The sequence below is a fragment of the Aegilops tauschii genome, chromosome 5 (genome assembly GCF_002575655.3).
Source record: "Aegilops tauschii subsp. strangulata cultivar AL8/78 chromosome 5, Aet v6.0, whole genome shotgun sequence".
Taxonomy (NCBI): domain Eukaryota; kingdom Viridiplantae; phylum Streptophyta; class Magnoliopsida; order Poales; family Poaceae; genus Aegilops; species Aegilops tauschii.
The window spans coordinates 61,635,174-61,707,262 of NC_053039.3; the positions used below are offsets into that span (position 1 = coordinate 61,635,174).

Consider the following 72,089-nt stretch of genomic DNA (forward strand, 5'->3'; position numbering starts at 1 on the left):
GAGTACGAGGGTTCACTGGTTCGGCTGCGGTGTGAGGCTGCCGTCGCCGCAGAGCCTGGCCAGCGGTGAGAATAGTAGCGGGCGGTGAGGCCTCCACGGCAGCACAGCCGGCCACAGGAGGCAGGAACATGCGGCACGACCGGCGCTGCTTTGGGCGGCTGGAGCAAGAAGACCAGAGGTTGAAGAAGCACTACGGCCGTTGGATGGACATCGTACGGTCACTGGAGCTAGAATCGTTCATATTGACTAAGTTGACAAAGCCCTTCGTCCCCGTCAACTTAGTAGGCCCACAAGTCAGTCTCCCACCAAGGTGGGTCCCAGCTAGCCGGGGGAGTATTCATTTTTTTTGTGCGTAATAAAGAGGCACTTCCGGTGGGTCTGAGCTGACAGCGGAGGGAACTTTTTTTGCGAAATACGGTGGCCCGTCAGGTGGGTCCCAGCAGTCAGGGGGCAAATGTTTTTTTTGCAAAATACGGTGGCCCGTCCAGTGGGTCCCTGTTGTCAGTTGGAGGAATCATTACTTTCCGCGTAATAAGGAGGCACTTACTTGCTGCGGCCGTGGACCCAGCTGAGACTCTCCACGTACAGTATACTTCCGATGGAAGTCGTTCCTTGACCACGTTGACCTCGCCGTGTTCCATTGCATGCATGCGTCCATGGGCGTGGTGCGTCCCCACTGTCAGCCTCTCTCACGTACAGTCATCTTCCAATGACTCTCGGTTGTTGACCATGTTGACCACACCGTGCCCAGCGCACCCAGACTGGAACGACCCGGAGATGGGGAAGACGGGGCAGTGGAGTCGCGGATGGAGAGGAGTGGGAAACTTCACTGGTTCGGGTGCGCGGTAGCACAGCCGCGGTGCCGCCCACGGGAGACATGAGCAAGAACAGAGGTTGAAGAAGGAGCACGGCTGTTGGATTAACATCCAACGGTCCAGCTGCTAGAATCATTTGTTTATTAAGTTGACAAAGCCGTGCGTACACATCCGCTTAGTAGGCCCACAAGTCAGTCACCAAATCTGACGGGTCCCAGCTGTCAACGGGATGAATAATTTTTTCGCAAAACAAGGAGGCACTTCCTTCCGTACGAAGATACAGCCGGTGGGTCCCAGCTGTCAGGTAGAGGAAACATTTTTTTCAGCTTAATAAGGAGGAACTTTCCTTGCGTGCGACCATGGACCTCGTGGGTCCCAGCCGTCAGGCTCTCCACGTACAGTCCTCTTCCGATGACTCTCGTTTGTTGACCACGCCGCACCGAACGCAGCGAGGCGGTGGACGAATGACTCGGAGATGGGAAAACGCGGCAGTGGAGTCGCAGATTGAGAAGAGGAGAAGGTTTATAACTGGTTCTGTTGCGGCGTGGGGCTGTAGTCAGTGCAGAATAACAGGAGGTGTCGAGGGGTGGAGGGATAGCCTGGCCGGCGGTGGGGTAGCGCTTCGCAGCGATGCGTGCTAAGCAGAGCCGCTAGCCGCCGGAGGCCGGACCAGGCAGTCCCGGCGACACTGGAGGAAGAAGACGAGAGATTGAAGGTGCATGCCGGCCGTTGGATATAAATCCAATGGCTGTGGATGACACAATCATTTGTTGACCAAGTTGACAACGCCCTGCGTAGGCTTCGACCTATTGGCCCACATGTCAGCCTGCAAAAATGTGGCATATATTTAACCCATGTTTTCTAGAATGTACAGTCCATTTGCTGGGCTGGGTGAACAAATAATTTCGCGTCAATCAGGCCCATTTATATTTTCTAAGAAATCCCAGCCCATTTGCACTTCCTTGAAATACACGTATTAGGTGGGCTCGTTATATATATATAATGTTATGTTAGAAGGAGCAATTAATATCAAAGAATAAACCGGAGAGGCACATTTTTTATATATAATTAAGAAATTAGCGAGTTATTGCTCAAAATAAAAATGAGCGCGTTATTATTAAATTGGTCCTTAAAATCTTCGCAAGCTTTTGTACGCAATCACCAGGATTTTCCTTGCCTGTGAGTCAAAAACAACCAGGATTTTCCTTGCCAACTTCCGTTAAACATTTACTTTTATAAGTTAATAACACGTGGGATGTTTTTATAATGTATATATAAGTCTCTATAAAATATACGATAATAGTAATAATATAAATATATATAATGTGGTTAGAAGGGAAAACATAAATTGGACACAACATTACTTTTATAAGAGACTTGCGTTTTATACCCCACAGTAGGCATACTAACAAGTTCACACACAAATACAATAGAAAAGGTAAACATTCATATCAAACTCAGGTTCACAGGACGTGTTCATATTCATAGCCAACATTCACTATCAACAACTCAAAAGATTCATATATACACAAGCTCAGCATATGTATGCATCCAAATGATTGATAGATCACACGACAATATTCATACATAATTCACAAAAAGATTCAGATATACACATGTTCAGTATGTTTATGCATCCAAATGATTGAGATCACAACCAATATGATCCATGGACGAACTTTAATTACCTAGGGTACAGACTGGTAAATGGTGTTCAATCGGAGGTACTTCTTGCTAAAATTAGTTCTTGTACGAGTAAACTTTCGAGTACATAAGAGGCAGCACAGACAATCTGAACTTTGCTTGTAGGTTTATCCTCAAATAGTGGCCTCGTGCCGAGGGAGGTTTGAGCAACTTGGCCACTACTTTCATCCAACTAGTTTACTGGCTCATCTTGGTCCTGTATCTCGCCAAAATTCTACATTGCAGACGACAAAGGAGGCAGTTGAGAAAATGAACCACCCAAATTTTTTGTGCAGTTCAACTGAAATGGAGCATCCTTGGCGTGTAGACTGATTAAGTGCCAGATGAATATACGCGTCAACCAACTTGCCTGGAATCTTTAGACTCCATGCCATAAAGTTCGCTACCATATGTGCCGATAACCAAAAGGCACAAGTTGGGACCAAAGACTGGACTGCGTTTTCTGGGCTATGCACCAAGCAATATTTTTGGCGTTCACTCTCCTAATACTTGGAGTTTGACAATTGGTTGACGCCGGTTGATACTCGAATGAATATAGGCACTTCTTTTCAACATTGATGCTTGTCTGAGTGAACTTTGGAGTACATAGCAGCAACATAAGTACCTGTCCATCTGATCATTTTGTGCAGTTCTACTGAAATCACCCGATGTAATGATTTGCCTGCGAGTTCAGGCTCCAAATTACTCCTTTCTGAAATCGGCAAACAGTAGCACAATACCAAATTACCAATACATATGACAGGCACAATAATCAGGATAAAGACCAGTACCAACCTGTGTGAGGTAGCATATCAATTACTATTTCCTTTGACTGGAAGTCGAGATAAGCCAAGCGACTGACAGCAAAGGAAGAAAGCAAGCGGAGATTAGCGACTGACAGGAAAGGACGGAAGCTGTCGAGGCAATGAAGCACCCAAAGTTTTTGTGCAGTTCCACCAAAATCGAGCATCCCTGTTGGCACATATATTGAGAGAGTGAGATTACTGTAATAGTGGGACTAGTTGATGAAACATACACTAACAAATAGAAGCACCCTCATTATCTTAATGGGTAAAGTTAGCAACATAGTAGTCTTGCTTAAAGAGAGGTATTAGTTTATTTAATCAGTGCCAATTAGCTCAACTCAACACTCAAAGCATTGCCATTTATCATAGGTTGCAAAACTTTAACGTGCAAAGATAAAGGAGTTTCTCATGACAGTAGCACGATACAAATAGAGATGACAGCAAACTAATATGGATGAAGGCCTTAGGCCCGTACCAACCTGAGAAAAAAAGCTTATTCATGTAGTCCCATAAGAGATGATAAAGCACTCACTGGAATCACACAATAGTATATATTTTTGTGCACTTCAAATGTATGGTTGAAATCACTCTTGTTTACCAGTGCTGAGATTATATCGAAAGATTATCAAGAACTTCCAGCAGAGTTAAAGCACTGGCTGGGATATAGTTCATTGTATTGTCTTGTGTAGTTCCACTAAAATGTATGATTGGCACAACATGATCCCTGTTTGCACAAGTAGGAACAAGGTGAAACCTTCATTAGCTTAGTGAGAAAGGATAGGAAGACATTAGCATATTACTCAAACAGTAGCATCAAATTCATGATGGACAATACGCAAAACATTGCCTCATTGAACCAATGGCAATAAATTGACAATCAAAACAATAGCACTATTATGTCATGACACTAATAATATTCCCTCCCTGCTCCACCACATGATTCACCTCCATAGACAAACATACACACGTACATGATTCAGCATAGGGTCCTACTAAAGATTTGTTTAACTCCAACAGGAAAATTAGGCAATAATAAATTAGTGGTACTTAAGTACTCCTAATTAATTACGTGAGACAGCAGAAGTGGAAGGGCTCCCTGGAGGATCGTCTCACATGTAAGGTAGTCGTTGCCGGAGCCCTTGAATGGCCTCGACTGAGGCCTCTGGCTTCAGCAAGATCGCCTTGGCACTGTTTATTCTTCTTCTTCTTCCTCTTCATGCTATGTTTCTCTTTCTCCTCACTAGTTGGTGAAACCAAGTACATGATTGGCCTTCTAATTCAGAATTGGTTTTGTCAGTGAGGGAGTACAAACTAGTAAAAAACAGCATTATTTTCTCATGGTAGTCGGAAAATAGAGATGAACACATGCCTTAAATATCATTCTTACCTAAAGGAAGGTTATGGCGCCAATATGGATGATGGGGATTGGAACACAGATCTCCCTTTGTGCAGTTCCACCAAAATGAACCAACTGTTCCATTCTGACATTCCAGTTAAACAGCACAAAAGTCACTTCTTTAAGAAGAGTTTTGTGCAGTGCACCAAAAGGTCACAATAGCAACCAGGTGAATTGGCTATCCCTGTTTGCACAAAAAGGCACAGAGGAAACAGTCAGAGTCTCAAACAATTATAGGCAAAAACATTTGGCTAAACTTGTCATGGCTTATAATAGTGGCATGGCTTCATTTTTACTAGGGACATTAGATTAAGAACAGCTAAGGCTGCGTTTGGTTCACAGGTTTGGTGCAGGATTTTCGTAGGAACACAATTCTACGGTATTCTTTCCCTTCCAACCGTTCGGAACACGGGAAAGGTGAATAGTGTTTCATAGGAAAGCTGGTCTGGTAGTACTGATTCCATAGGATTAGAAACATCCACGCGCTGCTCATTTTTTGGGCGGAAGCCCGAGGCAGGCGCTCGCTGCCATGCGTTAGACAGGTTGCTGTGCTGTGTTGCCGGAATAAAAAAATCAACCTATGTGTGGTACGTGAGGTGAGGACAAGAGTAGTCACTGTGCAGCTGAATAAACAAATAGCATCTCATACTGCCAAGCATGCTACTCTAAAAAAACAAATATGTACATTTCGTAGTCCATCCGAACACATTCTCTTGAGAGTTTCCTCCGGTTCGCTGTTCCATAGTTTTATACCTACATTCCTTTCCTATTCCTCTATTTTCATCAAGACCTATGTTTTCTGCCCCTTTATTCCGAACGGAGCCTAAATATTTGGTATAAGGGCATGGGACAGTGGGTGCACCAGCAGTCCAGCACCATGTACGTAAACAGGGGCATAAAGTGTGATTCATAGTTTGTTGCCCCGAGAAACAAACATCCAAGAAACATATCTGGGTTGGTCCCATTTTTGTTCACTCTAGCCACCTACTCCTATGTGTGGATAGAAAATCTAGTCCTGGTCATACAACTGTGTACAGTGTTACCCCTATATTTCCCTTTTCGACCAAGAGACCGGTTGGATGACCAGTCTGTACTACTTTCACCCCCTTTCCTTCCTGTTTGTACCAAGTCCGATGTACATACTAAATTCCCCCACCCCCACTTTATTTCTTGTTTGAACCAAGTACTCCCTCCGTCCGGAATTACTTGTCATCAAAATGGATGTGTCTAGAACTAAAATACATCTAGATACATCCATTTCAATGACAAGTATTTTCGGACGGAGGGAGTACAAGATTCGACTCCATGAAGTAGCTTTACCTCTAACAATAGAAGAAAAAATATGTGACGTTGGACCATCCGATCGAGAGGGGCTGAGAGGTAGAAAATGATGCACATGCAGCGACGTAGCGAGCTGGGGAAGTAGAGCTAAGGCGGTTTCGAACGAAGATATACCTCAAGGTCGTCGGGATGTGGATAGGTGGGCGGCGGGAGGCCAGATCCGCCCACAGGCAACGACGAAGGGATCGGAGGACCTCCCGCGCCGGCGCTTGGCCAGAGATAACGGTGCGGCCGGCAGTGGGTCTCCTCCCTCGCTGTCGACGACGGCCTAAATGTTGCCCCTCCTCTCCTTCACCGGCGGAGGGGGATACGTCCGGATCTGTAACCAGCGGTGAGGATAGAAAGCCAGGGTTTTTTGAATGGAGAAAGACAGTGTTACTACCCCTATCTTGTTTAGATCTGGAGAGGATGAGAGTGTGTGAATAGAGCAACCCTAGCAAGCAGGCGGGAGGCTCCGGCCTATATATACGTAGTGGGGTAGTTTTCCTTTTTCACTCCATCAAAACAATCGTTTAAAATTGTGTACTACTACATGCCAGGTCGCGGTTTTTTTTAGTTGTTAATTTTTTTTGAGATAGCTACCTGCTTGTTCCAAGTGGTGTTACAGTGTGCCAGGTCGCACTTTGTATCGTTCAAGTCTGGTACTACAAGTCCCTCCATTAAATGAACAACCAACCCCTCGTAAAAATTGTGAACAAGCCCACGGCTAAAATTAGCGGAAACGTGGGTTGCCCCAACATGCATTATTATTTATATTTTCTACTCCCTCCGTTCCTAAATATAAGTCTTTTTTATAAGCCACACCTAAGACAAGAATTATTTTATTAGCAGTGAACCCCACATGTCATAGACACAAAAATTGTGGCAAGATTCCCTTAGGCAAGCCAAAGTGTGTCTAACAATTTGAGCAACTCAGGTTAGGCAAGTGTGGCAAGTGTGGGAAAAATAATGTGGCAACATAAGACAAACATAGTCACAATCCAAACAGCCCCGTAATTTTTTGTGACATGCATGAAAATTTGGTTAGTTAAATTTATAGTCAAAATTTGGCAAGGTGCATCAAATCAACACATGCAAGTATCAAAAGGAAAGTCACGGCATGCATGCATGCATTGTACTCCCTCCGTTTCCAAATATAAGTCTTTTTAGAGATTGCAACAAGTGACTACATACGAAGCAGAATATGTCTACTCCTACATACGAAGTAGCCCATTTGAAATGTGTAAAAAGACTTATATCGAGTGCAGTGCTTTGATGTGTCGCGTCAACTCGTACATGACCGAGAAATTTGATTACTACAACGTCCTCTCCCTCGCGGACTGAGCTCCGGTGCCTTAACTGCACCTGCCTTTGGCTGCATGACAGGAGGGCCAACCACCTGTTGGGCCCACCTGTCATAGACGCAAAGGCAGGAGCAGTAAGTAGAAGCTTTCGCTACACGCTATCCCTCCCGCATGAGGTGGACGGACATGCAGCAGTGGATTCGATACTGTAAAAGTAGGAGTAACATCATTGTTCGTCTTCTCGAAGAGGCGAAGAGCCAAGCGCAACCCGGACGTGGCAGTTGCGAACGCTCGCGTGGTGCGGTTCCTTGGAGTACTAGCCAGGCTCTTGCGTGAGACAAAATTGCTATTGTTTAACAATTAAACTCCATTATCCATTGGTTGATACTCATTCTGCATAGGTCCACGCGCTTAGCACCGTTTCCTCCTGGGGTCACCAATGTTTATTTGCTAATTAATAGCATTGCATGCAATGAACTAGCCATTGCAAGTCATTAAAAGCATGCACACCTCTCATCTCTTATTGGTTGATATGTCAAGAAACAAGAAACAAGTTGAAGTTAATGCACCGCGCCTAAGTGTTTTGGGACTATTTGGTTTTCGTAAGATGACTTACACACCTAGACAGAGGGAGTAGTATAGCCCTGTAAACCGGAAAGGAGTATTTGTCTTTCTAGAGATTTCAACAAGTGACTAGACTACACCGTGTGCAGTACTCCCTCCCTTCCGGTTTATAGGGCTCAAATCTCAAATCTCATGAACCAAGGCATTTTGTGATTGGAGGAATGTATCTCGTACTTTACAAAACTACCCTAATTAAACTCATGCATTGATTACATAGTTCTCTCGTTTTCCTCTCCGCCTTGGTCGCGGTGCACAATATTGAGCACTCCTATATGACTAGCCGCTCTATCTACATGCGGGACATTTCAAAGCATCCGGGCCCGCGTGCCATCCACCAAATCACAGCGAGGTGCTACAATCGAGACTCACCTGTCACCCCGGTGTGGCCGTCATGACCCGTCATATCACAAAACCCACACCTTTACTAGCAGTGGTAAGGTGGCCTCCAAGTTGGACTGGACGAAGCAACCATCATTTCACTGGAATGCTCGTTCAAGCCCTTTCTTCCCTTTCTTGAAGAAAACCTCACTACAGGCTACTCACTTCTGCCATTTTTCTTCTGTACCGACAAAGGAAAGGTGGGCAAATCAGTTATGCTGCTATATTTTCATTCCAAGAATCTTCTTTTTGCGAAGCACCGACCGATTCTCACATCCTATTCTTTTACCGTTTTCATTGCGATTGTGGTTTCCTTTCGATTGCTTTTTGTTTGTCAGTTCATTGATGGATCCTGGAGCACTAGGCAAAGAGTTGCCGGCGGACAACCCACTGGAGACAGCGATCTCCAGGAAGCGAGCACCGACCAACGAGTTGACCATGTTGGCGGGCCAACCCATGGAGACGAAGAACTCCAAGAAACAAGCACTGGCCAAAGAGTTGAAGACGTTGGCGGACGAACTCCTCAAAGAAAGTTGGAAGAACAGCAAGGGCCCCACCGTGCCTACCCCAGGAACTCTGATTGCCACCTATGTGAGGCTCAAGACCGAGTTTGAGGAGATAGTCGCCGTTGAGAAGCAGTATTCCCCTGGCAAGGTGATGGCCCCCATCGAGGACGAGGAGATGGCCCCCGGAGGGATGAGATCCCCCGGTGAGCTGCACAAGGTAAAAAATAATGGCTTATTACCATAGTTGTGGTTTTTGATTATTTGCAATGTGCTTGCTAATATGTTAGGGTTGTGCAGGTGCCGGTGGACGTCCTTGATGATTCCGATGTCGTGGCCCGTCCTGTTGGCATCGCCCCGGAGATCGATTCCGATGCCGCTGTCCATCCTGTGGACATCGCCCCAGAGATCGATTCCGATGTCGCGGTCAGTCTTGTGGACATCGCCCCAGAAATTGATTCCCATGCCGCTGTCCGTGTTGTGGTCATTGCCCGAGAGATCGATGACAAGAAATAGTTGGTCGCGCTAATCCTTCAGGGTAGTTTGCATTGCCCTGTGTTTAATTACCAGAACGATGCGTGTTATCAAACCATCTTAGGGCTAGTGCACTGTCTTGTGTGGGCGGATCTTGCTACTTTTGTTTGATAGTGAATCATGCGAACCCTCTCCGAGTTATGGAAACAGATGTATCCTCACCAGCTTTTGATGTAATATATGGCATGCTTAGATGTAAGTTTGAACTGTTTATCATATCAGCAGGGCTTGTTTGATGATTCTTGGTGTTAGTAGGCTAGCTACTGTGCGAGCTATAGTACTTGCAAAGCACTCACCGAAGAGAAACGTTGGGGCTGATGAGCTCGTGGTACGCTTATACTTATCCCTCGTCGATCGACCAATAGCCCTAGCTCCTAAAATTGTAGGCTTAGCGATCGATCAGACAATAGTCGACATACATTCAGGCCTCATTTGGTTCATAGGGTAGGAAACTCGTAGCAAAAGTACAGAGAACATGCAACACAAAATCATAGCAGTGCAGAGATGTACTCCCTCCGTTCCAAAATAGATGACCTAGGCGGGCTAGTTTGGCCTAGTGGGTTTCAGTGATATGACGTGGTACAGTGTCGTCCAGTCTTCGCGTGTGGTAGCAGTATTGCGGGTACAGTAAGTTTTCTTGAAGGAGCGAAATTCAACGAAGTCATGATGATTCCTTCGTCCGAACAACTTACAGTGGGAAAGGTTGGGCCTGCGATATGACCGGGGTAGACCAGGATAATTTTGTGCATGGCAGGTGGACCAGGATGGTCGATGTCCCACATGTCGGCGAATGAAAGTATTCTTTCCGATATAGAGGACGTGCAACGAGTATTCATTGTTTATTTTTGATGAAAGCTATTGTCTCCACTGTTACGACGGAGGAGTGTGAAACACGGCAGCCCAATGAACTTGGCATGTGCACCACTCCCTCCTTCCTCATGTAATGCCCAGGTTACAGCTTTTTCTCACTTTCTCTCTATCTATTTCCTCTCAAATGTTTTTTACCTTTCTTTTTTTAAGACACAATTGTTTTTATGCCTTTTTTTAGAATTATTTTTTTATACCTAGGAGCACGTGTAGAGATGGGCTCTTGCAGAGCCCACTCCTTGACTTTGTCAATGCCTCTCTCTCCTCCACATAAGGAGTACTACTTGCTATGCATGCATGCGGCGGGCAGCTGGCGTCTTGAGGGGGCAGGGCGGTGAGAGCGGGCTCCGGAAGCGGTCCGGACTCCAGCATGGCCCACCTCACATTATCACCATATATTTCTTGGAGTCCGTGCGCGGCGGGCGGGCGATCTCTTCTCCCTCCCCCGTTTCACTCTTCTCAGCCGACGCCCGCCTAGCGATTAGATTTCGGCTATCGACGATTTATTCAATTACGGTCCCACATGTCAGTGAAATTGCAAGACAACGCGTGTCCCCTCTGGTGAGCGGCGTGCGAGCCGAACTGTCGGGGTTGCGACGCGTACGAGCCGTAAGTGTGCCGCCTTTTCCTTTAGAACTTGTGAAGCGTAACATTTTTGCGCGATCGATCGATAGAAATCCAGAACAAAATGACGGGGGCGGTGCTTTCCCGCTCGTTAGGCGGGCTAGTTTGAGTGATATGACGTGCTACAGTGCCGTCCACTTGCTCCATTTTTATGTAAGCAAGAGTTTACACTCTTACGCGGGAGGAGTGCGAAACACCGCGGATCTGATTTTGATCGAGGGATAACTGTTCCCTGCCAAATAATGGAGGATTGTTAGCGATTATAGCATGATAGTTAGGGCATCTCCAGCGCTGGCCCACAAATTTACACCGGCATCTGTCCGAGGACACTGATGGATGCCATCCGATGCTGCCCGCATACCTTTCGACAACTATATGAACTAACCGGACGAAATTCGTGCAAACAAAGCAAATTTCAAATTAACCGGATGAAATTCATTACATTTCGAAAACTTTTCCTACAAACTGGACGAAATTCATTACATATTTCACACAAACCGTACTAAAACCTACTGTAAACCTAATCTAAACGATCGCCGGCGCCCGACCACCATGTCCGGCCATGAACCCGAGAAAGCCGGCCATTGCCTTTGCCTCCTCCTCATCCGCCTCGATAACCTCCTCCTCCAGAGCGGCGGCGACCTACCGTGTACTACTCTTCCTCGCTGCCGGCTGCGCCCGCGCACGCGCCGGCTTCGTGGTCGTGGCGGCGGAGGGCGGCTGGGGGGGTGCCGGCGATCTCCTTCGTTTGCTCCTGCGACAGTACGTCGAAGAGAGCTTTGGAGCGCGCCCGGAGCGGAGCCGCCGATTTCCCTCGTCTGCTCCTGCGACAGTACGTCCAAGAGAGCTTCGGAGCGCTAGGAGGCCATGGTTGAAGTGGTGCCGACAGAAGGAAGGGACTGGAGGAGAATAAGTGTGGGTCTTTGGCTATGGCTGGGAGCTGGGGCTCAAGTTAATATAGCGGGCGAATGGCAATGAGCCTCGGCAGACGGATGGACAACTGGCGCCGGAGTAGGTTCGTCGGACGTGAATGCGAATGCTGCTTCAGTGACTTAACTGCAGATGCGTTTGGGTTACTGACATGTGGGCCCAACGGGCATCTGGCCCGCATGTCAGTGACACACCAATTGCACCTGCAGTTAAGTCCGGTGAATGCGGTATTGACATTCTGGAGAGACGGTGACCGTTTCAGGCGGGAAGCGCGCGCTAACGATGGAAGGGGTTTCAGTGTGCAGTGGCACTAAGATCGGTCGCTCACGATAGTACATACTCCGTACCATACTACCATAGTACCCTCTCTAGCTTAGGCTGTTTTATAGATTGTCGTTGTGATGGACGATATACATGAGCAAGGCGGTCCGAGTATGACCGTTGGTGTTGAGCCAGGTGAATACATGCTCGGCGTTCGCGTAGGCCTCCATCAAACATCTAAACAGTAATGTCAGGCACTGCCGGGGCGTGCAGGTGATGGGCTCGCCGTTTGCGTTGCGCCATGAGCAGGACTTTTATTTAGAGGGCGACGTGCATGCATTAGCATGCTTTGACAGCGTGAGCGTGAGTGTCTGACGCGAAGTATTTCATTTTCATTTGGCTGACGAGGGTGCGTTGCAGCGACGAGTCCGTGGTTTGATTCCCCACATACGCATAATTTTGGTTTTTACAGTATTTCTTTCTCCATTGACAGGTAGGCCCACGTAGATAGATAAAGAACACGAGCTGATGAGGCACATGCGGACTGTTTGACTAGTCAACCAGACAAATACGGAGCTATAAGCTGAGCCAGTGACCGTATAATCACCATATCTCGTATACAATGATCAAAGTGAGCTATCAAGACAAGTTTGATGACCGCCAATGCATTTTACCCGGTAAAAAATGACCAGGATTGAAGGGGAATCCAAATTTGCTTCGTCTTTTGTCCTTGAGCTCTTGACAAACCAATGCACTATACGGTTGTCCGGCCACTCCACCCCAGAGCTCTCACCAAGCGTCGTTCATGCCACCGCGCCGCACACTAACCGGTAAGGCAGCGATGGCATCCCGCCGCGCCGAGTTCCTCGCCGCCCACGACCGCACACAAAATGGTAGGGAAGCGATGGCATCCCGCCGTGCCGAGTTCATCGCCGCTCGCGACCTCACAACTATGTGGGAGGAATTTGAAGATGCCAAGGCCGAATGGGCGGTAGAGCAAGAGGCGGCCAAAGCTGCACAGAGGGAGCGGAAAAGTCATAAAGCACTCATAAAGCACGTAAGAAAGAAAAGGACGCACGCGCTGCTGCGGAGAGGTCGGCGGAGATCCAAGCACGGTGAGGTGTCGCCGACAAAGCCGGGAAGGAGAACGACGGCGTCTGGCCAGCATGTGAGAAGTAGTAGTACTAGTAGTTAGTGTGTGTGTCTGTGTCTGAGTACGAGCATGTACCAATACTACTAGTTACTACTGTAGTTTTTAGAGCAAATTACCAGTACATTAGCCTAGACTAAATGGAAAAATTCATATCCTAAGCATCAAATGGCATCTCTTTCTCTATAGGAATTGAGATGCATGTCATCTCACTTCCTATGATTTTCATATTCCTATCCTATGAACGAAAGGAGGCCTCTGTTGGAGTAACTACTGTAGCTAGCAGTACTGCTGGTACAGTAGTTTTCTTCAAGAAGCGGAATTCAACGAAGTCATGATGGTTCCTTCGTCCGAGCAACTTCAAAGTGGGAAGTGGGCTTGTGATTTGACGGCTCATTAGCCATTGTTACTGCGGCGCGACGACCTGGGTGACTCTCCCTTGGAGTTCTGCGTGCATGGCAAGTGGACCAGGATGGTCGACGTCCCACATGTTGGCGAACGGAAGTATTCTTTCCGATATCGAGGAGCAAGGAAACCGCGTGGTATAGTATCACTGCTGATTGATTCGCAAAAAAAAGTATCATTGCCAATTTATAATTATTTTTTATTTCTGATGAATGCTAGCGTTTCAACTCTTACGACGAAGGGTGCCAAACACGGCACGTGCTGGATATCCCACACGTCGGCGAAAGGAGTGGGACATGAACAGCATGGTAGAGCCCAGCGTAAAAAACAGCGTGGTAGAGCGTCTCCACTTCTTCCACTTCTGGGTCGGAGACCACACGTAGTAGTACTTAGTGGTATGAACGATACAAAGTGCGACCTGGAGAGAAAGACACGTCTAGTTGGAAGGTCTCGGGGCATACACGTAAACAAATATAAAATTTAATATGTGCCTCCAACTAATATAGTAGTAGTAGAGTACTTAGGCACGTACTCCATAACATCACCGTGCATTGCACGTACAACATTTAGTGGTAGTACGTAGTAAGAGACAAATGCCGCCCAAGAGTTCCCTTCTCGACCTACTTTTGGGTGTTTGGTAGAGTGTATGGAGGGTGCATGAGTCCACACTAGTTTAGCACAAATACACTAGAAGCATGCATGAAGAGAGCATGCATGAAGAGGGGTGTTGAGTTGAGCATGCATGAAGAGGGAACAACTATGCTGAGACGAGAACGCAACCAAACACACCCTATATGACACGCATGTTCATACCATTTGTGCCTTTCTACTTCACTTACTGCGCTATATTACTCAGGATCGTACGTCCACTCCTGGGTACATGTCCATCTCGTAGTTCCAGTCCCACGTGTTCTTCATATAGATGGAACGATCCTTGCATAACACGTGCACCTTGATGCTAGATGTCTCGCGTGTTGGCAAAAGGATGAACAAAGCTCATGTAAAAAAATAGAGTGGAAGAACATAGATTCCGGACGACCGAGAAGGAGCAAGGAACCTCGTGGTGGAGCGTCTGCACTCATAATATTTAATATTATTCAGCGATATAAAATTAACCAATCATCTCCACAGTGGACTGGAAGAGTACGAAACACTGCAGCCCAGTGTAGTTACATCATACTAGTACATGGCTAACCCACGCTATCACCATATTTCTTGGCTTCCGTGCGACACCTGTCTCTAGTAATCCAGCAGCCTGTATCGCTTCTCCCTCCTCATCTCTATCAAAGTGCGGCGGGTTGGCGTTTCTGCCGTCTATTGAGGTCGATTAACTATCACATGTTAGCGACATGCCAAGAGCATTCTAAATAAATTCCTTTCACGTTCCGTTTTCAAAAAGAAAAAATCCTTTCACGTACGAATTTGCATGTATGCTTTGAGCAACTTGCATGTCCTATACTGCTCCTGTTTGATACTCTAACTTAGCTAGAGGTTAGACTAACTCATGACTAACCCTGAACTAACTGTAGCCAAAGAGGTGTTTGGGTGACAGGGTTAGATTGACAATAAATGCACTTCATGGAGAGAGAAAAGTGATTTTTCAGTGGTCCCAATGAGAACTATCTCCAGTTAGCACCTCTTGGGTGGGATAGTTTTTTTTGGTGGGTTCGGTGCAACTTGCTCCAATTTAAACCCTCATGCTTGGATACTTTAGGGCTATCTGAGCGCCAACTAGCTCAAACTAACTCTAACCCATGGATCCAAACAGGGCCAATGGCCAGTCTCGACGCGGAGCAGTCGCGTGCACCGGGAAGCGGCGCTCTCTCGGCCGTCGCGCCACTTCAAAGCCGGCGCCAGTGAGAGGTCGCCTCCGCTCTGGCCGGGCATTAATGCGGCACTGACGCTCCAAGGCGATGCTGACCGTTTCACGCGGGAAGCGCGCGCTGGCAAGGGAGTATAGGTTTTGAACCGTTTCAGGTGTAGTACTGGTAGTTTGCAAAACAACTCAATTATTGCACTCAATTTCCTTAGAAACTGTGGTAAAAAACGTTACTCCACAGCCCGCTTCCCTTCTCCTTCCTCTTCCACCGCCCGCGCATGTCCGCGGGAAGCGACCGGTCAACCCTTATATAGGAGTGCTAGCACAAAAAGATGCATGCATGACCACTAAAATTTCCATATTAAAGCGCCGCTCTGGCGGGAGTATGGCGTATGTTGTTACCTTCGGCCGGCCCATGGCTACCGGGCGACGGCGACCAGAGAAGAGGCGGCGAGAGGGGAATGAATGCAACTACTGTTTGGGTTCGCCTTCCGGCTTAAATAAATGCGCAGCATCACGTGTACCCGCGGGTGCACAAATTGTAACATACGTGTCTGCTTGAGTGGGCGTCACGTAACTGGTGTGTGTGTGAGAGAGATTCTGAGAGACAGAGTGTGTGTGTGCGACTCTACTCTTCGGACATGTACTCAACCTTTTGCATCGGGATATAAGTATAATGGTATTTACTTTAGCTAATGATTTGCGTGGCCATGTTAACGTGGTTGTGTCAGAAAAATGTCACTTCCTGCTCGTGATTTGCGTTATATAATTACAAGCAAGATTCTCGTGCATTGCACGGAACATCAATATGCATTTTTTTACAGAACACCTGTTATGATTGACCCATGCAGGAGTAATCCCATGTGTAAAAACTAATGATATCTCGAGAATTTTATCGAAAAACTGGTATCTCGAGAATGTCATCGAAAAAATGAAAGATGAGAGATAAGGCGAGGGGGAGTGGAGCGTGGTGGTGACTGGTGGTCGAAATGGGCGGAGGCATGGGGATGGACGGCGCCGGCAGGCGGCAGCGGCCACCATGCATGCTAGGTTGTTCCAGAGACTTACTCCTTTTTTAATTGCTGAGCAATGAGGTTGCGGGAGATAATGATGTGGAGAGAGGTGCGGGTATCTTTTGTAAAATTATCATAGTTTGCTTTCTATCCTCAGATATAGATCATACGGTCTGTATTACAAGATGGCAGGCACACCATCACCGCCAACTCGTTTTTTTATAAGGGTACAGATGATAAGTTTGATGACTACTAAAGTAAAGTGGAATTTGTCCATGTTATGCAAGTAAATAAAGGTGATTGTTTATCATACGGGTAAGGTTGGATGAAGGGTGGTAGAAACAAATGCTCCGCCTAGAGCATGTGTGTGTGAGATGGAGTCTTAGTGTGTGTGGGGTGTGTGTGTGTGTGAGAGAGAGAGAGAGAGGAGAGAGAGAGATGGAGTCTTAGTTTGTGTGTGTGTGAGAGAGAGAGAGATGGAGTCTTAGTGTGTGTGTGGGGGGGTGTGCGTGCATGCATGCATGTGTGTGTGTGTGTTTGTGTGTGTGTGTGTGTGAGAGAGAGAGAGAGATGGAGTCTTAGTGTGTGTGTGGGGGGGTGCATGCGTGCGTGTGTGTGTGTGTCGCGGGGTCCTCTGTGGCGGATGTAATTTAAGTGTGCATGGCTTCATCATAGAGAGATGATGTGTATGGCAGAGGCCACCAACGATGGGGTGCGAGAGAGAAAATGCCCGTAGAGAGGGAAGAGAAGGTGTGTGCGCGTGAGAGGAGTCGACATCGAGAGAACGTGTTTGTTCGAGAGACACCGAGGAAGACTACTATATATCGATGGTGCATGTAGGCGGGAATTAAACAAAGGGATGGTCTTATTGGTTTCGGGGATATAGGGGAAGAGTGAGAGGCGGGGGGTAGCTAGAAGGAGATTGTTAAGTGTGAGTGTGTGTTTTACCCATCCAGGCGGAAGTTATGTGCACAAAGAGGAGAACGATTTGATGTGGCGTTAGGATTGAGGGTAATTAACTACGTATGGAGACATAGAGACCTTGAACGTGCATGTGTGAGAGGTATACATGTATACGTGGGATGTGTGTGTGTGCGCGTGCGCATGATCAAGATAAAAGAAAGAAGACATAAGTCATAAGATCAACGACATGGGAGAGACGGATCGGTATGACAATATGCATGCATGTGAGAATGCAGGGAAGAAGGCCCGACAATTGAGCATGTGTTTTTGTCTTTAAGAGATAGTGGCGTGGGCTGGAGCATGCATCTATGGCGAGCAGAGGGAGTGAGGCGCAACGATTGTGCAAAAGAGACCAACCTATAAATGCATATGTATGGAGAGACATATATAGTGTGGGTGATAGGAAGCAAGACTCCGTGCGAGAAAGAAATGTTGACGGAGAAACTGCAGATAGATACAGAGATAGAGATGCTAGCTAGAGGGACATCCGCTAGTTTGGGTGTTGGAGATGACCGTCGGGTGGTTCAAAAGGGTGAAGTTATATATGTGTGTGAGAGGGCACTTGACTGCATGTAGAGAGAAACATATGTAGTGTGCGTGATAGGAATCAAGAGTGAGGGCGAGAAAGAAGGTTGATGGAGAAACAGATAAATAGAAAGATAAAGATGCTAGCTAGTGTGCATTAGAGATAGGAGTCGCGTGGATCAGAAGGCTGGGTTATGTGGGTGGGTGTGAGAGAGATAGAGAGAGGGTGCATGTGAGTCACATACAAACAGATATCAGAGAGAAATGAGATCCAGAGAGACGGAGTTTTGTGTCTGCGAGAGAGAAAGATATTTCACAACGAGAGTGATAGCTAGAGAGACATACGAGGGAACGCAAGATATCTCTAGGGAGAGAGGGTGTGTGTGAGCGACATACAAGAGAACAATGGAGAAATATGAGACCCTGGGAGACAGAGTTTGTGTTTGTGTGTGAGAAAGAGATATTGAAGAGGAAGAGTCGTAGGTTCTCATATCTAAGGAGCGAAAGACATCTCTGTATGAGGGGTGTGCGAGTGGCACACATGAGAATAGTAGAGAGAAATGAGACCCCGGGAGACAAAGTTTTGTGTTTGTGTGAGAGAAAGAGATTCCACATGGAGAATCATAGTTAGAGACACATAGCAGGGAGCGAGATATACTTAGAGAGAGATAGAGTGATGAAGGTCGAGGGAGAGAGTACCGTCAGTGTGTTACGAAGATAAAAGATCATTGTCGACATACAGGTATCACGAGAGATACCTGAGAGACGATGAACGCGTATAGGTCCAGAGAGATAGTACTATATAAGCATGAGTGATAGCTATATGAGACGAATATCTGGATTAAAGGGGATTCAAATATTTAAACTGGAGATCACGACATCGATAATATCATAACGCAAATTGGTGTATCAAACATGCATATTCATTTGAATTTGGGCACACGTGTAATGTTATATAGTTTATCAATATTGGTGATCCATAGATTCTTCAATTACAAACAATGCATGGTTTATATGCAATTAATGTCTAAACGGGATTACACTATATGTTGCGTGTGTGAAACACATTATACATGTTTGAGAAGTAAAAAAAACCGCATGAAACACACATTAATTGGAGACAGTTAGCGAGGAATGCATAGATTGGATTTCAACATAAAGTGGTTTCAAATATTTGAAAATCCAAATTGATGGATACAACCTTATGAATCTGAGATCATGCCATTTGTAAACCATATTTATGTATAAATGCTGTTGTGCTTTTGAAAGTATATATAAAAAATGATGTATATAGAATGTAATTCCAATTGAAAATGGATCCCGCCCGAAAAAAATAGAATACAAACGGGATTCGAATTGAGTTGGCATGGTAAACGTGCACTCTGCAAAATTTGAACGAAGCGGGGAAAGTCGCAGTAACCGCCCGAAACCAAAATCTGCGAGATGGAAATCACTACTGCCTATCCCTGCCATGCAAAGCCTATCTGCTGGATTTCTATAGGTTTCGATAGGGGTAGGTTTGTAATTTCACCCAAACGTGACGTAACCGCCTCTCACTCGGATTCATACACGGTGGGCGCCAAAACACAGTGTGTCCTCGGCCGAAATCGACTCCCTCCCCGATTCATATTCATACACGGTGGGCGCCAAAAACAAACTCTCGTCGGCAAATATTCGGTGTATGCGAGATTACCGTCCTATCCCCAACCGACTAATGTTGCTGTGATGTAGTAGAAATTTGAAACGGGGCTAAGTTTGTAAATTTCCTCGCATTTGAGACAAGCGCGCCCTGAATACATGGTTCCCCCCTTCCTCTCTACCTCCCTTTTCCCCATTCGTACTCCGTGGGCGCCAAAACACCCTCTCCACCCCACCCTCCTCCGTCCGCCGCTGTCCGCCACCCCATTCACCGTCGTCCTCCTCCACCATGCCGGAGCTGATACCCCGACGCCGCCGTCCATTACAAGAGATCGACCTCTCTCATCCGCGGCTTCGGACCGGGATCCTTGCATCCCGTCCTCTCGCTTCATCCCCGCCGTCGTCCACCTTGCCGGCGCCGCTCCTACGACCGTCTCGTCCACCGCGCCCCACCGCCACCGTCTACCCTCCTAGATCAGCTTCCACGCCGCTGACAGCCATCGCTACCGCAGCACCGTCAAATTCTCAGCAGATGCGTACACGGCGCCGCACCAGAGGCGGTACTCTTTCGTATCTGCTCAACTTATTTATCGCAGCAAGAAAATAGATCGCCACTGCTTTACTCTGATTTCTTGTCTTGGTTGCGAAGTTGCCTTTGTCCGGTTTGCACCTTCAGATCCGCCATGGCACGCTCAACACTATACTCCCAATGCTTATGGTTTTCCCCTTTTATATTCCACACTAGTTAAATCACAGTAGACTAAATTTCAAAATTGGGTCAGTCGATTTTTCAGAGCTCGCCGGAGTTCGCCGGTGCGATCGAAGGGGCTCGGGTGGTTGTCGGGCCTCGCCGAACGAAGAAAACTCGACGCGGGTGGGGGTTGGGGCGGGGGTGGGGTGGGGGTGGCGGAGGAACACAGGCGGTGGGGGCCGGTGGTCTGGCCGGCGGCCCGGGCGGTGTTCTGTATGGGAAGAATCAGAGACGAGGAAGAAGAAGGGTTAGGAGACGTAGGATCTTCATCCAACCGCCTGAAATGGTCGAGAGACAGCTGGGAGTTGCATTCTTAATGCGCTCTGGTTCATCATGTGTGGGCACTGCGCAACCAACATTTTATTATCCAAAATCTGCTTGCTCTTCTTTACCATGTTCCTCTTCCGTTCTTCTTTAATATGTACTCTCTCCGTTCCTAAATACAAGTCTTTGTATAGATTCCACCATGGACTACATATGGAGCAAAATGAGTGAATCTACACTCTAAAATGTATCTGGATACACCTGTATGTGATCCATAGTGCAAATCTCTACCAAGACTTATATTTTGGAACGGAGGGAGTATGATAGTAGTACAGTATGTTCCTTGTACTGAAGATGAGCAGGGACATTTGCAGTGTAGAGGTCTATACGGTCGGTTGTGATGGACACTTTGAGCCTCTTTGATTCGTAGGATCTTGTAAACATAGGAATAGGATTTGTAGTGGCCTACCCACTTGAATCCTATAAGAATAGCAAGGAAATGCGGGGAGCTGTGTCGCCTTTGAGAGTTACACTGATATTAACAGTATCGCACCTTCACTTGAAGAGAGCTGGTATCCTAAACCTTTCTAGCCGTACCAGCAATACTAGCACATATATTCCAGCAAGTTCCACTTTGCTGATTTTACTCTGATGCTTAAGGTTTTCCCGTTATATCTACATTATGATCTGTGTAGCTGCTTTGTGTCGCACTAGCAGCAGTCCACTCTTGAAGCTAAACACTGCAATGACTTACAAAATTGGCACCAAGGCATTGAGTGCCATTCTGGATGCAATGAAACTCATACGCTCCCCACCTATTGATTCTTGTTTAGAATATGATCCTAATGACTATTCTAACCTCGAGGAGTCAAAGGCAGATGGCCTGTCCTGTTCACCCATCAAGGTGTCTGTTCTAATTTGGCAATGTTTTATTGATTGCGGGTATCTTGCATATGTTGTCTTGCATTTCTTCTACTTTGTTGCACCGCCATCTGCTTAGTTTACTCATCATATATGTCGAGATGCCATGCCCATCCATTATCAATACATATTCCATCTGTCATCATACCATGTTTTTCCACTCAAATGTTGTTCTTGTGCATTAGACATCAAAAAGGAAGAGGGTGATTGCCGAACCTGAAGGAGCACCAGCAAAGTCCTTGAAAAACGTGGTGGTGCCGGAGAAATCAGATAGCACCCCACTTATATTGGCTGTACAACCAGTGACACAAAACGTAGGACCGACTCCAGCACACTATACCCATACTTCACTGGCCACACCACTAGCCCCACCACACAGGACCTGCACTCCAGCAAAAGGTATACCGATTTCATTTGCCATAGCACCAGCTGTACCACAGAAAAATCCCACAGAAAAATCCCATACTTCACTTTCCGGTGTCCGAATACTATCGTCCTATATATGAATCTTTACCTCTCGGCCATTCCGAGACTCCTTGTCATGTCCGTGACTCAGCCGGGACTCCGAGCAACATTCGGTCACCAATCACATAACTCATATAATACAAAATCGTCATCGAACGTTAAGCGTGCGGACCCCACGGGTTCGAGAACTATGTAGACATGACCGAGACACCTCTCCGGTCAATAACCAACAGCGGAACCTGGATGCTCATATTGGTTCCCACATATTCTGCGAAGATCTTTATCGGTCGTACCGTAATGACAACATATGTTATTCCCTTTGTCATCGGTATGTTACTTGCCCGAGATTCGATCGTCGGTATCTTCATACCTAGTTCAATCTCGTTACCAGAAAGTCTCTTTACTCATTCCGTAATACACCATTCCGCAACTAACTCATTAGTCACATTGCTTGCAAGGCTTATTATGATGTGCATTACCGAGAGGGCCTAGAGATACCTCTCTGATACTCGGAGTGACAAATCCTAATCTAGATCTATGCCAACCCAACAAACACCTTCGGAGATACCTGTAGAGCATCTTTATAATCACCCAGTTACTTGTGACATTTGATAGAACACAAGGTATTCCTCCGGTATCCGGGAGTTGCATAATCTCATAGTCAAAGGAATATGTATATGACATGAAGAAAGCAATAGCAATAAAACTGAACAATCAATATGCTAAGCTAATGGATGACTCTTGTCCATCACATCATTCTCCTAATGATGTGATCCCGTTCATCAAATGACAACACATGTCTATGGTTAGGAAACTTAACCATCTTCGATTAACGAGTTAGTCTAGTAGAGGCTTACTAGGGACACTGTGTTTTGTCTATGTATCCACACATGTATCAAGTTTCCGGTTAATACAATTGTAGCATGAATAATAAACATTTATCATGATATAAGGAAATATAAAATAACAACTTTATTATTGCATCTAGGACATATTTCCTTCATTCTTCCCCAATGGTTCTTATCCTTGGAGCTCATGCCCCCCCCCCCCTCATTGTTGACACTCCTTGAGCTTGCTAGCTATCTCTCAAACCCTCCCAATGATTCTTGCTCCATTTTGAGGGAAAAGAGAGAGGAGATCTAGATCTACGTTTCCACCAATCCATCTCTCCTGTAAGTGAGGGGAACCCTTTGGATCTAGATCTTGGAGTTCTTTTGTGTTCTCCTTGTTTTTCCTCCCATATTCCTCCATAGATTCCGTTGCTTTGGTGTCGAGGGTGAGGGACTTGAACACTTTGTGTGTTCTTACCATTGCATTAGTTGCATCAGTTTGGATTCTCCACGGTGATACGTGAAAGTGAAAAGTTGAGTAGCTTTGTACTCTTGAGTGTTTGGGCACCCTAGAGCTTGTTTCTCTTGGGTGCTTGGGCGCCCTAGGCAGTTGGTGGTGTCATGGAACTCAATCATTATGGTGTAAAGCTCTGGGCAAGCGTCGGGGTCTCCAATTAGGTTGTGGAGATTTCCCTAGCAATTTGTACGGGTTCGGTGACCGCCCTCATGCCCCCCTTAGTGAAATCACGACATCTTGCATTGTGCGAGGGCGTGAGGAGATTATAGTGCCCCTAGTGGCATTTTGGGGAGCATTGTGTCTCTACACCGCTTCAAACGGGGATTAGCATCTGCAAGGATGTGAACTTCGGGATATATCGTCGTCTTCACGTGCCTCGGTTATCTCTTACCCGAGCCATTTACTTATGCACTTTACTTTGTGATAGCCATAGTGTTTTATATTATATATCTTACTATCACTTAGTTGTTTATCTTGCTTAACATAAGTTGTTGTGCACATATGTGAGCCTAGTTGTTTTAGGCTTTGTGCTTGACAAATTAAAGGCTAGTTTTATTCCGCATTTGTTCAACTCTAAACCATAATTATTTTAAAGCGCCTATTCACTCACTCCCCACTAGACGACATCGACGGATACGCAAGTTCTTACATATTCGTGAAAAAAATGATATGAATGCAATTATTGTAGACATGTAAGTGATGATATGCAGAAGATGCTCTCGACTCGCCACTTATGGCATCCCATCCTCCGTGCGTCGTTGCCAAGCCTTTCTGTGGGCTAACGACTTCGTCATCGCCCAAGGCAAGATCGACTGGTATGAGGTTTGCAAAAATTGCTATCACCAGCGGGCTCGGCATTCGGGATCTTCACCCCTGAAGCTTGTGTGTGATGACGAAGTTCCACTCTCGACTCCATGACGATCCTACACATCTTTGGCAATCCTGGTTTGCCGATCACTATAGCTGGTCCATCAGGTGCGACCTTGGCGACACCAACCATCTTGGCACCCCAACTTGCAAATGCATCATCACAGATCACACTCCTGCCTAGGTTCTATGCTTGGAGCAAAGTTATCAGAGGGGACCACGAAGACACCCAAAAAAAAGCAAACAAAATTGTAATATGCATAGCATAGACCTAACCTATGAAAAGATCCAGTTAAGTTAAATACCCAGTGCTCCTAATCAAATAGAGAACTCTCAGTAATTGTTCCAAAAGAGGTGAATGGGCCTACGTTATGAACATGTAGAGGAGATCGACCCTTGGCATTTCATCGAACCACTCGTTTTCTTTTCTGCCCACGAGCTAGCGAGCTGATCCTGACCGTACCCACACGCACGATCAAACGGCTCCGGAATGGACCGATCTGAAATCGCGCCGGTAGTCCGGCGCCTAGTAGCGCCCCCGAGAAAAGGAAAAAATGGAGTAAAAGAAAAGGGAAAAGAGTGGACGTGTGCCTTCCTCCAGCCGCGCATATCCCGTCGCCTTCGCCGGCCCGAACCACCCCGCCATTACTGCAACCCAACCATGTGATGCTGCGGAGGAGGCGCCATTAAGCCACCACCACGCCATCTCTTCCCAGGGACGATGCGCGCGAATACGCTGAGAGCAGCAATGGCGACGGCGAGGATGGCGATGTCGTCGCTGTCGTCGCCGGCAAGAGCGCTCTCGTCCGCGGCCGCGCCCCCTCCCCCCTCCGGCGTGGCCATGGTGCAGGGCGCGTCGCGCGGCATCGGGCTCGAGTTCGTGAGTGCCCCCGAATCCTAGCTCGCTCCTTCTCCTTCTTCCTCTGTCCTATCCCCATTCCGTTTGCGCATCAGCCCTCGCGCTCCTCCGTATTTCCGATTCGCTCACCGCGTACCCGCATTGCCCGCGTGCGGCAGGTGAGGCAGCTGCTGCGGAGGAGCGACCAGGGCCGCGTCGTCGCGACGTGCCGCGCCCCCGACTCCGCTTCTGAGCTCCAGGAGCTGAGGCGGGAGCACGCGGGGCGCCTCACCGTGCTGCCGCTGGACGTCACCGACGAGAGCACCATAGAGGTAACGGGGTAACCTCTCCCGCTCTCTTCCCCCTCACAGATTCCCAAGGTGATGCAATGATAACACGAGTGGATCGAACCTTTCCATGGCAGGCCGCCGCAGCCGCAGTTGGGGAGACCCACGGATCTCTCGACCTACTGATCAATGCCGCCGGCATCCTTTCGATCCCAAATGTGATACAACCAGGTCTGTTCCTCACATTGGAGCAACTGCTTTCCAGCTTGCATTAGGTGGGTTATGGGATTATAATGGCTTATCTGAAACCAGGTTGCTCTGACCTCATGTTGCAGAGACCTCGTTGAGCAAAGTTCAGAAGTCATCCCTGCTACTGGCATATGAGGTCAATGCTGTCGGTCCTATTCTAGTCATCAAGGTAGGGATTACCGCCTTTCTTTCTGCTCCGAATTGTGTCAGCATTCTGCTAATCACAGCGGTGTGCTTACCACGGTGTCTGAACTGAGCTTTGTTCTTGTCAGCACATGCGCCCGTTCCTGAAGATTGGTGCGAGCTTGGGAACAGGGAAAGGTTTCTCGTTGGTTGCAAATATGAGCGCTAGGGTTGGCTCAATAGGAGACAATGCTCTGGGAGGCTGGCATTCGTACAGAGCTTCTAAAACAGCACTGAATCAATGTATGTTAACAGCAAGATGCATGCTCCATTCAGATTTCACTAGCTTGTTATTGACTAGTTCATACCATTCTTGTTAATTTGTTATCATGATAGTTTTCCCTCATGCAGTGTTTTGTCAATTTGATCCAGAGCAAACTAGTCCTCCCACAATTATGTATGTACCTTTCTTTGTCTTAGATTTCTGAAATGCGTGCATTGGTCATGTCTTTGCAGTGACAAAGACTGCATCAGTCGAGTTGGGCAAGAAGGACAACATCGCCTGCATTTTGCTGCATCCAGGAACAGTCGACACCGATCTCTCACGGCCGTTCCAGAGAAATGTGGCCAAAGATAAGCTCTTCACGAGGGAGTTCTCTGTACATAAGCTCCTGTCTATCATCGACAATGCCAAGAAGACTGACAACGGGAAGTTCTTCGCTTGGGATGGCCAAGAAATTCCTTGGTGACCACTGTTTTCCAGTCAGTGATCATTTCTACCCCAATTTTCTTCTTCAGAACCACCTGTGTTTATTTTTAGCCTTAAAACTCAATGCCTGAACCCAGCTCAAGTAAGATCTCTGATATGAAAAGCATGTGAAGTATATTTCCCTTTTCTCTCCATTTTTAACTACTTGAAAATTATGCATATATGATGTTTAGCGCTGAGTACAACTTTACAAGTCAAGCTTGTTTCCTTGTATATGTATAAGCACTGGTGCCTACAGTCTACTAAATTAAGTACACACATTTGCAGTGGGAACTTTCTTGTCTCCCAGTACATGTCAATTGCACTAAGCAAATTCTGGTCAGAAGTAACCTCTTCATACTGTGACTCTCTTTGTCCGGTTAAGTCATACACAACTTGTGGTTAGATCCCAGCTTAATCTCTGTACCAGCATCAACGTTCAAGTTGACCAATTCGTGCTATCCCTGTGAGTGAAGAGTAAGGCTGCGAGTTCGTTTGGCACTTGGCTGATTTAGTATGAATCCTGATGGGCATGGGGATAATTTGTACAAATCATCGTCGGTTTGATCAAATCTGAATATTATAACGGCTGGACTGTCTTGTGGGAAAGAACCATCAAACTGTAATGGATTTCAGCAAATCCATGTTTTTTCAGTGTCCTGTGGCAAAAGCCAAGTTTTAATGGTGTCTAGGGGCTAATTCTGCCAATTTGTTATGGCATGAGATCCTTGTGTTTTGCCTTTCTTAGGAACATGGTAAAGCGGCAACTCATAAATATTTTGCATCCCAAGTAGCTATGTCTCTCCATGATCAAGGAGGAAAAAGGGCGTAGCATTATAGTTTGGGCTAATCTAATATTTTAAAACACCAGAGACAAACATATAAGGCTATAGATTATGACATTAAACAATAGCAAGAGCAAGTAGCAAACTTGTGACAGAAACCACCTTCATGCCATGTTCTTCACATAACTGTCAAACGTACATGTCGTATCAATCGGAAAAATATCACACATCACCACAATACCTTGCAGATCTTATTAGAACACCTTATGTGCCACAAATATTCCTGACAAAAGAAAATTAATATGATTAATCAGTTGTACATATAACATTAAAGTACACCGATGGTTTTTATTGAATGTCTATGCATGTACCTGAAAAGAGGTTGTAAATGGCCTTATGGACAACCTCTGTCTGCATCCACAGAAAAATAATACTATGTCAATAACCTTCTATATGCCTTGGTATTTATGTGCATTAGTTTTGGGCTAGCATGTTAAAGCTTTCTTTTTCCGTTACCAAGCTAACATGGTAAGCTTATTTAATATTGTACATCATGTTCTTATAAAGGATAGGGCTCTTCGATAAACTGGTTTCTTAGGTATAGAGTATAAACAGATATAGTTTCCAATTATTATCAAGGTTCTGATACTTGAGATATTACAAACTCAAAAGGCACTTTGGAGAATTTCTCGTTCGATCGAACAACTAGATACAAATGATCTAATAAATCCTCTTATATAGTTCAATTGAAATGGCTATTTGCATTCATCCATTTGAGAACCATGGTACCGTAAGAAAGGTGATGAAAATACTTACTAAATAAGAAGAATATGTATGGGTATTACGGATCTTGATCGGCTGGGGCCAGTCTTGATTGATGGTCTCTATCTGGACATACATGGGAGCTGCACATTAAAGAAGAGTAGAAATGGTTGAGCAGAGTAAGAAAAGATGACCAAAGATAGCGCTGCACAATATTTAAAAGCTGAAGCTTTGCACTAATACTTAACCTCAGGATTTTCTATGTTGTGACCAATCAAAATTGTTCTACAAAGCCTGTTAGTGCTATAGTGTGTCATCTCCATCACTATAATACCTCTAGTACTACCGTTTGATACAATAGGGTATGCCCCATTAACTTAACTGTGTGCTTCCCCTGTTCTTTTCTATAAAAGAAACTATGGACAGGAAGATGGGCAGATTGTCTAGGTACCTATGTTTGCCACAGAGAAATGAGTATCTTCTGCACATTACTTCAAAAGAACAAACAAAAGCTATCAAAAAATAAATATAGAAAATTACTAGTGTACCTTCGCAGTGGTTGTAACCATCACCAATGTACTTCACACCTTGCAAAACTGGACATTCACAAACTGTTCCAGTGGAGGTGTCCTACATGTGCACAAAACAGCATACATGAAGCTAAACAGAACAAATATTTAGCACATGAAGTAACGTAATCTGGAGAAAATAGAACAGTAGAACATGTACCTTGCACGCAGTCACGTTAGCAGCCATATCTTGCCAACAACCGCCATTGTTGTCCAAGCATTGATTGGTTTGTATGTCTTCTTCTTGATCGGTAGACAATTTACAATGAGTTTACATCAGTAGTTTATGAGAGGTGACATATAGGATTTCGGGTGATATGGTGTAGACTAGAAATATATTATCTACTACCACCATAACTAAATATATAAGCTTGTTGCCGTCTATACCTTTGTACAGATTAGTGTAGTGTCTATAACATTATACCAGTCCATTTCAGGCTGCTACTATACACGTTCAGAACCCTGGTCTGTACCACTATACATGCCGTAATGCACGGGTGAGTTAGTGAGCTACAATTTGGGAACTTAACGGAAAAGAGACCTTTGGCCGTGGGTCTGGAATACACGAGGGATGGGTTCATGGCCTTGACAGGCGCACCGCAGGATGAGAGGGGGGACAGTGGGAGGAACGACGGAAGCAAAGGCTAATATTTATAGCCAGGAATTCCTTTGTACATGGATTCAAGACTCTTTCGAGCTTAAAGATAAAACTGCCTAACATAAGTACATAACCTTCATCCAATCCAAGAACTCCCTAACTCAACTTGCAAGCAATCTAATCTTAAGGATAAGTATCGGCAAGGCTGATCTGGGGAGAGCGGTGAGGGTGGTATGCGGTTTCCAATAGTGGTGCCGCACACCTTAAGGTATGTGCGTGATGACCATCTTAGCCCCATGGGCTCCTGGTCCATAACACTACTGCTTACATATTAGCACACCTTGAGAAAAAATCATGGGAACCAAAAAAATCAAACCTTCGTTTGAGCAAACAGATGGTTCATTATTTTCTCGAAAGCTGGCGCAGAGAGCTCTAAGAACTGCTCCTTTTTCAAGTTTCCCTGAGAAATAGAGATTCAATAAGAAGTTAAGGCTCACTAGTTACCGCACCTCATATAGCTATTCCGTTATTGAAATTGGAGGGACGAACACTGACCTTTGTATTGCCTATTGTTGATTACAAGTGTTGGTAACATAGTAACATCACTGCGAGAACCCTTGCCAATCTGTGAAAAATAGAAGAAAGAGCTGCATTCAGAACTAGCTCGGTAAACACAAAAGCTAAGATAGTGCTCAACTAGTAACCTGTGCATCTTGCTCATCTTTTAGCACAGGATGATCCTCGTCCGCATGAGGATCACCAACACACATGTCAACTGCTTTCTGACTAAGGCCTGCAAAACACATACACATTCACCAGCATTATTGTAAGTTTATAACTGCACTGCAATTTGAAACATAGAGTGGCTGGTGCAACATTTGCATACCAAGTGATCTGATTACTCCGGAAGCACATTCATGAGTGTACATCTTTTTCTTCATTGGGCACATAATAGCAAAATGAGTCACATAGTCCCACCATAACCAAGGCTTCCCAGTCTTCTTTGCAACTTTGAACACACAAATTTGATATAAGTTCTGAAGCACCACATCTCTCCCATCGTACCCTTTGCTGAAACCTTGTTCCGGGTCTGGCGCACAATACCTCCCATGGTTGATACATTGGGACTTGCACTGCTTGCTTAAGACAAAGTTCTCTGGGCAATACCAAGTAATGTAATGAGGAGTGAACTGTGTATAGCCCTTCTTCTCGAGTGTCTGGGCTACACCTTTGAATCTCTTCAGGAAATCAACTTGCTCATCGCATTTTGGACCACATTCATCGTTACCGTTTGTCCAAAATTCATACTCGGCACGCTCATGAGGGTGCGGCCGGGACTCCTCCCAGTCCAAGTTTACATTAACCAAGTCGCCATTGTTACTTGCTTTCCTTAGACTCTCCCCAAGGCTTTTGGTTATAAGTGCTGAAGGAATGGTAATATCCTGTAAGTGTAAATCGAGTGTTGTCTCGCCACTTTCTGGTTCGTCTATTGCAAATAAAGGTTCATTTCTGTGATTAACAATAAGGACTGCTGCTGCTCCTGCTTTCTGCCCATTCTGCACCTTGGTTGTGAAGTAACAACCTGTTCAAAGCAACCATATTGTATCATACAGTATATTACTCTACTCGGTCATAATAAGTATATGTGGTATTATAAATAGGTGTAGTTAGAAATCTAGAGGTCGAGTATGCGTATACTCTTAAAATACTTCGCTTTACATAAAGTGAACCTAAAAGTGTACATTAGTAATAGTATAATCTATTGGAGTGCCACAACGAATTGGCACATTAAGTGTAGTTAGGATTAATTATCACCAACAACTTGTTGGAGAAATGTACAAATCATCAGGCCAGTCGTGCAAAATAAAAAAATTGACTAGGAGAAAGTAGATACATGTATGAAAGGACTAACCAGGTAACTACTCCTTCCAGTTGGGAGTGTAAATATTTGGCATTTTGGAAAATGACATGGTAGGTAAACTACTCCTTCCATACGTTCTTGTTTAAACATATCTATAAATAAAAATGTAGTTGTGCTATTATGGAACCAATACTCAAGACAAATCTATGCATATTGCTATTGTTCAAACTAGATATCTTGAAATAAACAATTCTGTCCATTTTCCTGCCTTTTTTTGCCATCGATGTGATCTGAAAATCGTGTAATGGCTGCCTAAAGGAGAGCGGACGTCCTGCACGCAGATATCCAGCCGCTGCTCCAGTCGATGTGATCTGCGCATTAATCTTTGTTCAAACGAGAAAAAGGGACATACGTCGGTCCATACTTGCGAAATACCCGAGTCCACGTTGGTCTAGTGGGCTTGTCAGGTACACATCTGACGCAAAGGACCATGCATGCAGAGTGTGTAATTAGGCGCCAGACCTGGCGTGTAGCAGGTGGGGGAACATGACCCGATGACCCGATTGTCAACAACGGCGGTGGTGGGGCCGCACCATGCACGCATGCAGGGGACGCGTCCTCTGGTGTGTACGACGTATACGCTGCCCGTGAGCCCGCTGAGGGCATGGACGAGTGTGCAGCGTGGGCGTTCGTGGCCTAGCAAAAATGCTGTTAAAAAGTACGCCATGCTAGTTTGGTTATGTTGTACGTGTAGTGTTGGAGATCGCTTATGAGTTTTTTATTTATATAATATAAGTTGATAATGTATTAAGCGTTTTGTTTGGAATAAAACCAGGGATATATTTGGTGTTTATGGATGAACCATGTGATTACCGCGACTAATAAAAAAACATCAAAATGTTTGCTTTCCTAGCTAAGGCTGCTGCGGTGCTGTACAACATGCATTAACTGAAAACACTCCTGCTGCCAATGGAGCGTAACTGGGTTGTGCGGGTATATGCTGTTGCGTTGCGCGTCGTCCTCTCGTCTGCGCGCGTACCATGCTTGTGTCAGATTGTGGTGTCAGGTTTGGTCCTTTGAATACGCATATACGTTTCAGTTTGCTCTCCAACGATCGGCTATACTCTAACTAGCACGTTTAGCTGATTCGAATCGTGACGGCACGCGTGCCGTCGATGCTCTGCGTGCAGCTGCCGCTGCGTTCAGAGATGCATTTCTCCTGCCTAAAGCTTGTACTGAATGTGCTGATAATATATGTTCAGGCTGACCTAATGGTCCGCCATAGGTACAATACTCTACTCTCTCCGTCTCATAATGTATGACGTGTTTAGACACTAGTACTCTTACATTACATTATAGGACGAAGGGAGTACTTGTGAGATGTATCTCGTCAAACAACCAACTGTAACTGCAGTATATGTCATTGTTAAATTTTAGTGCTCTAGTTGTATTGGAAAAATGGACAGGCTTCCACTATCAAATGATAATGGAACAAAAACATAATAAAAGCATCCCGATGCAAAGCGAAAACAAATGTAAAGGTTCCAGCTAACAAGTCTCGCCAAACGCTGCCGTATCTGAGCTAACAGCACAAAACAAGAAACGACAGTACATATTACAAGGGGGGGGAGTGACCAAACGAATAGAGGTGACAAACGGAAACAGAAAAAGTTAAGATAGTGGCATAGAAGGAAGACAGTTTTTTGATACAACATGAGGAATTTCCTTAATATTCAGTTGCACGTAAAGGAATTGCCTCTTAATTAATGCAACACATCATCTTTGAGAATTCAAAGTAGGTGTTTATGTAGATATGTAGATTGAGTCAACGAAAATTCAAAATCACATCTTAGTCCTACCCTTCGTCTTTGTCCTTTGTTATACCTTGCAGCATATTTTAATTTCCACTACCGAATTAGGAATAAACATACCAGCCCTTCATACTTCATAATGCACGTTTGTACTAGTAGAGAAGCGTCTTAAAAAACCGTCGAAAACACAAAGCATAAATGATTTATAAGGAAAATGTAAAACAATTTGCAGGTGTACGATTGGTTGGTCCAGTTACTCGAATCCTTTTTGAGGGAAGTAAGGGTTTTTTTCGAGGGAAGTACTCAAATCCTTCTTGGGCAGCAGGCACACATATCTTCAACTTCAAGCTCCCCACATCATCAATCGAACATCATTTTTTATCCACTGGACCTAAACCTCTAGTTACCCGTGTCAGTCTTTCGGTGTTCTGGGTCTTGTCGCACTGCGTAGCCACATCGCATATAAAGGGAAGGAGGGAAGGATGACAATGTGCGTAGTGTGTGTGGAGTGATGTTTACGCTTACTCGTGTTGACAAGCTCATGTTTGTGGGCACTTCGGGAACAGTGTCCAAAATAGTTGTGTTACCATCTTTTCTCTTGTGGGCGTGGAGCACATTGGAGTGCGGAGAGGTCGCCATTGCCGTGACCTTAGAACCAAGGTCCAAGGATGACTGGACCTTTCTAAATGGTAACAGAATGCAAAGACAAAATGAAACATGCAAAGTTGAGCGGTGACTTCTTTTTTTAGCGGAAGGTGGCATTTGTATATAGTGTTTCTTGGACCAAACCAATTGCGTTTATTGGGCCGAAGCTGGTGGCAGATGTGTGGGTGTGAAAGAGTGGGCTCTTCAAGCAGGCAAATTATCTTCGGCGCTTAACGGGCTGGTTAACTCGTTAGTCTTAGAACGCGCTCACGCATCTCGTAGGTGTACTTCCTATATGGGCCGGTCCATGTAGGTTATTTTTCTCACCGGTTTTTGAAACCTTCTAGAAGGTTCCAACGGTTTTTTTCGGGGGTGGTTTTCCTCTAATTTCTCTAGGCCGGGTTTTTTTTCTTTTTCGTATTTTCTTTATTATTATTTTCGCTTTTTATTTTTTAGTATTTTTGAAAACGTGAAGTTTTTTACAAATTCATGAACATTTTTTGTAATCAGTGCTTTTTTAAATCCACAATTTAAATCTGTTAACTTTTTTCAAATGCATGAATGTTTTTTTCAAACCCATGATGATCGAGCGAACGCGCAGATAAATAAACCCTATAACGGAAACAACGCTGCAAAGCGCTGGTCCGCATATAGTTCTCGTATGCATGATTCCACCTGAGTGCTGAATTATTTCATATAAGTGTTCCAGCAATTTGTGGTCACCTTATGGCAAGTGCCAGCAAGAAAAATAGTACTCAACCAGGCGATGAAAAATAGTACTCTCTCCAAATTGTCGCTGATTTAGTACGGATTGAAGTGAGTACTAAGTATAAGATTAAGAATTTCAGCAGTGGAAAATAAGAAAATTATCAAAGAGAAAAAGAAGGCCAAACAAGAATGGACAAATTTACTGTGTCTTACCTCCCCTGTCTACGAGCAAGATAACAGGAGGCCCGCCAGCTCGACGCGAACGGAAAGAGATGCCAAAGTCATCGAAGTTCATGCAGGCCATCGTGTTGGGCCTTGGGTAGACGACCACGCCAGTCATGGAGCCAGCGTGCTGCGGGAAACCGAAGTCGGCACTGGCACAGCCGTACGTGCCCTCGAGCTCCGGCGGTGACATCACCTTCAGGAGGCTGTTCCTCCGGGACACTTCGGACTGCCCATGGCAGCAGCCCAAGATCGCTGCCCAAATGAGCAGTAACCTCAGCATGTCGGCTGTGTCGATCGGATTGGATTGCGGAGCTAGTGATACTAGCTGCCTGCTCTTGTAATTAGGTTCAGGGGATGGATGGAGAAGAGGACAAGAGACATGGCGGGGAAAGCAGAGGAAGAGAGCGGCCGGCCGGCAGCGAAATGTCCGGGATGACAGCGACGGACGTCTTGGGAATTTCCGGGCGTTTCTTCTTGCGGGGTGCGTTCATTAGCATAAGAATTTCGAGGAACGAGAGTGTTTGTGCGACAATAAGTAAATTAATTATGCAAGTGCTGAATGAACAAGATGTCAAACGTACAATCCTAGAATGCTCCCTAGAGCTTACTCTAACTAGTTAGTAAACACTTCTGCAACCGAGCGTCATAAACCCTCCAACTGGGTGTCATGAACCCTTGTACTGTACCTCCTAAATGTTAAGTGCCGAAAAAGGCTCTTCGCACTGCCACCAACCGAAAGTCCTATTCCGATCCCGAACAGTAAACAATTAGTAATAAATAAAGAACGCCGATAACGCCCACACGTGTGGCCAGTGGCGAATCTACCGGCCGGGCTTTCATAGGCTCGAGCCTACCCTTCAAACTCACAATTTTTTATACTAATACTAGTGTCCTCACTGTGCTGTTGGAGATGTCCATCATTTGTACTCTGTCTCCATGCCTTGTACCGGTTTATCTTCCCCATACTCGCTAATAACTTCTTTACACGGCCACCTCAAAAAAAGCTTCCCTTTGCACAGTCCATTGCAAGCTGCTCGCCGCCCGGGTGCTCCCCATGTCAGATACATATCTCTGCAACCCACGATCACTCGCAGACTGAGAGGCTTGATAAACATACACGCCTTGGTCATGTCAACTCATTAGCTCCTAACTTCCTTTTGGTAAAAAAATGATTTATTTAGTTTAAGATATGCTGGATGAATGAAAGTAATTCCCCCGTCTTGTAGCGTACTGCATATCTTCTGCTCCTATAAAAGACTCATTCGATGATGATGGTGTGTCTGCTATCTGTTATTTTCGACCATTAAATCTGTATCTAGCAACTATGATGTAAGTTGTGGTATTTTTGTAAAAATATCCCACTTCTCTGCTTTAATTTACAAAAACAAATCAGTTTATTTGCACAAACGGATTAGGAGATAATTAATATTTTTCTTCAAAAAAGCGTTTAGTTTTTTCAGCGTAAATTTTGAGCCCACCCTCCATTTTCTTTCTAGATTCGCCGTTGCGTGTGGCATACTAGACATCCGCCCACACACCGTGTGTGGCGTGAGCAGGAGGCAGCCCACACGGGTTGTGTGTGCGCAAACATTAGAATTGCACACACGTATGAGCGCAGCTACTTCGTGCCATACGTCCAACAAGTACTACTCATCTCCACCCCGCGCGTGTGGCACGAAGCAAAAATACCCACACGTCCTGGTGCAGCTACGTTAGGTACCCACGGGATGACGATTTAGTTGTCATTCGGGATGGCAGATGTAGTTATCCGGGATGGCAAATGTAGTTGTAAAAGCATGTCAACTCTATCTGTTTTGGTTAACTATAGTTGTCATGTCTAATTTATGGTAGTTGCCGCGTGTAATCAAACCATAGTTGCCGTATGTGATTAACTACTTGCCACATATAGTCAAACAGTAGTTGCCATGTGTGTTTACCTAGTTGCCACTGTTGGGGAACGTATCAATAATTCAAAAAAAAAATCAACGCATCACCAAGATCAATCTATGGAGAGACTAGCAACGAGAGAGAGGGGAGTGCATCTTCATACCCTTGAAGATCGCGATGCGGAAGCATTACAAGAACGCGGATGAAGGAGTCGTACTCGCAGCGATTCAGATCGCGGTTGATTCCGATCTAAGCGCTGAACAACAGCGCCTCCGCGTTCAACACACGTACAGCCCGAGGACGTCTCCTCCTTCTTGATCCAGCAAGGGGAGAGGAGAAGTTGAGGGAGAGCTCCGGCAGCACGACGGCGTGGTGGTGGAGCTTGCAGTTCTCCGGCAGGGCTTCGCCAAGCACTACTACGGAGGACGAGGTGTTGGGGAGGGGGAGGGCTGCGCCAGGGGAAGGGGTGCGGCTGCCCTCTCTCTCCCTCACTATATATAGGGGGAAGGGGGTGGAGGAGGCGCCCTAGGGTTCCCTAGGGGAGGGGCGGCGGCCACAGGGGAAACTCTAGATGGGTTTGGGCTCCCCCACCCTGGGAAACTTGCCCCCCAAGCCGGGAGGGGTGGCTGCCCTAGGGGAGGCGCCCCCACCTCTCCACGTTACGTGAGAGGGGTTGGGAGGGGCGCACAACCCCTTAGTGGGCTGGTGTGCCCCCTCCCCTTGGCCCATAAGGCCCCCCAACGCTTGTCGGGGCCTCCGAAACACCTTTCGGTCACGCTGGTCGTCACCCGGTACTCCCAGAACAATTCCGGACTCCAATACCCTTCGTCCAATATATCGATCTTCACCTCCGGACCATTCCGGAGTTCCTCGTCACGTCCGGGATCTCATCCGGGACTCCGAACAACCTTCAGTAACCACATACTATTTCCCATAACAACTCTAGCGTCACTGAACCTTAAGTGTGTAGACCCTACGGGTTCAGGAGCCATGCAGACATGACCGAGACACCTCTCCGGCCAATAACCAATAGCGGGATCTAGATACCCATATTGGCTCCCACATGTTCCACGACGATCTCATCGGATGAACCACAATGTCGGGGATTCAATCAATCCCGTATACAATTCCCTTTGTCTATCGGTATGTTACTTGCCCGAGATTCGATCGTTGGTATCCCTATACCTTGTTCAATCTCGTTACCGGCAAGTCTCTTTACTCGTTCCGTAACGCGTGATCCCGTGGCTAACTCATTAGTCACATTGAGCTCATTATGATGATGCATTACCGAGTGGGCCCAGAGATACCTCTCCGTCATACGGAGTGACAAATCCCAGTCTCGATTCATGCCAACTCAACAGATACTTTCGGAGATACCTGTAGTGCACCTTTATAGCCACCCAGTTACGTTGTTACGTTTGGTACACCCAAAGCATTCCTACGGTATCCGGGAGTTGCACAATCTCATGGTCTAAGGAAATGATACTTGACATTAGAAAAGCTCTTAGCAAATGAACTACACGATCTTGTGCTATGCTTAGGATTGGGTCTTGTCCATCACATCATTCTCCTAATGATGTGATCCCGTTATCAATGACATCCAATGTCCATGGTCAGGAAACCATAACCATCTATTGATCAACGAGCTAGTCAACTAGAGGCTTACTAGGGACATGTTGTGGTCTATGTATTCACACATGTATTACGGTTTCTAGTTAATACAATTATAGCATGAACAATAGACAATTATCATGAACAAGGAAATACAATAATAACCATTTTATTATTGCCTCTAGGGCATATTTCCAACAGTCTCCCACTTGCACTAGAGTCAATAATCTAGTTCACATCACTATTTGATTGTAATGAATCCAACACCCATGGGGTTTGTTCATATCTCGCTTGTGAGAGAGGTTATTAGTCAACGGGTCTGAACCTTTCAGATCCGTGTGTGCTTTACAAATCTCTATGTCATCTTGTAGATGCAGCTACCACGCGCTACTTGGAGCTATTCCAAATAACTGCTCTACTATACGAATCCGGTTTACTACTCAGAGTCATCCGGATTAGTGTCAAAGTTTGCATCGACATAACCCTTTATGACGAGCTCTTTTACCACCTCCATAATCGAGAAAATTCCTTAGTCCACTAGTTACTAAGGATAAGTTCGACCGCTGTCATGTGATCCATTCCTGGATCACTCTTGTACCCCTTGACTGACTCATGGCAAGGCACACTTCAGGTGCGGTACACAGGATAGCATACTGTAGAGCCTACGTCTAAAGCATAGGGGACGACCTTCATCCTTTCTCTCTCTTCTGCCGTGGTCAGATCTTGAGTCTTACTCAATACTCACACCTTGTAACACAGCCAAGAACTCCTTCTTTGCTGATCTATTTTGAACTCCTTCAAAATCTTGTCACGGTATGTATTCATTTGAAAGTACTATTAAGCGTTTTTGATCTATCCTTATAGATCTTGATGCTCAATGTTCAAGTAGCTTAATACAGGTTTTCCATTGAAAAACACTTTTCAAATAACCCTATATGCTTTCCAGAAATTCTACATCATTTCTGATCAACAATATGTCAACAACATATACTCATCAGAAATTCTATAGTGCTCCCACTCACTTCTTTGGAAATACAAGTTTCTCATAAACTTTGTATAAACCCAAAATCTTTGATCATCTCATCAAAGCGTATATTTGAACTTCGAGATGCTTACTCCAGTCCTTAGAAGGATTGCTGGAGCTTTGCATACTTGTTAGCATCTTTTAGGATTGACAAAAACCTTCTGGTTGTATCACATACAACCTTTCCTCAAGAAAATTGTCGAGGAAACAATGTCTTGACATCCTATCTGCAAGATTTCATAAATAATGCAGTAACTGCTAATACAATTCCAACAGACTCTTAGCATCGCTACGAGTGAGAAAGTCTCACCGTAGTCAACTCCTTGAACTTCTCAGAAAACATCTTAACAACAAGTCGAGCTTTCTTAATGGTGATACTTACCATCATTGTTCGTCTTCCTTTTAAAATCCATCTGTACCCAATAGCCTTACGACGATCAAGTAGTTCTTCCAAAGTCTATACTTTGTTTTCACACATGGATCCTCTCGGATTTTATGGCCTCGAGCCATTTGTCAGAATCCGGGCCCACCATCGCTTCTCCATAGCTCGTAGGTTCATTGTTGTCTAGCAACATGACCTCCAAGATAGGATTACGTACCACTCTGACATAGTACGCATCATTGTCGACCTACGAGGTTTGGTAGTGACTTGATCCGAAGTTTCATGATCACTATCATCAGCTTCCACTTCAATTGGTGTAGGCGCTACAGGAACAACTTCCTGTGCCCTGCTACACACTGGTTGAAGTGACGGTTCAATAACCTCATCAAGTCTCCGCCATCCTCCCACCCAATTCTTTCAAGAGAAACTTTTCCTCGAGAAAGGACCCGTTTCTAGAAACAATCACTTTTGCTTCCGGATCTAAAATAGGAGGTATACCCAACTGTTTTGGGTGTCCTATGAAGATGCATTTATCCGCTTTGGGTTCGAGCTTATCAGGCTAAACCCTTTTCAAATAAGCGTCGCAGCCCCAAACTTTTAAAAAATGACAGCTTAGGTTTCTCTAAAGGGCTTATTCCATCTGTGCCCCCAATTCCTTAGTTGTGCTCAGTTTTCCCCACGCTTCAAACTTTTGCTCACTTTTCCCCACTCCCTTAGCTGAAACTCTCACAAACGTTCATAACAGACGTTTGCCGTCTTGGCCGTTAACTGACTTGTGGGGCCATGTTGGACTCTGTTGACCGTGGCTGTGGCTTCGCTGGTTGGGCCGTGTTTGTGTTCATAGGACGGGCCTGTTAGTTTGTTGGTAATAAATTAAAAAAGCCTGCTATCGATGGATGCAGCCTGCTATGCATGCCTGGCTTTGGCATCGATGTAGCCTGCTATGCATGCGAACACCGCCACGCACGCATCTAGTGACCTAGACCTAAACGCATGCATGCACGCCGACACGCACGCATCGATCTGTGCCGCACGGTTGCCGGTGGATTCAGTCGCTCTGCAGCGTCGTTTCACGCGTCGCAGGCATACGTGTCGGTGGTAGAAGGGGCAGGCTGCACGCACGCTCGCGTCCATATGTCGAGGCATCGGTTCACGCCGCACGGCTACCGCTCGATTCAGTTGTGGGAGGCAGGCAGCCGCCAACGCAGAGCACGCAGAAGGGGGAGGCAGGCAGCCGCCAACGCAGAGCACACAAAGCACGCTCGCATCGATTCACGTTCACACATTGCTGATCGCATCGGTTCACGCACGCACTGAGTCACGATCTACGCCGTTTGCGCGTGTACCCACTTCGTCTCCCCCCGCTATTTAAACTGCCCTTCATTGCCTCTTCTTCTACAGATCCATCTGCGCCTCCCACTTCTCTTCTTCCCCCAAAAGCCAAAGCTGTTCCACTCAGCGAAGCGTTCAAGATGCAGACGGGCCGACATTCCAAGAGCCGCCCACCGTGCCGGAACGGCGGTACCCCGCCAACGTCGTCGTCGAGGCATCGCTCCGCGTGTGGGCGTTCTCACGCTGGAGGGGTACCACTGAGCTTGCATAGGGGTTCCTCCGTGCGGGCTTCCACCACCTCCCGGCGGGCTCGCCGCCCATGTTCAACCTCGTGGAGCAGCGTCCCCACGCCAACGCTCTAGTGGTAGGGCTCGTCGTCCACTTCACCAACAGGTTCGATGCCTACTACCTGCTCGGCAAGGTGTATTGGTGTGGGTGCGAGTTCATCGCATTCACCACCTATAACATCTTCACCGACTTCGAGAGCATCTTCCCCGCTCGCAACCGCATGCACAACCTCCCGTACTACCTCGGCGACAATGGCCTTGAGGAGGAGCAGTACTGAAGCCGGCGGCGAAGAAGACGGTGAAGCCGGCGGTTAAGGTGAAGACGACGGTGAAGACATGGCGATGTTGCCCTAGCTACCCTAACTAACTAAAAATGATGTGTTTATAGATGCCTTCTAAAAATAAGAACATATTGTACATTTGTACACAGCTTTGGTTTGAGAGCTCTGTATTTTTTAGGTATTCTAAGAATACTTTGGTTTTCAGAAATATTGAAGTATCAAATACTTTGAGATGTTTGGCTAGTCAAAAGTGTAGTTTTATATACTTTAATATGTAGAAAACTACACTATGTTTGAAGTATATAAAAAAGAGGGTTGGACCTCTTTTTCCAATCATGAAGTATTGGTTCGCTAGGCATAATAATACTGCGGTTTGCAAATACTTTGATTCTAAAAAATGAAGGGACCCATAAAGGAAAGCCAAAAAAATTCCTCAATGAGATAGAAGAGATTGGGCAATCAAATTAATGAAAAAAGCAATCAGAAACAAAAAAGAACAAAGCAATCGTTCCTAAACAAAAAAAGAAACATCGCTTGTTTCTGGGCCTCATTTATCCTTTGTGGGCCTATTGCAGCTTGATTCTCTTTGGGCCCGCGAACTAGGTTTTTTTCTAGCAGAACTGACGAACTTGAGGACAAAAGTTTGGCAAGTGCGAGAGAGAAGAGATGAACTTGATGTATATCCCTTGTGCTGCTCAAGTACTGCTTACTGTCATCTGACGAGCTAGGGTATGATCCAACACTCGAGGTTATTAGCTAACAAAATAATCGTATCACTGAACTGGTAGTTGTCTTCTGCCGAAACTGAAAGTGTCGAAACTTAACAGTAAACTGCATACATTCAGAGATCGACAGTTGCACTAAACAGAGTTGCATTTGAGATAAACAGACTTGGATTGCTAAACAGTGGCAACAACAGTAGACAAACATCTCTAACGAGAGATGGCCATCAAGTAAAAAATTCCTAGAGCAAGTATTCCTAAAGCTATCAGATTGGATTGCTTCTTCAACTCAATCAGCTGCTTGAAGTTCTTGTTCATCTTCTTCAATTCCGTCTTCAGTTCGACATCTACCACCGTCGGGTATTCTGGACGCGCTGCTGCTGCCAGAGCGGCACTGTCATGGGGCAGATTAAACTCACGGATTGCATTCCCCCTCGAATCCAGCAACCCAACCCTTGAAGCCTCTGGATGTAATCATCCATCCACTCGAAATGGTGGCATTTCTTCACGATCTAAAAACGAAATCATGTAACCTAAATCCAAATCTGACAGATTTTTTGAGAAATTAGAGATAAAGGATGCGAGGAAAACTCAGATCTAACCTGCCCCTCCGGCTTGCTCTCGCATTTGACGAACTCGCGCCCAAAGTTCCCATTCTTCTCCTCCTTCGAAGTCAACCGCTTCAGTGGCGCAGTCCGTGGGCAATCAGTGCATCGAGTCATCGGCACTGGACCATACACCGGCCACGTGGAACAGGGGGCTGACGAGGAGGTCGACATACCGCCCGAGAGGAAGAAACAGAGGAATTGCTCGAGAGGAAGAAGAACGAGAACATGGGGAAAGAAACAGAGGAATTGCTCGATCTGCTCGATTCCTTTGTCTGTCAGATGGAGAAGAGGAGAAGGGGAAGCTATATTGATGATTTGCCACATTGTATTTTGCAGTTTGAATATTTGAACCAACTCTTAACACTGACATGTGGTGGTCATGTGCGAAAAATACAATTTCATATGTAAAGTGGGGCAGATCGTAAAAACCCGAGAAGGACAGTGCAGTAGCCAATCAGGATGCATCACGCAGATCGCGCATGCCTGCCCCATATCTGACGGGTGGTGTTTGGCGCTTGGTAGGATCCGACGGCGGACGTTCGACGCTAGGGTTTGGAGCATTTCTGCGGGGTTATGAGCGAGTCAATGGGGTTATTAGGGTTTGACCAGATTTCAAATGGCCATAACTAAATTAAAAAAAATCGCAAAAATATAAAACAAACGTAGTTCGTCCGTTTATGAGACCTAGTTACCATAAAAAAATATAAACTCGGTATAGGGGCGTTTTTTGAAAAAACATTTTTTGAAGTGATCTGTCGAAATCAAGTTCAAATGTTTTTTAAAAAATAAAAAAAATCAAAATGTTGTAATTCTTGCGCACATAGCCGTCATATGTGACAAGGTTATGAGAAAAAAATATAAACTTGGTGTAGGTCATTTTCATGAAAAAAGGCTTCACACAAATGAGCTATCACCTATGAACATGTTCAGAGTTCGTAGAATAGGGAGAGAGGGTTTAGGGTTTGAAAAAAATCAAAATAATTCAAAAAAAATCAGAAAAATCTCCACAACTTCATTTTGGAGTGAATAAGAAGGATCTGAACTTACTTTTTCATTTTCATATCTAAAACGTGTTATTTGACGGTTTTGAATTAAAAGCATATTTTTTCAAAAAAAATGTAGTAACATGAATATTAATCAATAAATAGTGAGACTTCGTTTTTACCCTATATATATGGAACAAGTGTTAATAAAAATATATATGCCTCATTTAGGCAAGGTCAAAAAAACTTGATTTCAAATAGGGCTGTTTACCCTAGCTTTCGAACTCGTTTCTAGCACATTTCTCATTCGGACTGTTCACCTACGAATATTGGACTTCAAATGCTCGATCAAATACACCGCACAGAGCAATGAACCTCCAATGTTCAACTTCAACTTTGGCTCGAATCCAAATTTTGGCCCAAATTCAAATATTGATTTAAATTCAAATTTTGATGGAAATTTGAATTCTGACTCAAATAAGAAACCAAAGTAGAAGCAACATTATTACAATTGATAAGTTTTCACAGTAGCTTAAATCTACCAAGTAATAAGATGCCAACATTTTCGACTTGCTCCTTGTGTTGCAGCTGGCTTCACCGTCTTGCTCCTGGTTTCCCTAGTTGAGATGCTCTTTTCTTTCAGACTCTTATTCCTTTTGATCTTGGGCTTTACTTGGGGTTTTCCCCGTGGAGGTGCTGATGGAGTAGTTCCACTCGCCGAGCACTTGACGACCATTTGACGGTCATCTATGGGTTCAGTAATCTTTAAAGGCACAATTGGAAAAATTACCCCCTCCTCTTCCTCTCTTATAGCTTCAAAACCATCAAGGGCCATGGTTTCAAAATCTTCTTCTTCATCTCTTGGCCTTTTCTCCCTAGAGCTGGTAAATAAAATTATAAGCCACTGGCAAAAAAGAGAACAAATGCAAACAAAAGGGTAGCTGCATTCTACAAAGGGTGCAAACACATACCAAGATGCTTCATTTGCTGCTGCATTCTCCACTGCTTCATTTGCTGCTGCATTCTCCACTGCATCTTCAGTCTCCATTGCTGCTGCATTCTCCTCAGCATTGGATGCTGTCCATCTTTCCTCCTCTCCAAATGATGCATCCACTTCATTGGTACAAAGCCTACCAATATGCCCCAGAACTCCACATTTTTTGCAAGCACGCTTCTTTGGTAGACGACCCTCCTCACCTGCTCTAATCCTCTGGTTCCTTGGTCTTCCTGGTGGTCTGGTAATGACAGAAGCGTGGAGTTTGAACCCTGGATCTACTATGTTCCATTGATCTTTCCCCAATAGTGCAGGCACATTGTCAGCATAAGCAGCCATAAATTTGGCAACAGAGAAATACTCAGAGCAATATTGATCAACTTCACCATCTGCACCCCCGATAACGGTCATCAGATGTAGGGCATGTATGCATGGCTTCCCACGGATCTGCCATTGCCTACAAGTACATTCTCTAGTACTTAGGTTCACAGGATACCTCCATACCCTATTTTTAGTATCAGTATAGGTAACCTCTCCCTCATATGTACCAGATCAAATACATTTCATCTTCAGCCCTCTTGCCTTCAAGTGCAATGCCTTAATCAGTGATGGGAGCATTTGATGACCAACATATTGTGTTTCTGCAATTCTTTTGCGAAGAGCCATCTTTATCATGATCATTTGCCTCATCTTGTCAAATGCTTTCCACAACAAGAGCCCTTTCACTGACTTGAACTTTGAATTGAAGCATTCTGCAAGGTTACTGGTCACATAATCTACTTTGCAGATTTCGTTGAATTTGCTTCTTGACCACACCTTACCATGATGTGCATCCATGTACTCATTCACAAGAGGATTTTGAGCATACAACACTCTCAAATGGTGTTCATGCTTCCTTTTGCTGCATGTGTATGATGCTGGCCATAAGTTCTCATCATAAACTTTACCTTTGAACTTCTTTTTGAAATTATGCGCTAGGTGTCGCATACATTCCCTATGCTCCACTCCAGGGAATACAATTTCCACTGCACTCTCTAAACCCTTGCAAGCATCTGTGTGTATAGCTAAACCTAGGGGTGTGCCTATAATGTTGCGCAACTGCTGCAGAAACCAGACCCAACTTTCCTCAGACTCTGCCTCCACCACACCAAATGCAACTGGGAATAGCCAGTTGTGTCCATCAACTGCAGAAGCTGCTACTAGCTGTCCTCTCCATCTTCCAGTCAAATGTGTAGCATCTGCAGCCAAATAGGGCCTGCAACCATCTAGAAACCCCTGCCAGCAAGCCTTGAAACAAACAAAAGCCCTTCTGAAGCACTCCTTCTGAAATGACTTCCCTTTTATTTTGAATGGAACTGTATGCTTGTCTTCTACAACACTCCCTGGACTTGCCATCTCCACTTCAGCTTTGAAAGTGTAAAGCAGCTAAAAACTGTCATTCCATTGACCATTAATTCTGTCAAGAGCCTTTTCCCTAGCATTGAAAATTCTCATGTAAGGAATTTCTATCTTGTACTTCTCAAAAAGCTTCCCATGCAGTGCTGTTGGACCAAGTCATCTACCACCCACCTAGTTTTTGCTAGCTTGGTTTTGGCCTTCCCCCCTCCCCCTCCAGGTGGACAGGTGTGCTTGTGTGGGTTTTTCTTTATCTAAAACAAAATAAAAGGGTAAAAAACAGTTAAGAAACCTTACTCAACGATCTGAAACTAAATTACTAACTGAACTTGGATTACCTGAATATATTTGCTCTTTCTCATACGAGATGCATGCAACTTCCACCTACACCTAGGATATGGACAAAAAACTGTGAACCTTGCTGGCTCACTCCTTTTAATCTTATAGGTGTTTTCAGATATAATGCACCATGTTGTCACTGCATTCCGACAGTCCACCATTGATTGGAAAATGGTACCTACACTAAGCTCAGGTTTTTCCCTGTTCCACTCAATTGTTGGCATGTCATCACCATCGTATTCATCCTCGATTAAGCTGTCCATGTTCTCCACCTTCTCTTCATCGTCAGTGTCATCAAACCTAGCTTGGCTGATGGGCTCCTCCATATATTCGTCATCCACTGCTTGCTGACTGGCTACATCGACCAGTTCAGGAAATATCATCTCGTCTTCATCATCATTTGTTGGCACTGCCTCGTTAGGTTCTGCATCTTCTTCTACACCAACTGCAGAAGGTACATGAGAAGCAGCAGCTGAATCGGAACCAGAATTGGCAGCAAGTTAGTGGGAGAAATCTTTGCTCGTCACTGCTGAAGTAATTCAGTTCAACAGCATCGGCATCACTCCAGGGATAGGTGTTTTGGAGCTCAGCTCGCAAATCTTTGAAAGATATGCTGGTTTCTACCACTTTGGGATAGAAAAATGATGAAATCAAATGCGGTTTAGTACCACGCAGCACACTAGTTTCCATTCTAATCGCCAGCCGGAAAGCCAGCGCGGGATCAATCCTATTTTGTTGAAGGAAACAAAGGCTTCAGTTAGCCGGGTAAAATCAAGCACAAATTCGAACGATTCAAGCAAACAGAAGTCAAATACGACCTACAATACGACTTAGAACGTCAATTCGAGAGGAAACAATGCTTAGCCGGGTTTAATCCATGAATTATCTGCCGCGGATTCGACCCAATCCTCTCCACGGTCGACTGCATTCCGGGCGTCCTCACTCAACATCGCTATGTAATCCCAGATGTAGAGGTGGGCTATATCTGGCGGAGACGCGGCGTCGCCGACAAACGGAATAGGGGCATAGGGTGGAGGAAACAACTGCGCTGGACGCGGCACGACGCCGGCGGAGGGGGCGGGGCGGGGCGGTGCAGTGCGGCCTGTCTAGATCTGTTTCAGATTCAGACAAGCTTCCCAATACGTGTCTCCTTGCGGTCCCACCTGTCAGCAAGCAATAGTCAGATGAAGACTCGGCCCCGCTCGTCAGCAATTAACGGTCAATGGATGATCAATGGACGGTCAAGACGGCAAACGCCCGCTATGAGCATTTGTGAGAGTTTCAGCTAAGGAAGAGGGGAAAAGTGAGCAAACGTTTGGAGCATGGGGAAAAGTGAGCACAACTAAGGAACCAGGGGCACTAATTTAAATATCCCTTCTCTAAACCATAGTTCATACGGTGTCATCTCAACGGAATTACGTGGTGCCCTATTTAAAGTGAATGCGGTTGTCTCTAATGCCTAACCCATAAACGATAGTGGTAATTCGATAAGAGACATCATGGTTTGCACCACATCCAATAGGGTGCAGCTATGATGTTCGGACACACCATCACACTATGGTGTTCCAGGCGGCATTAGTTGTGAAACAATTTCCACAATGTCTTAATTGTGTACCAAACACGTCACTCAGATATTCATCTCTATGATCATATCATAGACATTTTATCTTCTTGTCACGACGATCTTCAACTTCACTCTGAAATTACTTGAACCTTTCAATAATTCAGACTGGTGTTTCATCAAGTAAATATACTTAGAATCTACTCAAATCATCTGTGAAGTAAGAGCATAACGATATTCACTGCGTGCCTCAGCACTCATTGGATTGCACACATCAAATGTATTACTTCCGACAAGTTGCTCTCTTGTTTCATCTCATTGAAAACAAGGCCTTTCAGTCATCTTGCCCATGTGGTATGATTTGCATGTCTCAAGTGATTCAAAATCAAGTGAGTCCAAATGATCCATATGCATGGAGTTTCTTCATGCGTATAAACCAATAGACATGGTTCGCATGTCTCAAACTTTTCAAAAAAACGAGTGAGTCCAAAGATCCATCAACATGGAGCTTCTTCATGCGTTTTATACCAATATGACTCAAATGGCAGTGCCACAAGTATGTGGTACTATCATTACTATCTTATATCTTTTGGCATGAACATGTGTATCACTACGGTCGAGATTCAATAAACCATTCATTTTAGGTGCAAGACCATTGAAGGTATTATTCAAATAAACAGAGTAACCATTATTCTCCTTAAATGAATAACCGTATTACGATAAACATAATCCAATCATGTCTATGCTCAACGCAAACACCAAATAACAATTATTTAGGTTTAACACCAATCTCGATGGTAGAGGGAGCATGCGATGCTTGATCACATCAACCTTGGAAACACTTCCAACACATATCGTCATCTCACCTTCAGATAGTCTCCGTTTATTCCGTAGTTTTTTATTTCGAGTTACTAACACTTAGCAACCAAACCGGTATTTTAATACCCTGGTGCTACTAGGAGTACTAGTAAAGTACACATTATAATGTATATCCAATATACTTCTATCGGCCTTGCCAGCCTTCTCATCTACCAAGTATTTAGGGTAGTTCTGCTTCAGTGACCGTTCCCCTTATTTCAGAAGCACTTAGTCTCGGGTTTGGGTTCAACCTTGGGTTTCTTCACTAGAGCAGCAACTGATTTGCCGTTTCATGAAGTATCCCTTTCTTGCCCTTGCCCTTATTGAAACTAGTGGTTTTACTAACCATCAACAATTGATGCTCCTATTTGATTTCTACTTTTGCGGTGTCGCGAATAGCTCAAGGATCATCGTATCTATCCCTGATATGTTATAGTTCATCACGAAGCTCTAGTAGCTTGGTGGCAGTGACTTTGGAGAACCATCACCATCTCATCTGGAAGATTAACTCCCACTCGATTCAAGCGATTGTAGTACTTAGACAATCTGAGCACATGCTCAACGATTGAGCTTTTCTCCCTTAGTTTGCAGGCTTAAGAAACTTGTCAGAGGTCTCATACCTCTTTATGTGGGCACTAGTCTGAAATCCCAATTTCAGTCTTTGGAACATCTCATATGTTCTGCGACGTTTCAAAACCGTCTTTGGTACCACAATTCTAAACCATTAGCATTACGCACTGAACTATCACGCAGTCATCAAAACGTGTATGTCAGATGTTTCGCAACATCTACAGACGACGCTCGAGGTTCAGCACACCGAGCGGTGCATTAAGGACATAAGCCTTCTGCGCAGCAATGAGGATAACCCTCAGTTTACGGACCGAGTCCGCATAATTTCTACTATCAACTTTCAACTAAATTTTCTCTAGGAACATATCTTAAACAGTAGAACTAAAGCGTAAGCTACGACATAATTTGCAAAGACCTTTCGACTATGTTCATGATAATTAAGTTCATCTAACCAAATTATTTAATGAACTCCCACTCAGCTAGACATCCCTCTAGTCATCTAAGTGAGATGGACTAGTCATCATCGGTGAACATCTTCATGTTGATCGTATCTACTATACGACTCATGTTCGACCTTTCGGTCTCTTGTGTTCCGAGGCCATGTCTGTACATGCTAGGCTCGTCAAGTCAACCTAAGTGTTTTGCATGTGTAAATCTGGCTTACACCCGTTGTATGCGAACGTTAGAATCTATCACACCCGATCATCACGTGGTGCTTCGAAACAACGAACCTTTGCAACAGTGCACAGTTAGGGGGGACACTTTCTTGAAATTTTAGCGAGGGATCATCTTATTTATGCTACCGTCGTTCTAAGCAAATAAGATGTAAAAAGACAAACATCACATGCAAATCATAAAGTGACATGATATGGCCAATATCATCTTGCGCCTTTTGATCTCCATCTTCGAGGCGCGGCATGATCACCTTCGTCACCGGCATGACACCATGATCTCCATCATCGTGTCTTCATGAAGTTGTCTCGCCAACTATTACCTCTACTACTATGGCTAATGGTTAGCAATAAAGTAAAGTAATTACATGGCGTTTTTCATTGACACGCAGGTCATACAATAAATTAAGACAACTCCTATGGCTCCTGCCGGTTGTCATACTCATCGACATGCAAGTCGTTATTCCTATTACAAGAACATGATCAATCTCATACATCCCATATATATAATTCATCACATCCTTTTGGCCATATCACATCACATAGCATACCCTGCAAAAACAAGTTAGACGTCCTCTAATTGTTGTTGCATGTTTTACGTGGCTGCTATGGGTTTCTAGCAAGAACGTTTCTTACCTACGCAAAAGCCACAACGGTGATATGACAATTGCTATTTACCCTTCATAAGGACCCTCTTCATCGAATCCGATCCAACTAAGTGGGAGAGACAGACACCCGCTAGCCACCTTATGCATCAAGTGCATGTCAGTCGGTGGAGCCTGTCTCACGTAAGTGTACGTGTAAGGTCGGTCCGGGCCGCTTCATCCCACAATGCCGCCGGATCAAGATAAGACTAGTAACGGTAAGCAAATTGAACAAATCATCGCCCACAACTACTTTGTGTTCTACTCGTGCATAGAATCTACGCATAGACCTAGCTCATGATGCCACTGTTGGGGAACGTAGCAATAATTCAAAAAAAAATTCAACGCATCACCAAGATCAATCTATGGAGAGACTAGCAACGAGAGAGAGAGGAGTGCATCTTCATACCCTTGAAGATCATGATGCGGAAGCGTTACAAGAACGCGGATGAAGGAGTCGTACTCGCAGCGATTCAGATCGCGGTTGATTCCGATCTAAGTGCTGAACAACAGCGCCTCCGCGTTCAACACACGTACCTCCCGGGGATGTCTCCTCCTTCTTGATCCAGCAAAGGGAGAGGAGAAGTTGAGGGAGAGCTTCGGCAGCACGACGGCGTGGTGGTGGAGCTTGCAGTTCTCCGGCAGGGCTTCGCCAAGCACTACTACGGAGGACGAGGTGTTGGGGAGGGAGAGGGTTGCGCCAGGGGAAGGGGTGCGGCTGCCCTCTCTCTCCCTCACTATATATAGGGGGAAGGGGGTGGAGGAGGCGCCCTAGGGTTCCCTAGGGGAGGGGCGGCGGCCACAGGGGAAACCCTAGATGGGTTTGGGCGCTCCCACCCCTGGGAAACTTCCCCCCAAGCCGCGAGGGGTGGCTGGCCTAGGGGAGGCGCCCCCACCTCTCCATGTTACATGAGAGGGGTTGGGAGGGGCGCACAGACCCTTAGTGGGCTGGTGTGCCCCCTCCCCTTGGCCCATAAGGCCCCACAACGCTTGCTGGGGCCTCCGAAACACCTTTCGGTCACGCTGGTCGTCACCCGGTACTCCCAGAACAATTCCGGACTCCAATACCCTTCGTCCAATATATCGATCTTCACCTCCGGACCATTCCGGAGTTCCTCGTCACGTCCGGGATCTCATCCGGGACTCCGAACAACCTTCGGTAACCACATACTATTTCCCATAACAACTCTAGCGTCACCGAACCTTAAGTGTGTAGACCCTACGGGTTCGGGAACCATGCAGACATGACCGAGACACTCTCCGGCCAATAACCAATAGCGGGATCTGGATACCCATATTGGCTCCCACATGTTCCACGATGATCTCATCGGATGAACCAATGTCGGGGATTCAATCAATCCCGTATACAATTCTCTTTGTCTATCGGTATGTTACTTGCCCGAGATTCGATCATCGGTATCCCTATACCTTGTTCAATCTCGTTACCGGCAAGTCTCTTTACTCGTTCCGTAACGCATGATCCCGTGGCTAACTCATTAGTCACATTGAGCTCATTATGATGATGCATTACCGAGTGGGCCCAGAGATACCTCTCCGTCATACGGAGTGACAAATCCCAGTCTCGATTCGTGCCAACTCAACAGATACTTTCGGAGATACCTGTAGTGCACCTTTATAGCCACCCAGTTACGTTGTGACGTTTGGTACACCCAAAGCATTCCTACGGTATCCGGGAGTCGCACAATCTCATGGTCTAAGGAAACGATACTTGACATTAGAAAAGCTCTTAGCAAACGAACTACACGATCTTGTGCTATGCTTAGGATTGGGTCTTGTCCATCACATCATTCTCCTAATGATGTGATCCCGTTATCAATGACATCCAATGTCCATGGTCAGGAAACCATAACCATCTATTGATCAACGAGCTAGTCAACTAGAGGCTTACTAGGGACATGTTGTGGTCTATGTATTCACACATGTATTACGGTTTCCAGTTAATACAATTATAGCATGAACAATAGACAATTATTATGAACATGGAAATACAATAATAACCATTTTATTATTGCCTCTAGGGCATATTTCCAACAGCCACGTGTGGTCCAGCCATAGTTGTCATGTATGGTTAATCACAGTTGTCATGTGTGTTTATCAGATTGCCACGTACGCGCAACTGCAGTTGCCGTCTAGCAACGAATCATAGTTGTCATGTGTGTTTACCTAGTTGCCACGTACGCGTAACTGCAGTTGCCATCCAACAACGTACGAGTGTCGTGTGGGCGAAAAGCAGTTCGCCCACACGCACGTGGACTAGGTGGTGGCTGTGTGGACGGAAACTAGTTCGCCCACACAGCGCAGATGGCAAACCGCGTGCTGCGAGAGTGTGGGCGAACTCTCCAACGCCCACACACCAGCCACGTCCTACTTGGCACGCGAAAATTGTCTCAGTGTGTCAAGATTCATGCAAACTTAACTGGATGGTGATCCACGCGTGTGGGCGAGTTGCAAGATTGTTACACGTGTGGGCGTTAGTATTTTCGTAAATAAATAATTATAGTAAACAAATTTAAAAATTCTGAATTTTTTGTCGTAAACTTTGTCAACTGTTTTGTACGCCTGTAAAATTTGAGCATGAAATGACATTCGTGAAAATTGTGTAAAAAAACAATACTCCAAAATATTTTGAAAACTAGCCTTTTTGAAGCATTAATTTTTTTTGCCATGACTTTCACAAATGTCATTTTGTGATGAAAGTTGGTGAGCATACAGAACATTTGTCAAAGTTTACCAAAAGAAAATCAAATTTTACTTTTTTATTTATTTTACTGTTTATTAGGGTGCATTTGAGCTCGGGACCAGATATCCCACGTTTCAAGGATAGTTCACATATACCAACCCTGCCGGGATATCAGCTATACAATGAAAATACAAAAAGGCCAAAGAGGAGACCAAAGACACAGGGAACGAGCATAGCTAAGCTAAGCACAAAATCCAAAGGAACTCGCTTGATTCTCACGATGAGCACAAGTCTTCATGGTTGCTGCAACCCACCTCGCCAAGCGGGGCAACGCTCCCATGGGGCGGACCCAGTGACGGGCCAGGCGGTACAGTAAAGCCGAAATTTGAAGGAGGGATAGATAAAACAACGTCTCCAAGAAGAAGAACGGCATCCACTGACGTTGGCCTAAATGTTAAGTATGTTGGTAGATATCTTGAGTTTGTGTCATCGTAGAACCGATCCTACAGATTTGTTGAGTTTTTATCGATGTGTCTTGATGCTTTTGCTAGCTTCGATATTTGTGAAGTTGGAATATTTCATCAGGAATATGACAAAGATCTAGTGGCTCGACAATTTGCACTTCAAGGGAATCATCTCGTCCCAAGTTCGTTCGACGCTCACGGTTTCCATCTTTTTAGATGGGCAACTCAAGGGGCTCTGTGAAACCTCAATTAATAATCTAGTTATATACGAGTGGTGGTGTCGTTGCTCCTCTTTCAAAAATAATTAACTCAGAGCAGGTATATCGAAAAGATTTTGCCATAATTTTTAGTTTCATAGGAGTTACGTGGCAGTTTTTAAAATCTTTCATCAAAAGCATTGTACTTTAATGATTACTAGCTGAATGCCCATACGGGTGTATGCTTTTCTAGTCGAGCGGTGGTTGGGACATAGGGCAAATGTGCTGGTTGTTTTCTTTTTCAGGTGGAAGTGAAAAAAGAATTCAATGCGAGGAGGTGGTAGAATCATTACGACGACAGACTCTCCTTTAATAGCAGGAGTGAACTGATGGAAGAGCGTTGTGTTTTTAGGCATAGATAGGAGGACTGAGATCCAGTGCCTTTATCAAGTGAAGTCATGCTGCAACTTTACCCTGCTAATCTCCATCCAATCCACATCCTACGGTCCAGATCACACAAGGGGAAAGGCTCTCAACACTTAGCAGTTTTCAGGATAGCAGCAAACATCAATAAGCTGCAAACAACGATGCAGTGGCACTTGAACTCAATTTTATTTGAACAGATTGAAACCCAAAAAATAAAGAACTGCAGATACTCATGAGCAGACTATAAAACAAAATTTGGTTTGGTTATACAGTAGTGCATTATGCAATCAAAGTGGAATAAATCAATTGCAGTTGACACTAAATCCAGTAGAACTTGATATTAAAAGGCTGCAGCGCATAATGTCCGAATGCTACAGCAATAAGTGTCAATGTTGAGTAATCATCTACACAAAAACTATGCTGAAAACTGCTAAGTGTTGAGAGCCTTTCCCCTTGTGTGATCTGGACCGTAGGATGTGGATTGGATGAAGATTAGAAGGGTAAAGTTGCAGCATGACTTCACTTGATAAAGGCACTGGATCTCAGTCCTACATAGGAACACCTCATCTCCACCTCCGCACATACATATACATGCATGCATTAGATGACAAAAGTTGATGTTATACTAGATTCTCCCGCATTTCAAAATTTAAAAAATATTTTGTATCTTAAACCATCATTTCCGATTCAAAATCCTTTTCACTATTAAATTTGTCGCGATGAGATCTTCGAAAACTAAATCTCATGTTGGTATGTTCTGATGAATTTTTTTCGGGTCAAAAGTTACAATGTCTGGGCTACATAACTTACCATGCTTGCAATGCGCAAATTGTCATGTTGTTTATACTGAAATTACCGGAGCATAAAAGTCTGTCCCCCAACCTTCTCCCAACATGCATACGCATATATGCACTAGAGCTTAGAGGACAAAAGTTGATGTCATCCTAGATTCTGCCTATTTCAAAAGTTTAAAATGTTTTCTAGCTCAAACTGTGGGGATGATTCAAAATTCATTTTCATCATTAAAGCAATCCTGACGAGATTTTTAAAACTAGATCTCATGTTGGTATGTTTTAGCAACTTTTTTTCACGTCCGAAGTTACCATGCCTGGGTATGTAAGTTACCGGCCCTGCGGTATGAATGTTGCCATGTTTTTGACACAGATTTCAACAACTTTTTTGGGGTCCAAGTTATGAGGCCTAGGGTACTTAAATTATTTGCGGCACGTAAATTACTATGCTATTCATGCAAGTTATTGGGGGTAAGTTTCAATAACGTTTTTTCTTGTCAAAAGTTACCATGGTGGTCGTACAGAAGTTATCACGTATGTGTTGAATAATATCCTATTCACACAGAATTTATTGAAGGTATTTTTAACAACTTTTTTCCCGGGTCAAAGTTAACATGGTGTTCATCCGTAAGTTATCTGGTTTGTGGTTGCATAAATTAACATGTTACTCACGCATAAGTTACCTAGGTATATTTTCAACATTTTTTTCTCTCAGGTCAAAGTTACCACGTTGTTCCTACATAAGTTATCAGGTCTGCGTAAATTACAATGTTATTCACACAAATGTTACCGGGTATATTTTTAACAACTTTTGTTTTTGCCGGATCAAAGTTGCCATGGTGTTGTTTACATAGAAGATACTAAATGGATGGTTTGCATGATTGATTCCATAGCTGAGAAAACTACTTCGAACATGGGAAAAGTAGAAAAGGAGGAAAAACTAGTAAAAACAAAAAAAAACTTCCAAAAATAGGGAAAAGTTTTAGTGAGAATGCTTAAATGTAGGAAGGTTCAAATATATTATTTTCCATTTATTTGACAACAACTACTTTTAGGTTTGTTGGCGATGTCTTGGTTTCGATTCTCGCCCCAAGCACTATATTTTTCTCTCGCCAGTTGGATCGAGACACATGATATGCAAGCTGGTTGTTCGATCGGAAGGTAGCTGGATCAGGGTGCGTGATAAGCGAGGTTGCGGTTCTATCGGAACACGACATGCAGGTTGTCTTTTGGGAAATGGCATCTTTCTTCATGGGGCTCGTCCATTAATGCAGTAGGTGAGTTGGGTTCAAAACATCGTGAGAAAGTACGGTCCATATCCAAGGTTGGCGGCCATGCTCGTTTGACTATAATGCAAAAAAAAGAACGTTCGCCATTTAACCGCTAATAGTAATATAGTAGTAACGAAGCTAAAGATATAATTTTGAATAAAGTTTCCTATCTCAGCCCAAAAAAGGGAAGGGAGATAACGTGGTCACGGATGAAGATACAAAGCGGTGCTAGGGATGAAGTGGCAAGAAGGGAGGAGGTAGTGGCGTCAGCTCAGATGAAGTGGGACGGGTGAGATCGTGGGATAGAGAAGAGACAACCGCACATGAATTGGACATAAATGTTTCAGGTGAGGGTGGGATGCCATTTGCGGGTAATTTTCACCTTACCAAGAAGAGAATGGGAGCGGGGGAGACTGACCAAACGAATCTATTAAGATACTAAGCTCCCTAGATCTAGAGCCTCCTGGTGTGTCGTTGACTGGGAGCGTTATCGGCCCCGACTATAAGGGTGTGTGTTGCTGGGTCGACCGGTTTCTGGGTTTTGAGAAGGTATTGTTTGGTTTTCATTTCCCTTTTTAGTGGTTTTAATAGTTTGTATTTTTAAATTTTTTCTTCTCTTTTTGCTTTTTCAATTGTAATTCAATATTTATTAAAATTCAAAAACCTTTTTAGAAATATGAATATTTTTTAGAATTCATGGAATTTTTTTGAATGCATGAACATTTTTAAAATTCATGAATATTTTTTAAGTTGACAAACTTTTTCAAAGTCTATGAACATTTTTGAATGTGTAAACCATTTTCAAACTCACCAACATTTTTTGAAATCCATGAATATTTTTTTAGATCCAAGACTACTTTTTCAAAATTAATGTTTTTTAATTCACAATAATTTTTTCTAGATTTTTAAAATTATGAACTTCTTCTGATTTAATGATCTTCTTCATATAAAAAAATATGGTAGCCATTTTTTCCTAAGCTAGTAGCGTAGCACCTGAAAAAAGCTAAACAAGTGAGCAGAGAAAAGAGCCGAGCGAAGCGAGAGCTGCATGGGCTGAGTGATGTGAGTGTTACAGCAGCAATTCCACGGTCTCAACGTGGAATAAGAGCTTGTAATGGGCTCACACGACCACTAGCAGCTGACCCCGAGACCCAAATGTGTATGCATCTAATAACTCTACTCCTCACATAATAATTATCGTCTCAAACAGCAGTCCAACATGATATACGAATAAAAAAATTACCATAAGATAATTGAAACCCAAGACAACGTAGATAGAACCAAAACAAAATAACCGACTGCAATAACCTGCTTAGATAAAAAGGGTTATTCTCACACCCTTTAGCCTCTAGTAAAAAACGATGTAAAAACGCCTAATCCTTTTCACACCAATGCATGTATATTGTTTTTTTGGCACGAACAATGCATGTATGTCGTCGCCAAACACAAAAGAGTCCATGCATGGGTCAAGGGTCAGTGACATTCTTCCCGTTACTCTGCATCGTGCATTTGGCAGTCTGGCTTCCAAAAACACCCCATCTTCTCCATGAATGGAGTCATACCATCTCATGATCAAAAGAGCGCTAGTGCATGCGCATGCTCGTGATAATGTAACCTTATTTTTAAAACATGTATATTGCTACCTCTTGAGCACTGCGTTGGTTTTTCCTTAAAGAGGAAAGGGTGATGCAGCAAAGTAGTGTAAGTATTTCCCTCAGTTTTTGAGAACCAAGGTATCAATCCAGTAGGAGGCCACGCACGCGTCCCTCGCACCTACACAAAAAAATAAATCCTCGCAACCAACGCGATAAGGGGTTGTCAATCCCTATACGGTCACTTACGAGAGTGAGATCTGATAGATATGATAAGATAATATTTTTGGTATTTTTATGATAAAGATGCAAAGTAAAGAAAGCAAAATAAAAACGCCGCCAGAAATAGCTTGTTGTCGGGAGATTAATAAGATGGAAAATAGACCCGGGGGCCATAGGTTTCACTAGTGGCTTCTCTCAAGAGCATAAGTATTTACGGTGGGTGAACAAATTACTGTTGAGCAATTGACAGAATTGAGCATAGTTATGAGAATATCTAGGTATGATCATGTATATAGGCATCACGTCCGAGACAAGTAGACCGACTCCTGCCTGCATCTACTACTATTACTCCACACATCGACCGCTATCCAGCATGCATCTAGAGTATTAAGTTCATAAGAACAGAGTAATGCTTTAAGCAAGATGACATGATGTAGAGGGATAAACTCATGCAATATGAATAAACCCCATCTTGTTATCCTCGATGGCAACAATACAATACGTGCCTTGCTGCCCCTACTATCACTGGGAAAGGACACCGCAAGATTGAACCCAAAACTAAGCACTTCTCATATTGCAAGAAAGATCAATCTAGTAGGTCAAACCAAACTGATAATTCGAAGAGACTTGCAAAGATAACCAATCATACATAAAAGAATTCAGAAGATTCAAATATTGTTCATAGATAAACTTGATCATGAACCCACAATTCATCGGTCTCAACAAACACACCGTAAAAGAAGATTACATCGAATAGATCTCCACGAGAGAGGGGGTGAACATTGTATTGAGATCAAAAAAGAGAAAAAAAAAACGAGAGAAGAAGCCATCTAGCTAATAACTATGGACCCGAAGGTCTGAGGTAAACTACTCATACATCATCGGAGAGGCTATGGTGTTGATGTAGAAGCCCTCCGTGATCGATACCCCCTCCGGCGGAGCTCCGGAACATGCCCCAAGATGAGATCTCACGGGTACAGAAGGTTGCGGCGGTGGAATTAGGTTTTTGGCTCCGTATCTGGTAGTTTGGGGATACGTAGGTATATATAGGAGGAAGTAGTACGTCGGTGGAGCAACAGGGGGCCCACGAGGGTGGAGGGCGCGCCCCCCTACCTCGTGGCCTCCTGTTTGATGTCTTGACGTAGGGTCCAAGTCCTCTGGATCACGTTCGTTCTGAAAATCACGTTCCCGGAGGTTTCATTCCGTTTGGACCCCGTTTGATATTCTTTTTCTGCGAAACTCTGAAATAGGCAAAAAAACAGCAATTCTGGGCTGGGCCTCCGGTTAATAGGTTAGTCCCAAAAATAATATAAAAGTGTATAATAAAGACCAATAATGTCCAAAACAGAATATAATATAGCATGGAGCAATCAAAAGTTTATAGATACGTTGGAGACGTATCATATATATATATATATATATATATATATATATATATATATATATATATATATATATATATATATATATATATATATATATATAATATTCCTGATGTATACAAAAAATGTGCAACATTTATAAAAAAGTAGACATCAAGAAATACATGTATTACAAAATATTAATCAAGTATTTCAAAATGTTAAATATGTATATAAAAATGTCCCTGATGTATATAGAAAATATACAATGGGTATGGAAAAGAATAGACATCAAAACAATAAAAAAATAAAAAATATCAATCACATATTTGAAAAATGTTACACGTGTGTATAAAAAATATTCCTGATGCATACAAAAATGTCCCAAGAAAACTAAGGAAAACCAAAAAAAATAAGAAACAAAGAAAAATGAAGAAAGAAAGAAAATAGAAAAACATCAAAAACCAAGAAAGAAACAAAGAGAAACGAAGAAAGAAAAGAAAAAAACTAGTAAAATCCATGAGGGAAACAAACAAAAGGGTGAAAAACAAAGAAAAACAGAAACAAAACCAGAAGAAACAAAGAAAACCAAAAAGAAAATGAAAACAGAATGAAAATAAAAAATGAACCCAAGAAAAACATAAGAAAACAAAAGTATAACGAAGAAAACAATAAAACCTGAGGAAAAACAAATGATGTAAAAACGCCTACTCCTTTTCACACCAATGCATGCATATTTTTTTTTTCCGGCATGAACAATGCATGTATATCGTTCGTGTAATGTATGGGCCAAACACAAAAGAATCCATGCATGGGTCAAGGGTTATTGTCGTTCTTCCTATTACTTTGCATCGTGCCGTTGCTAATCTGGCTTCTTAAAACACCCAATCTTCTCTAGGAATGGGGTCATACGATCTCATGATCGAAAGAGCACTAGTGCATGTACATGCTCCTGATAATGTACCCTTATTTGTTAACTACGTATAAATAAAATGTTCCTGATATATACAAAACATGTATGATGTTTATAGAAATATTAGACATAAAAAATGCATGCATTACAAAATATTATTCATATATTTTCAAAATATTAAATGTATATAATCTAAAAATTGTACAATGTATATTTAAAAGAATAGACATAAAAAACTAGTAAAAACCATGAGAGAAATGAACAAAAGGGTGAAAAACAAAGAAAACCGAAAAGAAAAAAAGGAAAAATAAAAAATGAAACCCGAGAAAAAACCTAAGAAAACAAAAGTATAACGAAGAGAGAAAGAAACCCCATTGAAGAGACAAAATAAAATCAAAGGAAAAAACAAAAAAAATCAGAGAAAAAGCAGTGCAAAAAAACCCCACAGAAAAAGGTACAAAAAAACCGCATTAAAAAACCCACTGTACGACAAACTCAATACGAGCCGGCCTGAACTATAGCTACAGAAAACCCTTCAGGGAGGGGAGCTTCTATCTAACTCTCATAAGCTTTGATATAACTCTCGTGTAAACTGGCGAGGTGCAGGTGCGATTGCAGCAGCGACATGGATGGGATGTAAAAACGACATAGGTGGCTACCCCATCTTCTCCGTTTGGACTTGGGATAGGTAGGTAGCTAGGTAGCCACGCTCATCCCCCCCCCCCCCCCCCCACGCGCCGCAGGCCATAAGATCCGGCATTCATGGCCCCCCGTCCGGTCAATCCCTCGAGCCCCACCCCCTGCGAGCAAGGAGCGGCCTCTCGGCCCGGCGGTTCCGCGGTTTCACGCGGTCCGTCGCGCCCCCGCCTCGCCATCATCTTCGGCCTCCACCCTAGTGGGCTCAGATCCGGCTTCCACGCCCCGTATCCTGCATCGGGGTGAGTCGTCCAGCTCGGGGCCGCGGCTTTCTCCGACGGATCTGGGCGCGTCCCCCCTTTCTCGGCCGGACCGTCTTAAATCCATCGTGGTCGCTCCGCCCGCTGGAGTCAACCTTCCCCTTTCAGGCTCGGAGGAGGGATGGACGGAGGTCACCTCCAAGAAGGGCGGGCGGGCAAGAGAAGACCCTGCGGTCCATCCGCGGGGGCGGCCGGGGCGTCGCTCGGACCGGCAACCCGCATTCACTGCCATGGCCGGCTGCAGCGCCTTCTTAAGCAGATTCAGAGGCAAATGTTTCCGGTGCCTCAGCAAACTCCACCGACGCAAAGACTGTCGCGACCCCCTCCGCTGCATCATCTGCGAGCAGCTTGGCCACTTCGGCTGGGAGTGCCCCCAGAACCCGAGAAACGGGCCTCCGGGCAGGTCCGTCTGGGAGAGGCTGCCGCCGGCGGCGCCCCGGGCTCCGGTGCGCGAGCGTCTTCGTTTTCCATCACCTCCCGCGCCCCCTTCGCCGTCACCACCCCCGCCCCATCGCCGCTCCATGGACCGCTTCCTCCACTGCGACCCCTCGCGGCGCCCGCGCGTCAGCAACAAGGTGGTGGTGGCCTCTCCGGCGCTGGAGCGTGAGGAGCTCGTCTTGCGCCTGCACGCCGTCACCCTCACCGCCGCCGACGGGATCCACTCCACCAACCCCATGGCGGTGGGCAAGGCCATTGAGGCTCAGCTGGGCACCCCCCCCCCCCCCCGTTCCAGCTGCGTATCACCGCCCACCACCCGGAGGCCTTCCTCGTCCACTTCGACCTCCCGGCGCACCGCGACGACGCTGTGCGGCGCGGCGTCCTGAGGGTGGACGGCGCCAAGTTCTTCATCCGCGCCTGGCACGAGGACGACCATGCTGCCATCATGAAGCTGCCCCTACACGTCTGCATCGTCGTTGAGGACCTCCCGATGCAATTCTGGTCGCTGGAGGGCGCGGAGGGGGCGTTCGGCGACTTCGGCCGCATCGACCGCCTCGACAGCAGGACGCTGGAGCGGGGCCACACTAGAACTTTCACGTTCTGGCTCTGGGCCTGGGATGTCGCCCACATTCCGACAAAGCGGGCACTCTGGGTGCTCAAGAGGGGAGCGGGGCGGGTCGACGAGATCCTCGGCTACTCTCCTCCGGACCGCCGTGTGCCTTCGCCGCCGGGTGTGCGCCGCTACGACCTGCTGCTGCATGTGGATCGAGTTGAAGACTGGAGCCCGCTCTCGCCGCGTTCTTCGCACTCGGGCCAGAGCGGGCTCCCCTCCTCCTCCTCCGACGACCGCCCCTTCCCCCGCGTCGAGCCTGGTTCCTGGACGGGCGGCATCGAAGACGGTCAAGAGCATGGCCGCCATCTGGCTGCCTGGGTGGCAACGGCGACTTGCCGGGCGGCCCCTCGAGTGGAGAGGCGCGACCACGACGAAGATGGAGCCGGTGGGCAGCGGCACTCGTGGCGCGATGCGTTCCTTGGCAACTCCTGCCATGCCAAGGGCAAGTCCACTGACGTCCTCGAGGCGACTCCAAGACACCGCAACAGGACGCCGGTGGGGAGCCGGCACGGCAACCAGGGACGTGGTCGCGCCAGTAGCAAAGCGGCGGCCGAGGTGCCGCCTTTGCGGGCTACCCCGCCGCTCCCACTCCGTCCGGTGGCGACGGTCCCACGTCTCGACGCCCAGGAGCCTGGCCCCGTGGCTGCCTTCTTCTCCTTCCCCGGTGGTCGGGCGCTCTCCCCTCCGCCGCGCACGGACGTCATGCAGCTCGAGATTGAAAACGCCATGCTCGACGCCCTCAACTCCCGGCTGGCCTTTGAAGATGGTGAGCGCTCGCCGCCGCACGCCAGGACGCGCTCTGGTGCCATAGAAGACTTCCATGAAGATGATGATATCCTCCCGTGCATCGCTGACCTGTCGGCCCCGCTCTCCAGCCCCCGCATCAGCTCGCCTGCTCCAGCCGCGGTGGGGTTCCTTGTTGAGGCGATCACGCAGAAGGTGGACTGCTTGCAGCTCGGCGGAGGTCAGGGCCCCTGCATCCAGGAGGTGGGGGACGGCAGCTGCCGCGTGGGACTGCCGCAGCTCTTCGCTCCGGTGCCCCAGGCCGTCCTGCCAGCCCTCCGGTGCGACCGCGCTCCTCTGCTCCTCCCAAGGTGTGGGCCACCTCCGCCCCCTCTCGCCGCAGTGCCAGGCAGGCGGCGGCGGGCTGTCCGGTGCTAGTCGCTCAAAGGGCAGCGCTGCGCCTCATCCAGGAGCTTGGTGGGCTCAGGCCAAAAGACAAGATGACGCCCAAGGCTGCCGCCGATCTTCTCAAGCGTTTCCAGGAGCCGCTGACCACTAAGGACATTGCTGCAATTGCCAAACTCACATGCCTGGTCTGCGAGGCCCTGAAGATCGCTGTCGGCATGGCCGGAGCGAACGACGATGATGTCCTTGCAATGTGATCATGTTAGTCGTCCTAGGTAGTCTTCGTCGACGGCTGGTCTTAGACCAGTTCGAGTTAGGTTTTCATCCCATGCGGTGTGCTCAATGTAAGGTAGTGTTAGTTAGTCGGCGTCGGAATTTGGGGCCTATTGATGGCCGGCGCCGCTCCCCGCAGGTCTGTAAGGCGTGTGTGTGTGTTCATGTTCTTGTTTCCTTCAGTAGTAAGTTCAGTCGACGAAGAGATATCGCCTGTCCACATGATTGATGCAAACTTCAGAATCATGTCCTGGAATGTGAGGGGCCTAAATTCACCGGCAAAGCGCACGGCCGTCTGCGAGGTTGCCCACGCAAATAAAATTGCGATTCTTAACCTGCAGGAAACTAAGATCGAGTCCTGGACCACACAGCTAGCAGTAGAAGTAGGAGGGCCTTCGCTTCAGGGTTGCGTCGTACTACCTGCGATAGGTACTAGAGGTGGTGCCGCCATTTTCTGGGATAAACATCTGGTCAACGTAGTTACGCACATGATTGCTAGCTTCTCCATTACGGTTATGGTAGAGATCATCGGCAGCGGCGAGTTCTTTTGGATGACAACTGTCTACGGTCCTTCGGAGGATGAGCAAAAGGAAAACTTCCTAACTGAACTAGTGTAACGCCCACGATGCGGCTATATCTCCCACGTGTCGAGGCACGACTTAGAGGCATAACCGCATAGTGGTTTTGTCGCAAGAAGGGTCATCTTCAAACAATCCCATGTAATGAACAAGAATGGGATAAAGAGTTGGCTTACAATCGCCACTTCACACAATACATAAATATCATCATACATTATCCAAAATACAATCATATAGACCAACTACGGTCAAATCCAGATGAAAATAAGACAACCCCAAATGCTAGATCCCCGATCGTCCCAACTGGGCTCCACTACTGATCATCAGGAAAAGACACATAGTAACGACCATGTTCCTCGTCGAACTCCCACTTGAGATCGACGCCATCATCTGCACTGGCATCGTCGGCACCTGCAACTGTTTGGTAGAATCTGTGAGTCACGGGGACTCAGCAATCTCACACCCGCGAGATCAAGACTATTTAAGCTTAAAGGGGGGAATGGTGCAAAGAGGTGGAGCTGCAGCGGCAAAAGCATATATGGTGGCTAACTTGCGCAAATGAGAGCGAGAAGAGAAGCAACGGAACAAACGTCATCTAGCAATGACCAAGAAGAGGTCCTGAACACCTACTTTCGTCATACATAACACAGACCGTGTTCACTTCCCGGACTCCGCCGAGAAGAGACCATCACGGCTACACACACACTTGATGTATTTTAATTGGGTCAAGTGACAAGTTATCTACAACCGGACATTAACAAATTCCCATCTGCCTCATAACCGCGGGCACGGCTTTCGAAAGATAATACCCTGCAGGGGTGTCCCAACTTAACAATCCCTAGATCCAGCTGTATCCATCCGTCAACACATAACCAAGAAACCTTCGGAAATCGTTTACCTCAACCTTCGAAAAACATCCGTTATACAAGTTATGGCAATACTCCCGAACTCCCGCCCCAGTACTGGGTGGCGTCGAGGTGATCTCACCAACAACTGCATAAAAGAGATTTCGATGTCGGCGAAACTCAGGTATTCCAGAACTGCAACGATAAAATTGTGACGACAACACCTCGGAGCTCAACTCCCCGGGACACTGCCACAACCCCTAAATGACAGGAGGCACCAAGAACAATGTTCTCGTCACAAATCCATCGGAACGATTCCAAGATACCCGCGTGATCCTAAAAAAAAAATTTAGTGAAATATGAGGAGAGAGTAGTCAAAACTTCTACGTCAGGAGACCTCACCAGAGCGACGAAGGGACTGAGGAGTAAAAAGAATCCTACTCTCCGATATATATGATCCTAAGACTCAAAACATTTTTGTTCTAGACTCAACAACGTCAGCGATTCGATCAAGCAGGGGGCTCCTAAGTCGGGGATGGCTCTGATTACCAACTTGTAACGCCCACGATCGTGATCGAACGACCTAGAGCATGGAAGAGAGTTTGGTGGGTCTTGGGCTGGTTTTAGAGGGGGTTTTTGCTGGACACTCAAATGGACTTTGCGGATGCCCGGTTAACCGATGGAGTACCAAACGACCTCCGAATGGAACGAAACTTGACCGGTAGTCTCCGGGTGGTATATTAAGACCACTTGACAAGCCTCGGTCCATTCCGAGAAAGTTTGACACACGCACACGAAAGAAAACAAGAGGGGTGCACCGGAGGAGATAGGAGCGCCGGATTGGAAAACGGACAACGGGGAAAATGCTCGGATGCATGAGACGAACACGTATGCGAATGCAATGCACATGATGACATGATATGAAAATGCATGACATGACAAAATACAAAACGAAAGACAAAACCCGACAACGGAGGGAAAAACATATCACATAGCCGAAAATGGCAAGAGTCGGAGTTACAAATATGGCAAGTTACATGCGGGGTGTTACAACTAGCCAGCGCAGCCCCTCCCCCCTCTGAACCTTAGATGCTCAACGGAGATTTTAACATGATATATCAGGCGAGGGACAAAAACAATGGCCTGATTAACAGAAGGATGATGGGCTGTTTCCGCCGGGCGATTGATCTTGCTGGTGTCAGAGAGGTCAAATGCAGAAATAGACGGTTTACTTGGAGTAGTGAAAGAGAATCCCCAACCTTATGCACCATCGACAAGATTTTCTGTAACTTGGCATGGGAAGACATGTTTCCTGATGTGATGCTCACGGCGGCTTCAACATCCTTTTCTGATCACTGCCCTCTCATGTTAGCTAATGGAGCACCCCCGATCAGGAAGGCTAGGTTTCGGTTTGAAAATTTTTGGCCGCGTTTTCCTCACTTCCAGGAAACGGTGCAACACGCCTGGGATCGGCCAGTAAATCATGACTGCCCCTTCATACGCATCAGCAGGAAACTTCAGAGGGTTGCGGCCGACCTGAAAATCTGGAGCAGATCACTCTTTGGAGGCGCCAAACTGCAGTTCCACATTGCAAATGCGGTGATCTTGCAGTTAGACATGGCGCAAGAGGCTAGAAACCTGACGGAGCAAGAGCGGCTATTGCGCAAGCAGCTTAAACTGAAGGTGCTTGGGTTCGCTGCCTTAGAAAGGGCCATAAAGAGACATGCGTCCAGGATCATGTGGCTCAAAGCGGGCGACGCAAATTTAAAATTCTTCCATGCAAAAATCAGAGCAAGAAGGAGAAAGAACTACATCCATTCCATCAAGGTGGGCAATGCTGAAATTACAGAGCATCATGAGAAGACTTCGGTAGCGCGCGATCATTTTACCGAATCCATAGGACGCCTACGACAGCGCTCGTGCACTCTGAATTGGGAAGAGCTGCACCTACCGGAGATTGACATGTCTAGGCTCGACCTCCCCTTCACCGAACCTGAGGTGTGGGCGGCGGTGCTGGCCTCGCCGGCGGAGAAGGCGCCTGGACCGGACGGATTCACCGGGCGCTTTTTCAGGGCATGTTGGAGCACTGTCAAGTATGACATCATGGCAGTTTTTCAGAAGTTCTACAACCTGGCGGGAGTAAATTTGAAGGAAATCAACACCGCGTTCATTGCTCTGCTGCCAAAAAAGGACGGGGCAACAGAGTTGTGTCATTTCAGGCCCATCAGCCTCATTCACTCCATCTCGAAGCTCATTGCAAAGGTGTTATCTCTGCGGCTGGCTGTCAAACTCAAGGACCTGATCTCCCCGGCACAAACCGCCTTCCAGAAGGGCAAATGTATCCATGATAGCTATCAGTACGTGCAAGGCTGTGTCAAAGCGCTTCACAGAGAAAAAACCCGGCCCTCCTATTCAAATTGGATATTGCTAAAGCCTTCGATTCAGTTTCCTGGGAATACTTACTGGAGCTCCTGCAGAGATTGGGTTTTAGTTCACGTTGGAGGGATTGGACCACCATGCTGTTGTCAACGACTACCTCCTCCGTCCTGATGAACGGCGAGCCTGGGGAGAAGTTCTGGCACCGTCAAGGTCTGCGACAGGGAGACCCTTTCTCACCGTTGCTCTTCATCCTCGCCATCGACCCTCTCCACCGCCTGCTGGCTACGGCTACGGAGAAGGGGATGCTGGCTCGGTTGCCGGGCCAGGGTACAAGCATGAGAGTATGCCTCTACGCGGATGATGCAGTTATCTTTGCCAACCCGTCCAAGCCCGAGGTGGAAACGCTGCTAGGCCTGCTTGCAAACTTTGGGGAGGCCACGGGGCTTCACCTCAACCAAAGTAAATCATTTGTGGCCGCCATTACGTGCGACGATGTGAATTTGCCGGAGGTGCTACAGAGTTTTGGAGGCTCACTGGTAGATTTTCCAATGACTTACCTTGGACTACCGATCTCGACGACCAGGCTGCGATTGGTTCACTTCCAGTTCATTCTCGACATAATAAAAGCGCGGCTGGCGGGATGGAAAGGAAGGCTGCTCAACCTGGCAGGTAGGAGGGTCCTAGTCCGTAGTGTGCTCTCTGCCCTGCCAACTTTCGCCATGACAGTCCTCAAGGTCCCTAAGAAGATCATAAGAGAGATAGACAAGGCTAGAAGGCGGTTCTTATGGACCCAGGATGAAGAGCTCACTGGTGGAAAGTGCAAGGTGGCCTGGTCTAAAGTCTGCTCCCCGGTGCGGCAAGGTGGGCTGGGCATCCTCGATCTAAACAAATTTAGCACTGCTCTTCGTCTCAGATGGCAATGGCTAGCGTGGGAGCAGCCGGGAAGACCTTGGACGCAGCTGCACCTCCCGGCTTCGGAGAAGGATCGAAGAATCTTCAGCTTGGCAACCAGAGTTCGGATCGAAAACGGCCGCAAAGCTAGTTTCTGGAATGACAACTGGATAGGTGATTCTCCTTTAGCTATCTCATTCCCAGCAGTCTTCAATCATGCCTGCAGGAAAAACAGAAGCGTCGAAGCATCTGTCCGGAATGATCAATGGATCAAAGACCTCCAACATGGAAACACCATGGCCATAGCACCGGAATTCCTGTCCATTTGGCGCATGATCCAAGATGCAAACACCGTGTTGCGGCCTGACGAAGACGACCTCATAAGATGGCACGGTACAAGCAATGGCTGCTACACTACAAGTTCATCCTACAACAACCAGTTTCAGCCGGTTGCCCGGTCCAACCTCAACACTATGGTCTGGAAGGTGTGGGCTCCTAACAAGCTCAAGATGTTCATGTGGCTGCTGCTCCAAGACAGATTATGGTGCAATGATCGGCTTCAGAGGAGGGGTTGGACCAATAGCTACTTCTGCCAATTGTGTCTCCGCAACCTTGAAACGTCTACACATTTGTTTTGGGACTGTAGTTTTGCGCGGGAAGTATGGCTGCACGCGGCAGGGCGATCTGGCTCCTCCTCACTGGCTCCCTCGGACAGGGGACTCCTTAACTCTGTTCAAGTAAGTCAGGAAATCATCAACCGGACTATTCCGCAAAACAGAGGGGCAATCAGATCAATGATCATTATGATACTGTGGGAAAATATGAAAGGAGAGGAATGATTGCACCTTTCGGGGATTGCTGCCTAATATTCAGCGTACATGTGCAAAAATCAGCAACAATTTGGAGCAATGGAGACTAGCAGGAGCCAAGAAATTAGAGACCCCATTCGGGAATCTGTTGGGAGAAATTTAGCTTAGTAGTACCCAGGAGGGGTAGCTCATTGCATGGCCATCCCTCCCCTCTTTATTTCCTTCTCTGATCGCTTTGATCAAACCTTTGTATTCTCCTATCTGCTAAATCAATGAAGCCAGCGATTTTGCTGGGTCTTTAAAAAAAAGACTCCCGTGTAAACTTGTAGAAATCCAGTTTGGCTGTTGGGAGCATATGCTCCTGGCGTAAACTTGGCGGGGAGCTTCTATCGTTTGTGTAATGTATGGGCCGAACACAAAAGAGTTCATGCATACATGGATCTAGGGTCAGCGTCGTCCTTCCCGTTACTCCGCATCGTGCCTCTGCCAGTCTGGCTTCCAGAGACACCCTATCTTCTCCAGGAATGGGGTCATACGATCTCACGATCAAAAGAGTGTCACTGCATGTACATGCTCGTGATATTGTACCCTTATTTGTCTGGAACTTATGAATAGGTCCCTTTCAACTGAACGGCTGGGCGGACCGTCGTCTCTTGTTGGCTAGCTTAGGTTCAATGGTGGATGGAGGATGGACGTAACGCACGTACATATGCACCTATGCGTGCATGCAACTAACGAGAACTGATGTGACCGGCAACCCACGTACAGCATTCAAGTGCACGAACTTGCTCCGAAACGATCGTACTGACACACTTGCAGGAAAAAAAGAGGCTATTGACAAGGCAGATTATGACCCTGTTCGATTCCACCAGCTCGCCAAATCCCGGGAGCTGCGGAGCCAGGAAACAGATGCTCCGTGATTTTCAACGGTAACTCCAAGAAATACTCCAGACAAGGCCTAAGCTTGCATACGTGTGTCCCATCGGTTTCTAAGTCCACAATCAACTTCATTTGAAATGTTTTCTCTTGTCTTATTTTGGATGGGAGGGAGTAGTATCTCGTTGTCGTCCCCAGAAACCAAACTTTCTGACTAAGTTGTCAACAAATGGCAGTTTGCACTGCGTACCCACAACGTGTGGTATACCGTCTGCAAACCTGCGGCCGGCGATGCCCGGCCCCAGGGAAGATATTGCATGATTTTTGTTTTCTAAATGGACTTATATAATTATGATTCTCCCCACATCATTCGCGTCTGTTGAAGGGTCTTTGCTTTGGGCAACAAGCCATGTGGCAGTTCACGACAACGTGGCCCCTTGTGACATACACATTTTATCCACTTTGCAGCAATCAGACGCACAAATTATTAATGCATCCGACATGCACTTAACTACTTCAGCTTGGCGAAAATGAATTCACGGAAAAATAGTCATGGGTCTATACAAGGCAAAAAATAATAATTCATTGGCACTTCGCATTTTGAACTGTGACCATTTACTGAACATATTGAAGGTTATTGTGTGTAAAGTAATATCTGATTATCAAAATTATAGTTTGGCTGCCGCTTTTAAAAAACTCTTTTGCCGACTACCATCCCTGAGCTGGAAATGACAAGATTTTCAATCTCAATACAAATGTCCATCATTTCGATCATGTTTGTTACCTGTCTAGAATATTCAGCTCTCGGAGGAGCAATCTATCCTTGTGGAAACTGTTTCTAGTTGTGGAAAAAAAGAGCAAATCCTTTAACTACATCGCTGTTTCATAATTTGATCGTATTATTCTTACTTGCAACAAACTTAAGCGTGGTGATCTTCCTAGGTAAACTCAGTGTAATAATAAATTAGTTGCACCTATGTTATGGATGAAATTAGGTCATGATGAAAGCAAAGGCATCTAGTATCATGCTAGCAGAAAAATTGGTTGTCCTAATCAGCTGAGCCACATGGGTGGTCCTCGCCATGCATGTAACGTGCCAATCATGTGCCTCCCATAATTTGGTTTTTGTCCGCTATTGATAGTATGATCTTGTGCTGAATTCGTCAAGAATTTGTGAATGTGAATTCTGGGGCCGGCAGGTAGTCACCTGGTTAGTTTGCTGCTTCGATCTCTATGCTATGGTTAGTAGAAAATCTACGGGGTTCTAAAAAAAAGAGTAGAAAATCTACATCAATGCCAGGGTAAACTATGCTCTTACCGTCTCTACTCCGCCTAAACGGAATCTTCTTTATATATTGATGAAAGAGATGAACACATGATTTAAAATTTTAAGAAGCCAAGCAAGAACAAGCAATATTATGAAAAATGTGTTTGCTATTGAGCAGGAGCCTAAATTTTTTCGCCGCGACAATCAAATTTGGAGAGAAGAGGATGCACAACCCTGAGGTGGAGACGGGGGGCGGCGCGGCAAGGCCTCGAACGGAAACGGTCTGGAACAGGGGGGCGACATGACAATGACATCCTAGTTGGAGGGGAGTAGAAGGTTTGACAAGTTTGGGCGTTCGGGGAGGTCGCCGGTGATTGGATCGTTTGGGGTTTAGAGGGAAATGTGTGCAATTCGTGGGGAAGAAAGACTCGGCCGTCAGATCTGGGTCAAACGGTATTGGTTGATTTTACTCGACTGAAAGAAATCCAGGTGTATGTGCAATAATCCCCCCCCCCCCCTAAGAAAAAGAAACGAAACACACAGTGGTGGAGGTAGAGAAGGATTAAT

At 45.7% G+C, this 72,089-nt stretch overlaps 3 protein-coding genes across 4 annotated transcripts; 2 read left to right on the plus strand and 1 right to left on the minus strand.

Moving 5' to 3' along the window:
- Positions 1 to 24,729: 24,729 nt before the first annotated feature.
- Positions 24,730 to 26,712, plus strand: LOC109743230 (uncharacterized). The gene is made up of 6 exons (XM_020302315.4): positions 24,730 to 25,053; positions 25,191 to 25,343; positions 25,436 to 25,529; positions 25,634 to 25,716; positions 25,820 to 25,973; positions 26,187 to 26,712. Exons 1-6 carry the CDS (start codon positions 24,895 to 24,897, stop codon positions 26,417 to 26,419), a joined length of 876 nt encoding a protein of 291 aa, XP_020157904.1. The 5' UTR covers positions 24,730 to 24,894; the 3' UTR covers positions 26,420 to 26,712.
- A 481-nt stretch (positions 26,713 to 27,193) lies between these two features.
- Positions 27,194 to 34,816, minus strand: LOC109743229 (vacuolar-sorting receptor 1). Of its 2 annotated transcripts, none has more exons than XM_020302314.4 (10): positions 34,371 to 34,816; positions 30,019 to 30,714; positions 29,837 to 29,925; positions 29,688 to 29,757; positions 29,509 to 29,592; positions 28,695 to 28,774; positions 28,514 to 28,595; positions 28,020 to 28,108; positions 27,575 to 27,614; positions 27,194 to 27,486 (listed from the first exon to the last, which is right to left on the minus strand). In XM_020302314.4, the coding sequence occupies exons 1-10, from the start codon at positions 34,660 to 34,662 to the stop codon at positions 27,458 to 27,460; spliced, it is 1,551 nt and encodes a 516-aa protein (XP_020157903.1). In that variant the 5' UTR covers positions 34,663 to 34,816; the 3' UTR covers positions 27,194 to 27,457. The 2 variants fall into 2 exon arrangements, with proteins under 2 accessions (XP_020157903.1, XP_020157902.1); XM_020302313.4 differs by having other exon boundaries at positions 27,296 to 27,486; positions 28,695 to 28,777; positions 34,371 to 34,805.
- Positions 34,817 to 62,353: 27,537 nt separating this feature from the next.
- LOC109743234 (uncharacterized) lies at positions 62,354 to 63,637 on the plus strand. The gene has a single exon (XM_020302318.1). The coding sequence runs from the start codon at positions 62,354 to 62,356 to the stop codon at positions 63,635 to 63,637; it is 1,284 nt and encodes a 427-aa protein (XP_020157907.1).
- The last annotated feature ends 8,452 nt before the right edge of the window (positions 63,638 to 72,089 follow it).

Coding starts and splice junctions, on each gene's coding strand:
- LOC109743230 (XM_020302315.4), top strand. CDS start 24,895: ATGCGCGCGAATACGCTGAGAGCAGCAATGGCGACGGCGAGGATGGCG. Junction 25,344..25,435: donor CCGACGAGAGCACCATAGAG/GTAACGGGGTAA, acceptor TTTCCATGGCAG/GCCGCCGCAGCCGCAGTTGG. Junction 25,530..25,633: donor CCCAAATGTGATACAACCAG/GTCTGTTCCTCA, acceptor CTCATGTTGCAG/AGACCTCGTTGAGCAAAGTT.
- LOC109743229 (XM_020302313.4), bottom strand. CDS start 34,662: ATGCTGAGGTTACTGCTCATTTGGGCAGCGATCTTGGGCTGCTGCCAT. Junction 28,596..28,694: donor CTAACGTGACTGCGTGCAAG/GTACATGTTCTA, acceptor GTGCACATGTAG/GACACCTCCACTGGAACAGT. Junction 27,487..27,574: donor CATTTACAACCTCTTTTCAG/GTACATGCATAG, acceptor TTCTTTTGTCAG/GAATATTTGTGGCACATAAG.
- LOC109743234 (XM_020302318.1), top strand. CDS start 62,354: ATGCAATTCTGGTCGCTGGAGGGCGCGGAGGGGGCGTTCGGCGACTTC.